Source organism: Salmo trutta, chromosome 4 (assembly GCF_901001165.1).
Source record: "Salmo trutta chromosome 4, fSalTru1.1, whole genome shotgun sequence".
Classification (NCBI taxonomy): Eukaryota; Metazoa; Chordata; class Actinopteri; order Salmoniformes; family Salmonidae; genus Salmo; species Salmo trutta.
Window position 1 is genome coordinate 24,979,372 of NC_042960.1, and position 72,089 is coordinate 25,051,460.

The 72,089-nt window shown below is 42.5% G+C and overlaps 2 protein-coding genes and 1 long non-coding RNA gene across 6 annotated transcripts; 1 reads left to right on the forward strand and 2 right to left on the reverse strand.

Annotated features, from left to right (window-relative positions):
- The first annotated feature begins 797 nt into the window (after window positions 1-797).
- LOC115192123 (uncharacterized) lies at window positions 798-3,850 on the forward strand. The gene is made up of 2 exons (XR_003877878.1): window positions 798-1,269; window positions 3,224-3,850. It is a non-coding gene; the product is annotated as an uncharacterized LOC115192123 (long non-coding RNA).
- Window positions 3,851-28,948: 25,098 nt separating this feature from the next.
- On the reverse strand, window positions 28,949-42,537 carry LOC115192124 (tetraspanin-4-like). Of its 2 annotated transcripts, XM_029750284.1 has the most exons (8): window positions 41,959-42,525; window positions 40,556-40,625; window positions 33,614-33,805; window positions 33,357-33,431; window positions 32,940-33,035; window positions 30,721-30,834; window positions 30,188-30,271; window positions 28,949-29,822 (listed from the first exon to the last, which is right to left on the reverse strand). In XM_029750284.1, exons 2-8 carry the CDS (start codon window positions 40,622-40,624, stop codon window positions 29,754-29,756), a joined length of 699 nt encoding a protein of 232 aa, XP_029606144.1. In that variant the 5' UTR covers window position 40,625; window positions 41,959-42,525; the 3' UTR covers window positions 28,949-29,753. The 2 variants fall into 2 exon arrangements, with proteins under 2 accessions (XP_029606144.1, XP_029606145.1); XM_029750285.1 differs by lacking the exon at window positions 30,721-30,834 and having other exon boundaries at window positions 41,959-42,537.
- A 1,035-nt stretch (window positions 42,538-43,572) lies between these two features.
- Window positions 43,573-50,215, reverse strand: LOC115192126 (mucin-2). Of its 3 annotated transcripts, XR_003877880.1 has the most exons (4): window positions 49,927-50,215; window positions 46,358-49,578; window positions 45,851-45,910; window positions 43,577-45,746 (listed from the first exon to the last, which is right to left on the reverse strand). XR_003877880.1 is itself a non-coding variant. In XM_029750287.1 (3 exons), the coding sequence occupies exon 3, from the start codon at window positions 45,176-45,178 to the stop codon at window positions 43,970-43,972; it is 1,209 nt and encodes a 402-aa protein (XP_029606147.1). In that variant the 5' UTR covers window positions 45,179-45,746; window positions 46,358-49,578; window positions 49,927-50,203; the 3' UTR covers window positions 43,573-43,969. The 3 variants fall into 3 exon arrangements, 1 of the variants encoding a protein (XP_029606147.1); XM_029750287.1 differs by lacking the exon at window positions 45,851-45,910 and having other exon boundaries at window positions 43,573-45,746; window positions 49,927-50,203; XR_003877879.1 differs by lacking the exon at window positions 45,851-45,910.
- Between the last annotated feature and the right edge of the window lie 21,874 nt (window positions 50,216-72,089).

The following is a 72,089-nucleotide window of genomic DNA, read 5'->3' on the forward strand; positions in this document are numbered from 1 at the left end:
GTACAGGGTACTAATAAATAGTATGGTATATAATGAAAAACTGTGCTGTTTTTTTTATTACTTTTTGAAATGTTATAACCTAAAATTGAACTAAATCCAATTAATCAATAGTTAGAAAAATGTTGATTGATCTTTGAATGCACTGTAAGGAGCTGAGAAACTAATTTCACGCCACTTACATACAGCTACGGACCAGAAGTGACTTTTTCCTAGCAGATTGGGAGAATTTACGCAGCAGATTGTGCTAATTAACATAGCAGGTTAGGAAATGTAGGTTAAGGTTAGGAAAGGGAGTAGGGTTAGGGTTAGCTCTCCTAACCTGCTACGAAAATCCCTTCTGGCCTTAGCTGTATCAAAGTGCTGTGAAAAGAGTGTGTAGCTCAGGGTTTCCCAAACTTTTTGGGCCCATGACCCCATTTTGATATCTGAAAATTCTCAGACCCCAACAACATGAAAAATAATTCTGTAATTAACATTTTCATTTTGGGCTATGGGAGTCAATTGAAAAACATTCTAATATTATTTCTGATTGTCTTCTCAACTCACCTTCACATACCTTTAATGTGTGGCTATAACAATAAATTGGAAATTAGTCTGACATAATCTTATCCCACCACCACTAATGAGATGGGTATGCATGACGCATGTCGCGTCAGAGCTTCTCAGAAGTCAGGGGGCGTGGTCGACAGTGCGCACCTCATCTCTGCTGTCACATCCAAATTGGATCGATATTTGGTTTTAATGCAGACAAGAGCACTGATGGTGACGTCAGTGATCTTCAGGTTGGAAAGCCGGAGCTCTAGAAATAGGCCCGAGATCCCGAGTTGGAATGACCGTTCAAAATGATTTTTCTCAGTCGGAGATTTTTTTCCGAGATCCCAGTTGTCTTAAACACATTGAAGTCGGAGATTTCCGAGTTGTTTTGTACGCGGCATTATTGCTCAGAGGGAGACGGCATGGTATTCCCTTTGAGACAGGAACACAGGCTGCGGTTTAAACTCATAAAAGACACACCCTCATCCACTTACCCTCGTCTTATGCCCTTGGGGGAATCCCTTTCACCATCTTGGAGGGCGGTCCAAATGATTAGCCAAGCAAGGGAATTTTTCAACGTAAACCCCTCATTTTTAGTTGAGTTTGCGAGTGTACAATTATGTTCGCTCCGGGGACTGAAACTCCCCATAATTCATTTCGCGACGATTGTACATTTGCTAAGAAAAGTCATCCAAAATGTAAAAACAACATCAACGGAGAAGTCAACATACAATTGTAAGTAAACATGAATGTAAAAAGGTTAGAAATTGTGCTACTAATGCACATGATGGAACAAACACGTCTCGTAAAAGTAATTCTGTTTTTGTTTGGTTAGCTTTTGGGAATTGTAGAAATAAAATGTTCCAGCTAGGTATGCTAACGTTAGTCATTTGCTAGTTATCATACAGTAGACCTATATTAATAATTATATAGTTAATATAAGTAGACATACAATCATAATTGACAGTAACAGATATAAAGCACCCACAAGCTACCGGTGGCTGAAAACACAATCATCGCGGGATGAACGAGTGACAAATTTCCGGGCAAGGGCGGCCCATTTAAAAACCATTCCTTGCTCCCTCGCCCTGCAAGTGTATACTCGTCAGACATCATGATACTTCATCAGAACTTAATTTGAGGGCTTAGGGTCCTACGTGTGTCTTTTAAGTGTTTGGACTGCAATCAAAAACTCCTCCGTAGTGACCCGTGAATGAATTCGGTCACATGACAGCTCGATCAGCTATTCGATTTCCCTTACCCGCATGTCAACTGAGCCAGGATCACAGTCAAACGGATTGGGAAGTAAGTCCCAAAGTGCTCTTCCAAGCGTTGGAGGTGAGCAGTCATCACTCGTGTGGGACACTTGCAATGTTGTTTTCTGTTAGAAACATGCACAGCCGAGGGAAGGGGGCATGGTTAGCTTTTGAAAGACTTTCCAATAAGAATTATTTTGAATGACTCTCCAATAAGAATTATTTCGATCACTCGGTTTTTGTATTTCCCTTGCATGCTTGCAAATACTGTATGCATTTTATATAGGCAAGGAAACACATTTTCTTTTCATTACACAGGAAGTCAACCTGTTTTTATTTTTTTACATCCATTGTGAAAGACAACAGTTCCTCTCTCAATGTGAAAAATCTTTCCAACACTCACCCTCGATAATAAATAGAACATTGTCATACTCTGATCCCATATCTCCACCTAGTTTTGCGAACATGTGTGCGTGCAGTTGATGTGGTTTGATGTAGTTTACAAACGAAGTTACCTGCTGCAGTATGTTTCCAAGGTCTGTGCTTCTGCCGTCAGTTGCGGTCTGTGTATCATACAATGCGTCCATATGGCAGAGGGAGTAATAGATGGAGCCCCATCTATGCAAAAGCCCACCATTCGATCCCATGGAATCAGGTTTTCGTCAATATAGCCACGCAGCACACATAAAGTGTGCTGTTTCATACTTGGGAATTGTGAGACAGAACATTATGTCCTCATGAATAGCATCCCCCGACATGTACAGTAAAAAAAGTCAATACATGGGCATCTTGGTCCTCACAGCTGACATCCATTCGTTGAAGGACTCAAACTCCCCAGTTTATGCTCAGTCAGTTTCCTCTTGATTGCTATTAACAGCATAAATGATTTGTTCAACAGTGTTATCTGACAAAGGTATTGATGTGAGATCCTGTGCCTCTGCCTCCCCACACATTGTTTTCACCATATCAATTGTGGCCGGTAATATCAAAGTCCCTGCAATAATGTGTGGTTTCATAGCGTAGCGGGCCTAGCCATTACCGTGGGAATGATTGAAGTGCAACGGTGAAGTGCAGCCATTTCCCATGATCTAAGGGCGCTCTCTGGTTGATTGGATCGCAATTGGATATCGCGAAATTGGGGGGAAAAAGGGACTACAAATGTGTGTTTGCTGTGATTGCACTGGACCAGTGTCTGCGGGACGAGAAGTCTTACCAGCTAATTCGAGTGAGCAAGTGGGCGGCTGCGCTGATGATGAACTGGGACTGTGGAGCTGATTGGTGATCTGAGAGCAGAGGACTGAGAGAGTCATTGGTATAAAGCAAATCTAGGAGCTTTAGCTCCGCCAAGTAAGGGATGTGATTCTTCCTGTGTTACAGTACTTTCTCTCTCAGGGCTGTTTCGCCACGCCACTGAAAATCACTATTGTCGGCAGGTTTCCCTGCCGTCTGTCTTCTTCTCGTTCAGCACCGGAGGCGGGGCCATCGGTGACATCACCAAGCTGTCTCAGACCGGGCGCGTTCTAGGACAGGGAGCTGTGCGGATCTGGATATCGCTAGACGGACACGTTTACTATTTTATTGATGTGGGGATATGGTTCTCATCGGGCCCTAGAAATCCAGAACCTATCCCCACCCTGTATATCTTGTCTTGTCTGTCTTTCCCCCTCCCTATTTTGTCATTTAGAGGGGTTGGCAGAGTAGAGTAGGGCCAGGGTTGATCCCATATTGTGTGCAGAACCAGAGTGAGATTGTAGTCCCTTTCACCATATTGTTTGCCGTGCCTTCCCTTAGAATAACTACCTTGTTGTAGTGCCATATCAGAATAATTCAGTGTGCATTGGAGTGAGATTTGTTGTGCCTTTCACCATATTGTTGCAGTGCCATATCAGAATAATGCAGTGTATCACTTTTACATGACTGATATTTATCTGAGGGAGTCCGGGGGAGGCTCTATTGTGTCGACACAGTCAGGGAAATCGTGGGTGCTTTGGGAGGTGGGGAAACAGGGTACAATCCATGTTAACCTATCAATTGAAAATAAAAAATGTACCTTGAGCATACTTACCTGTCCTGGTCTTCTGTCTTGGGGTTGTGTGCTGGAGGACATTAAATCCTGTGTTGGGTGGAGTTAAAAGGGGTTCACACTAAACTGTGACATGCCCGACTTGTGGAACTCGTTCGAAACATCCAAAATGGAGAAAGCATTGGGTAAAGTAGAATCAGTGAAGGTCACGAGAAGTAGGCTTGTTCTGGTTTCTGCGGATCAGAAAAAAAGGGTGTTGGATATCAATTGAGTTGATGGATATTATGTATCATGCTTTGCGCTATGGCGCAGGGCACCTGTCAATGGAGAAATGTCTGGAGTCTCGGATGATGTTGACATTACTCTATTAATGAAAATTCCAGGAGTGGTTGATGCACGTTTTGTTGAATCATATGGTTAACAGCAGGACGGAGAAGAGTTGGTCTGTTCTAGTGTTTTTTTTTTTTTGTTATGTGGAGTCTCGACTTACTCTAGTGCAGCTGGGATGTGTGTACTATTCTGTCAAAGATTTTGTAAACAGACTTTAGAATGTTCTTGCTGCAAAAGTTTTGGAGATGTAAGAAGTGTTTGCACACGAGACAAGCTGAGATGCGGGAAAGATCACTATGAAGAAGATGTTGTATATTTAGTAGAAGAGAATAGCCAAGAAGCAAAATGTAACTGTGGTGGAGAGCGCAAACTCAAATCAAACTTTATTTGTCATATGCACCGAATACAACATGTGAAATGCTTACTTACAAGCCCTTAACCAACAGTGCAGTTCAAGAAAGAGTTAAGAAATAATTTAACAAGTAAACTGAAGTAAAAAATTATCAAAAAAGTAACACAATAAATAACAATAACGAGGCTATATACAGGGGGTACCGGTACCGAGTCAATGTGCAGGGGTACAGGTTAGTCGAGGTAATTTGTACATGTAGGTAGGGGTGAAGTGACTATGCATAGATAATAAACAGTGCAATCCTTGGAGTGCCCTATAAGGGTGAAAAAGTGAGGTTGCCAAAATCAAGGCAGGAGAATGTCCTATGCGGAGGCTGTCAAAAGGGTAGAAAGACTGAATATCTGTGAAGGTCTGGTGGTAGTAAAAACCAGTAGGCCTACACTGCAGCCTGAGTATCACCAGCTCCCTATGCAACTGGGTCCTAGACTTCCTGACGTGCGGTCCCCAGGTGGTGAAGGTAGGCAATATTACCTCCTCAACACAAGGGCCCCACAAGGGTACGTCCTCAGACCCCTCATGTACTCCCTGTATACCCACGACTGCGTGGCCTCACACACATTCCAAATTCCATCAGCTAGTTCACTAACAACACGATAGTAGTAGGCCTGATTACCAACAATGATGATATGGCCTACAGAGAGGAGGAAGGGCAGTATGCTCAGCCAAATGCACCATTGGGTGCACACTGCCTGTCCTCCTAGACACCTACAACACCAGGTGTCGCAGGAAGGCCAAGAAGATCATCAAGGACCTCAGCCACCCGAGCCACGGCCTGTTTTCCCCTCTTTCATCACTCAGATTCGGCCAGTACAGGAGCAACATGGCAAAAGCTGTCAGACCAGCCAATAGATATTTTTTGGAACGTAAACAATAAAACTAATTTAGAACAAGTGGCCCCACTCTACATCTGGCTAGCTAGCTGCCCCAGAGAACTCAACATATCAAGTGCATGTTACAAGCAGAAACAAAGTTTATTTATAAAGACTGAAAAGCTGGGTTACATGTAGCCTACTCAGTGTATGGAGAAGTCGGAGGCAGAGCTAGCTAGCCAGACACTTCAGAGGACTTGGGCTACTTGGCCTAGTTAGTGGTGAGAAGCAACTGGCATAAGGGGAGCTGTGCAGCGGACACCTTAGCCTCCTTGTATGACCTGCAGAGACAGTGGAACAACCAGGGGTGTAGGGCTAAAATACACTTACGTCAGATTTGAATATTTATCTGCTTAGAATTTCAGATAAGCTATATTAGTCAAATTTGTCTAGTCAGATAGGCCTAGGCTAGGCCTGCAGCTTCTCTTCAGTCATAACTTGTTGCCCTAGAAGCAAAATAAACTATAGGCTAATACATAATAAATAAATCGCTACTCACGAGTAAATGTCTTAAATGATAGAATGAATGTATCATCTAGCTGACATCTGTAAAGTTCTCTTTCAATGTTGCTTCTCTTGATGGGACCAGGAAGGGAACGCAATAGCTCTAAATAGGGTAGCCTGAATATTATTCCCTTGCAAACATTTTCAGATTAAAAACAGTGAAAGAACGCACTTGTCATTGATGCATATTTTATGTGTTTGAAATACTGACAGCTGTTATGTAAAAGGATCAATCGCTGAATAAGACACCAATCCATATTTGCTTTTGCTCAAGAAATAAATCTTACCACATTTTTCCCAGAGACAAAAATAACATTTGGTGAATCAAGAAATACGTAATTCTGCAGGAGTTAATTTCATATTTGGCTACATGTGAGATGTTATAGGCCTGTCAGTGTCCAGATTTCAGTTAGTATTCCATTGAATCCATCTCAAGTTTAAAGTTATAATTTTAGCTCTCATTTCAGCTCTCATTTGTTGGCAAAGTAAACATGCTATAATGCGATATATTAATCTCTCACAATATTACAATCTTTCACAATAAACAAGTCATTCACAATAATTTTCAAAGTAGGCATAGTAATAGAGTCTTTCACGGTGTCAAGTTAAGTAGGCATAGTAATAAACTCAGTTTATTTGTTCTGAAGATACAGGATAGTTTACATAGCACATTTAAATAGTATCCATACATACAGTAATGGCAGTGTAGTACAATACAATTAAATACCTGTACAGTGGTGAAATGGAGGCAACAGTGGTGTAGGTGTAGAGATGCACAAAGAGTCATCTTGTGACAAGAACATGGAGAGAACAGATACTTTGTTGTCCATTGCTTAGAAACGGAAATGGGTCTTCTGCTTTTCCCAACAACCTGCTGTGCTGTACCCCTGGGTGGATAGGAATTGTGGGTGTTAAGTGCCTTGCTTATGGGCAAAATGGCACAGTGTCGACCTTGGCTTGAACCATTGTAGTCATGGCACCACACTCAGTCATTATTCCTCTTACACCCTTGAGCGTCATGGAGGAGGAGCGGGAGCAGGCGTGACACCCAAAGGGATGCACATTTTAGTTTTTGCCTTAGCACAACACATCTGATTATAATCAAAGCTTGATACATTGATCATTTGAATCAGCTGTATAATGTTAGGACAAAATAAGAATATGCCCACCTTTGGGTCACCAGGACCAGGATTGAGAAACAGAGGTTAGAGAGGCAGACCAGCAAAAGTAAGAGATAAGAATAACAAATAATTAAAGAGCAGCAGTAAATAACAATAGCGGGGCTATATACAGGGGGAACTGGTACAGAGTCAATGTCAATGTGCGGGGGCACCGTTGTCGTGGTAATTGAGTTAATATGTACATGTAGGTAGAGTTATTAAAGTGACTATGCATAGATAATAAGAGAGTAGCAGGCGTTCCGGGGGGGGGGGGGGCAAATAGTCTGGGTAGCCATTTGATTAGCTGTTTAGGAGTCTTATGGATTGGGGGTGGAAGCTGTTTAGAAGCCTCTTGGACCTAGACTTGGCACTCTGGTACTGCTTGCCGTGTGGTAGCAGAGAGATCAGTCTATGACTAGAGTGGCTGGAGTCTTTGACACTTTTTAGGGCCTTCCTCTGACACCGCTTGGTAAAGAGGTCCTGGATGGCAGAAAACTTGGCCCCAGTGATGTACTGGGCCGTAGACACTATCCTCTGTAGTGCCTTGCGGTCGGAGGCCGAGCAGTTGCCATACCAGGCAGTGATGCAACCTGTCAGGATGCTCTCGATGGTGCAGCTGTAAAACCTTTTGAGGATCTGAGGACCCATGCCAAATATTTTCAGTCTCCTGAGGGGGAATAGGTTTTGTTGTGCCCTCTTCACGACTGTCTTGGTGTGCTTGGACCATGTTAGTTTGTTGGTGATGTGGACGCCAAGGAACTTGAAGCTCTCAACCTGTTCCACTACAGCCTCGTCGATGAGAATGGGGGCGTGCTCGGTCTTCTTTTTCCTGTAGTCCACAATCATCTCCTTTGTCTTGATCACGTTGAGGGAGAGGTTGTTGTCCTGGCACCACACGGTCTGGTCTCTGACCTCCCTATAGGCTGTATCGTTGTTGTCGGTGATCAGGCCTACCGATGTTGTGTCATCAGCAAACTTAATGATGGTGTTGAAGTCGTGCCTGGCTGTGCAGTCATGAGTGAACAAGGAGTACAGGAGGGCACGTACCCGAGGGGCCCCCGTGTTGAGGATCAGCATGGCGGATGTGTTGTTACCTACCCTTACCACCTGGGGGAGGCCCGTCAGGAAGTCCAGGGTCCAGTAGGGGTCCCCCAAGTCTTTATCCAGCATATTATCGATCTAGAGAGGGATAGAGACAGCTCCAACAGCACAAGCTGGGTCCCCATGTAGTCCACTCCAGGAAAAATGTCTGCCATCAAACTATTATTGTCTGAAAAAAAGGACAACACATTATACTCCCCTGAACAGGCATTTGTTGAAATACAGTGCCTTCAGAAGTATTCAGACCCCTTGACTTTTTACACATTTTATTACGTTACAGCCTTATTCTAAAATGGATAAAATAAAAAATCCTGAGCAATCTACACACATACCACATAATGACAACGTGAATTCTTTTGTTGTTGATATTTAGCAAATTTGGAAAAAAAAGAAAACAGAAATACCATATTTACATAAGTATTCAGACCCTTTGCTATGAGCTCAGCTGCAACCTGTTTCCATTGATCATCCTTGAGATGTTTCTACAACTTGATTGGAGTCCACCTGTGGTAAATTCAATTGATTGGACATGATTTGGAAAGGCACACACCTGTCTATATAAACGCCCACAATTGACAGTACATGTCAGAGCAAAACCCAAGCCATGAGATCGAAGGAATTGTCCGTAGAGCTCAGAGCCATGATTGTGTCAAGGCACAGATCTGGGGAAGGTACCAAAACATTATGGTAGAGTGGCCAGATGGAAGCCACTCCTCAGTAAAAGGCACATGACATCCTTCTGAAGTTTGCCAAAAGGCACCTGAAGACTCTCAGACCTTGAGAAACAAGATTCTCTGGTCTGATGAAACCAAGATGGAAATCTTTGGCCTGAATGCCAAGCGTCACGTCTGGAGTTAACCTGGCACCATTCCTACGGTTAAGCAAGGTGGTCGCAGCATCATGCTTGTGGGGATGATTTTCAGTGGCAGAACTGGGAAACTAGTCAGGATTGATGGAAAGATGAAGGGAGCAAAGTACAGAGAGATCCTTGATGAAAACCTGCTCCAGAGCGCTCAGGATCTCAGATTGGGTCGAAGGTTCACCTTCCAACAGGACAACGACCCTAAGCACACAGCCAAGACAACGCAGGAGTGGCTTCGGAACAAGTGTCTGAATGTCCTTGAGTGGCCCAGTCAGAACCCGGTCGAACATCTCTGGAGAGACCTGAAAATAGCTGTGCAGCAACACTCCCCATCCAACCTGACAAACCTTGAGAGTATCTGCAGAGAAGAATGGGAGAAACTCCCCAAATACAGGTGTGCCAAGCTTGTAGTGTCATACCCAACAAAACTCAAAGCTGTTATCGCTGCCAAATGGGCTTCAACAAAGTACTGAGGAAAGGGTCGGAATACTTATGTAAATGTTATATTTCAGTTTTTTATTTAAATAAATTAGCAAACATTTCTAAAAACCTGTTTTTACATTGTCATTATGGGATATTGTGTGTAGATTGATGAGAATAAAAATAAAATAAAAAACATTTTTAGAATAAGGCTGTAACGTAACAAAATGTGGAAAAAGTAAAGGAGTCTGAATACTTTCAGAATGCACTGTATTTTAGCACAATGTTAATGGGACACATTTCACTTTGATTATAACCCACAGACCTCCAAGATGAATATGAATTGTTATTTTAAGCAGCAGATAATGCATGAGCGCTCATGCAGCTTCCTAGGCTAATGCCAAATCATCCTCTAAATTAGTTGTCCTGGTCAATACATACAGTACCAGTCAAAGGTTTGGGCACACCTACTCATTCAAGGGTTTTTCTTTATTTGTACTATTTTCTACATTGTAGAATAATAGTGAAGACAAAGTGTTAAACAAATCAAAATATATTTCATATTTTAGATTCTTCAAAGTAGCTAGCTACCCTTTGCCTTGATGACAGCTTTGCATTCCCTCAACCAGCTTCTTGGGGTAGTCACCTGGAATGCATTTGAATTAACACGTGTGCCTTGTTAAAAGTTCATTTGTGGGATTTCTTTCCTTCTTAATGCGTTTGAGACAATCTGTTGTGTTATGACAAAAGACCAAGTCCATATTATGGCAATAACAGCTAAAATAAGCAAACAGAAACAACAGTCCATCATCACTTTAAGACATGAAGGTCAGTCAATCTGGATTTTTAAGAACTTTGAAAGTTTCTTCAAGTGCAGCCGCAAAAACCAGGCCCCGTCCGATCGTAGCTATGCTAACCCACTACAAAATTAATATTGCCTTGTTACAACAGGGTAGAGAATTGAAGAACAACCCATTCTCTATTAATGAACAATTTCCTTATGAAATAGTAGAGAGACGACGTGTCCTGTACCCCACGTTCAAAAGGCTCCGAGCAGAGAAGCAGAATGTTCGTCTGGTGGTCGATAAATTACATGTAAATAATCAAATCTTCAAGGACTCGAAGATTATAACGTGGCTGTGAGTGATAAGTAATAATATATCCGACCTCTACAATTAGGACATATCATATTAAACAAATAAAAGTACCTTGGTATTTCTAATGTACAATCTTGAAATTAAATACATAAAAAATCATAAAGGAAAAAAAAGGTCAGCCTTACCCATCCTCACCTTCCCCTAAATCAAAACCTGATATTATGTCTATATAGTCCAAAGTTCCATATTGCCTAAACAGAAAAAGGATAAGTTCATCATACCCATTCTGCATTACCATAAATACAACCTTATTTTAAGTCCACGGTTCCATAATGCATGAATAAAACATTTTAAAAAGTTGTTAATGAAAAAAAAAAATGAGGGTAAAAAAACTATGAATTCATGTGTCCTGTGTAATGAGAGTGCAAATATGTATCGGGGACTCCTTCAACAGGAGGTAGCTATCACTAAATGCTGTTATATAGTGCGGCCCTTGTTCGCCGATGTGAATCGGAATGATTAGCTTTTAAGATAAAACTTAATAAATATGAATTGTTGTCTTTTTGGGCTACGATAAACGATTATATAATTAAAAATCTGCCCCGGTCTATTGGAATAGGCATATACGATCCTACAATAATCGGTATTACCCTTTTACATGTAAAAAATAAATCTCAATATAAAAAATGTAAAGGATGATTATTCTTCTGATACACACCGGCAAATGGATGGATTAGGTATTGTCAACAGGGTTGTTGTCTCTAGTGTGTGTGGACTGGTTAACACTGGGATAAAGTGATTAAACTTAATGGTAGAACTAATACAATAATTGGCTATTGGAAGCACTTCTCTAAGTGAGAGAAAGGTATATTACAGTTGAAGTTGGAAGTTTACATACACTTAGGTTGGAGTCATTAAAACTCGGTTTTCGTGTAAAAGTGTAGGTTCCGTCCCTCTCTTCGCCCCAACCCGGGCTCGAACCAGGGACCCTTGTACACATCAACAACTGACACCCCACGAAGCATCGTTACCCATCGCGCCACAAAAGCCGCGGCCCTTGCAACGCAAGGGGAAACCCTACTTCAAGTCTCAGAGCGAGTGACGTCACCGATTGAAACGCTATTAGCGCGCACCACCGCTAACTAACTAGCCATTTCACATCGGTTACACTCGCACCACTCCACAAATTTCTTGTTAACAAAATATAGTATTGGCAAGTCGGTTAGGACATCTACTTTGTGCATGACACAAGTAATTTTTAATGGACAGATTATTTCACCTATAATTTATTGTATCACAATTCCAGTGGGTCAGAAGTTTACATACACTAAGTTGACTGTGCCTTTAAACAGCTTGGAAAATTCCAGAAAATTATGTCATGGCTTTAGAAGCTTCTGATAAGTTATGTCAATTAGCCTGAGTCAATTGGAGGTGTACCTACAGATGTATTTCAAGGCCTACCTTCAAACTCAGTGTGTCTTTGCTTGATATCATGGGAAAATAAAAAGATATCAGTCAAGACCTCAGAAAGAAAATTGTAGACCTCCACAAGTCTGGTTCATCCTTGGGAGCAATTTCCAAACGCCTGAAGGTACCACGTTCATCTGTACAAACAATAGCACGCAAGTATAAACACCATGGGACCATGCAGCCGTCATACTACTCAGGAAGGAGACACGTTCTGTCTCCTAGAGGTGAACGTACTTTGGTGCGAAAAGTGCATATTAATCCCAGAACAACAGCAAAGGACCTTGTGAAGATGCTGGAGGAAACAGGTACAAAAGTATTTATATCCACAGTAAAATGAGTCCTATATCGACATAACCTGAAAGGCCGCTCTGCAAGGAAGAAGCCACTGCTCCAAAACCGCCATAAAAAAGCCAGACTACAGTTTGCAACTGCACATGGGGACAAAAATCGTACTTTTTAGAGAAATGTCCTCTGGTCTGATGAAACAAAAATATAACTTTTTGGCCATAATGACCGTCGTTATGTTTGGAGGAAAAAGGGGGAGGCTTGCAAGCCGAAGAACACCATCCCAACCGTGAAGCACGGGGGTGGCAGCATCATGTTGTGGGGGTGCTTTGCTGCAGGATGGACTGATGTACTTCACAAAATAGATGCCATCATGAGGTAGGAAAATTATGTGGATATATTGACGCAACATCTCAAGACATCAGTCAGGAAGTTGAAGCTTGGTCGCAAATGGGTCTTCCAAATGGACAATGACCCCAAGCATTCTTCCAAAGTTGTGGCAAAATGGCTTAAGGACAACAAAGTCAAGGTATTGGAGTGGCAATCACAAAGCCCTGACCTCAATCCTATAGAAACTTTGTGGGCAGAACTGAACAAGCGTGTGCCAGCAAGGAGGCCTACAAACCTGACTCAGTTACACCAGCTCTGTCAGGAGGAATGGGCCATAATTCACCCAACTTATTGTGGGAAACTTGTGGAAGGCTACCCGAAACGTTTGACCCAAGTTAAACAATTGAAAGGCAATGCTACCAAATACTGAGTGTATGTAAACTTCTGACCCACTGGGAATGTGATGAAAGAAATAAAAGCTGAAATAAATCATTCTCTCTACTATTATTCTGACATTTCACATTCTTAAAATGAAGTGGTGATCCTAACTGACCTAAGACAGGGAATTTTTACTAGGATTAAATGTCAGGAATTGTGAAAAACTGATTTTAAATGTATTTGGCTAAGGTGTATGTAAACTTCCGACTTCAACTGTATATAGCATATAGTGTTGAATCAAGTGTAGTTTTTTTGTACCAGTTCATAAACCATCTGCCATGGATTTGGTACATCGAAAATCTCCTCCCACTTATTTTGCAACCTGTATGGCGCAGCTGTCAACATTTTTGTCCTCAGGTGAAACTGATATATTTTTGTATTTATGCCAGTTCCTTTTAGCCAATTTGTATATTTAATATATGGCAGGCAAACAAGTTCCCTACTCAATCAATCATATTTATTTATAAAGCCTTTTTACATCAGCCGATGTCACAACGTGCTGTACAGAAACCTAGCCTAAAACCCCAAACTGCAAGGTATGCAGATGTAGAAGCATGGTGGCTAGGAAAAACTCCCTAGAAAGGCCGGAACCTAGGAAGAAACCTAGAGAGGAACCAGGCTCTGACGTGTGGCCAGTCCTCTTCTGGCTGTGCTGGGTAGAGATTATAACAGAACATGGCCAAGATGTGCAAACGTTCATAGCAGACCAGCAGGGTCAGATAATAATAATCACAGTGGTTGTAGAGGGTGCAACAGGTCAGCACCTCAGGAGTAAAGGTCAGTTGGCTTTTCATAGCCGATCATTCAGAGTTAAAGACAGCAAGTGCGGTAGAGAGAGAGTCCAAAACAGCAGGTCCTGGACAAGGTAACACGTCCAGTGAACAGGTCAGGGTTCCATAGCCGCAGGCAGAACAGTTGAAACTGGAGCAGCAGCATGACCAGGTGGACTGGGGACAGCAAGGAGTCATCAGGCCAAGGAGTCCTGAGGCATGGTCCTATGGCTCAGGGAGAGGGGGAGAGAAAGAGAGAGAGAACTTAAATTCACACAGGACACCGAATAAAACAGGAGAAATACTCCAGATATAACAGACTGACCCTAGCCCCCTGACACAAACTATTGCAGCATAAATACTGGAGGCTAAGACAGGAGGGGTCGGGAGACACTGTGGCCCTGTCCGACGATACCCCCGGACAGGGCCAAACAGGCAGGATATAACCCCACCCACTTTGCCAAAGCACAGCCCCCACAACACTAAAGGGATATCTTCAACCACCAACCTACTACCCTGAAACAAGGCTGAGTATAGCCCACGAAGATCTCCCCCATGGCACGAACCCGAGGGGGGCACCAACCCGGACAGGGAGATCACGTCAGTGACTCAACCCACTCAAGTGACACACCCCTCCTAGGGACGGCATGGAAGAGCACCAGTAAGCCAGTGACTCAGCCCCCGTAATAGGGTTAGAGGCAGAGAATCCCAGTGGAGAGAGGGGAACCGGCCAGGCAGAGACAGCAAGGGTGGTTTGTCGCTCCAGTGCCTTTCCGTTCACCTTCACACCCCTGGGCCAGTCTACACTCAATCATAGGACCAACTGAAGAGATGAGTCTTCAATAAAGACTTAAAAGGTTGAGACCGAGTCTGCGTCTCGCACATGGATAGGCAGACCATTCCATAAAAATTGAGCTCTATAGGAGAAAGCCCTGCCTCCAGCTGTTTGCTTCGAAATTCTAGGGACAGTAAGGAGGCCTGCATCTTGTGAACGTAGGTATGTATGGCAGGACCAATTCGGAGAGATAGGTAGGAGCAAGCCCATGTAATGCTTTGTAGGTTAGCAGTAAAACCTTGAAATCAACCCTAGCCTTAACAGGAAGCCAGTGTAGAGAGGCTAGCACTGGAGTAATATGATCAAATGTTTTTGTTCTAGTCAAGATTCCAGCAGCCATGTTTAGCACAAACTGAAGTTTATTTAGTGCCCTTATCTGGGTAGCCAGGGAGTAGAGCATTGCAGTAGTCTAATCTAGAAGAGACAAAAGCATGGATTAGTTTTTCTGCATCATGTTTGGACAAAAGGTTTCTGATTTTTGCAACGTTACAAAGATGGAAAAAAGCTGTCCTTTAAATATTCTTGATATGTTCGTCAAAAGAGAGATCCAGGTCCAGAGTAACGCCTAGGTTCTTCAGTTTTATTTGAGACAACTATACAACCATCAATATTAATTGTCAGATCCAACAGCAGAACTCTTTGTTTCTTGGGACCTAGAACTAGCATCTTTGTTTTGTCCGAGTTTTAAAAGTCAAGAAATGTGCTGCCATGCACTTCCTTATGTCTGAAACACAGGCTTCCAGGGTAGGCAATTTTGGGGCTTCACCATGTTTCATCGAAATGTACAGCTGTGTGTCGTCTGCACATCAGTGAAAGTTGACATTGTGTTTCCGAATCACCATGTAGAATATGTAGTGAAAACAATAGTGGTCCTAAAATGGAACCTTGAGGAACACTGAAACTTACAATTGATTTGTCAGAGGACAAACCATCCACGTAGACAAACTGATATCTTTCCGGCAGATAAGATCTAAACCAAGCAACTTGTCCATGCAGACTAATTAATTATACCATTTAGGGAATCCAATCTCTCCCAAAGAATGTGGTGATCGATGGCGTCAAAAGCAGCACTAAGGTCTAGGAGCACGAGAACAGATGCAGAGCCTTAGTCTATTGCATTAAAAAGTAATTTACCACCGTCACGAGTGCAGTCTCAGTGCTACGATGAGGTCTAAAACCAGACTGAAGCATTTAGTATACATTATTTTTCTTCAGGAAGGCAGTGAGTTGCTGGGCAACAGCTTTTTCTATTGTTTTTGAGAGAAATGGGAGATTTGATATATGCCGATTTACATTTTCCGGGTCAAGGTTTGGCTTTTTCAAGACAGGCTTTATTACTAGCACTTTATTTAGTTTGGTACACATCCGGTGGATAGAGAGCCATTTATTATGTTCAACATAGGAGGGCCAAGCACAGGAAGTAGCTCTTTCAGTAGTTTAGTTGGAATAGGGTCCAGTATGCAGCTTGACGGTTTAGAGGCCATGACTATTTCCATGAATGTGTCAAGAGATACAGGATAAAAAAATTGAGTGTCTCCATTGATCCTAGGTCCTGGCAGTTCTGTGCAGACTCAGGACAACTGAGTTTTGGAAAAATATGCACCTTCAAAGTAGTCCGTGATTTGCTTTCTAATGATCATGATCTTTTCATCGAAGAAGTTCATGAATTCATCACTGCTGAAGTGAAAGCTATCCTCTCTTGGGGAATGCTGCTCTTTAGTTAGCTATGCGACAGTATCAAAAATAAATGTTGGATTGTTCTTATTCTCCTCAATTAGGTTAGGTCTTCGATATTGCATGATACTGTCTTTCCAAGCTAGTCGGAAGACATCCAGTTTGGTGGAGCACCATTTCCATTCCTTTTTTCTGGAAGCTTACTTTAGTGCTCGGGTATTAAAGGTTACATTTAGATCCTCAGTTATGTGGTTAACCAATTTTTTTACTCTGGCATCTTTGGGCAGGTGGAGAGAGTCTGGAAGGGCATCTAGCTATCGTTGGGTTGTCCGAGAATTTATAGCACGGCTTTTGATGATCCTTGGTTGGGGTCTGAGCAGATTATTTGTTGCGATTGTAATCGTAATAAGATGGTGGTCCGATAGTCCAGGATTATGAGGAAAAACATTTAGATCCACAATATTTATTCCACGGGACAAAACTAGATCCAGGGTGGCTGTCACACCCTGATCTGTTTCACCTGTCTTTGTGCTCATCTCCACCCCCCTCCAGGTGTCGCCAATCTTCCTCATTATCCCCAGTGTATTTATACCTGTGTTCTCTGTTTGTCTGTTGCCAATTCATTTTGTTTCGTCAAGCCTGCCAGCGTTTTTCCCGTGTGCCTGTCTTTCTCTAGTTCATGTTTTCTAGCTTTCCTGGTTTTGACCATTCTGCCTGCTCTGACCCTGAGCTTGCCTGCCATTCTGTACCTTGTCACACCACCCTGGATGACTGACCTCTGCCTACCCTGAGCCTGCCTGCCGTTCTGTACCTTTCTGACTCTGCTCTGGATTACTGACCTCTGCCTGCCCTCGACCTGTCGTTTACCTGCCCCCCAGTTTTTGTAATAAACTTGTTACTTTGAAACTTTCTGCATCTGGGTCTTCTCCTGAGCCTTGATAGTGGCAATGAGTAGGTCCGGAGACATGTTGTACAAAATTTTTTTGTTGTTGCATGAAATGAAAATGAAATGTATGAAATGTATGTATTCACTACTGTAAGTCGCTCTGGATAAGAGCGTCTGCTAAATGACTAAAATGTAAATGTAAAATGTAATGTTGGACAAAACCCACTGAGTCGATAATGTCTCCGAAAGCCTTTTGGAGTGGGTCTATGGACTTTTCGATGTGAATATTAAAGTCACCAAAAATGTGAATATTATCTGCCATGACTACAAGGTCCGATTAGGAATTCAGGGAACTCGGTGAGGAACACTGTGGATATGGCCCAGGAGGCCTGTAAACAGTAGCTATAAAAAGTGATTGAGTAGGCTGCATAGATTTCATGACTAAAACATCATTGCGGAGGTGTTCGAACTCTTGTGTGTAGAATGATTGAAATGTGGATAGACTAGATTCTCTAGCCGTTTGTTTGTGTGCGGCATTGCTTTCACTTCCCTATGAGTGCAATGGCATTAGCCTAGTTACCATGGTGTTTGTCACTGTCATATTCAGGTAAAAAAAATTGCAACACAACCGACGCTCGCGCAAATATGGGGCAAAACAGACTGCAAACTATATTTGTTCTCCAATGTTTATTGAAAACAAATACATTTGCACAATGAGCACTTGTTAAAATTGTTGGTTAGCTAGCTAGCAATTTTTTTGCCATCTTAGCATTGTCATGAAATCAGTCAAAACACCTCAAAACAAGACATGGTATCAAGAACAAGATGAAACGAGCCACTTATGATTCCCCACATGGCAGTTTCTTGTCATTTTTGGTAATTATTTGGCCATCCAGAATCACAACAACTCACTGACTTCTGCCCCATTGAAGCATGCACATCGTTTTCGTGACATTGTCAGCTAACCCATCTGTGGAAGCATGACAGATCTAGGCTACGAAGGGTCAGTCTGTTTGTTAGTCAATAAAGGCGATAGAAGTTACAATCAAATCCCTTGACTAATGAAAGCGTTGCTGTCTTTAGGTTGTGGTTGCCTTTGGAGTTGATTTGAAACATGCACGTGTAGGAGTTGCTATACTGCATACTAAGACACAAAAAATGTCAGGTATAGGCCAATAATATTTCTCTCTCTCTCTCAGTGATGTCAGCTGATGTGCTCAACCCTACCTCTCTGTTTTGTCCATCTGTCTGGTTGAGATCAAGCAGACACTCGTCTGGTGCTGAAAGCTTTCCTCTGCAGCGCTCTCTCCAATCCTTCGGCCGAGTGGCCTGGGACGGTGGGGGGAAGCTACAAAGACCACAACAAGTACAGGTAACAACTCTCTCACGTAGGCCTACCCCCTCTCATCCAGGCTGTTATCTGTCATCCCCATAGCCTCACATACCTGCCATCCCCCCCTCATCCTAGTTGTGTTTTAAAGATGCCACCCAATATTCTTTAACCTTTATTTTTAACAGAATATATTTTTTGCAATAAATCCAACCCTCCTATCACTTTATCCATTCCTTCCAGTGCAAAGGAGTCGAGGAAGTGGCCGGATAATGGCTGGGACTCTGGATGAAACGATCAGCTCAGTGGAGGAGAAGAAACATGGCTTGAAGGACCTCCATTAAGAGACGACTGCAGCCGCAACCCTCCACCCTGTGGTCGCTCAGCTAAAGACAGTGGTCCAGACATGACACAAAATGGTGGCTCCTTGGAGAAGGACAAAAGACCAAACGGAACCAACCCAGGTTGCCAGGCTTCTTCAAGAGACAAACTCGAGGTGAGATGGATTCACGTTGTTATTCACAGCACATTATTCAAAATGTACAAACAAATTATATGACACATACAGTACCAGTCAAAAGTTTAGACACACCAACTCATTCAAGGGTTTTTCTTATTTTTACTATTTTCTACATTGTAGAATACTAGTGAATGCATCAAAACTATGAAATAACACATATGGAATCATGTAGTAACCAAAACCATTACAGACTACAAAGGGAAGGACAGCCGAGAGCTGCCCAGTGACATGAGCCTACCAGACAAGCTAAACTACTTCTATGTTCGCTTCGAGGCAAATAACACTGAAACATGCAAGAGCACCAGCTGTTCCGGAAGACTGTGTACCGGTACCCCCCCCCCCCCCCCCCGTATATAGTCTCGCTATTGTTATTTTACTGCTGCTCTTTAATTCCTTGTTACTTTTATTCGTATTTTTTTTAAACTGCATTGTTAGTTAGGGGCTCGTAAGTAAGCATTTCACTGTACGTTCTACACCTCTTGTATTCAGTGCATGTGATTTATAAAATTTGATTTGATTAAAATTTGATTTGTAGGTGTTTCAAGTTTTGACTGGTACTGTAATTGTCTCGTGTCCCAATCTCACATCAAGCCCTTAGGCCCATTTTAAGAGTTTTGTGGGGTTTTAGGTCAGACAGAAGACCTGTGACTGATTATCTACTGTTTTATATTCCAGACAAGACCACATCGGTCCTAGAGAAAAACTGCTCCTCTGAATTCTAGCAGAAATCTATGGAATGTAATAAGTTGTGGAACGTGGTTATGATATGTACAAAGCTGGGATTATCTGTTCTTATACAGTGTATGATATGTGTATATATAAATATTGCTAACATTATCCATCATTGTTACTATTACCTCAGGAAGACGTTGGGTGCCCCTCCTCCACGTCAGATGAAGACGGGAACGAAACAAAACTGCAGAAGAAATAAGTTGAAGAGCCAGATCTCCTCTTTCTTCAGCATAAAAAAGACAGAAAAGCATAAAGATAAGGATGAGACACGTCTTCAGAGGCCATCCACACTGACCAGCGACGTAGGGCCAGTACCCGTGGCACCAGTCATCTCTCCCAGTAAGTATTTTGGAACAGACCGGTCAGCTGCAATGAATATTTGCCTCAAAGCATCATATTTATTAGGAGTTCAGCATCGAACTCCATTGTTCGAACTCCATATTGTTTAAGCTGGAGTCCTGGTTGAAAACATGGGTACGTAGATGCTATATACCAAATTTGGTACCAATCGGTCTAGCGGTTCTGGAGAAGAAGATGTTTAAAGTACATCATTAAGCACATTGCATGATCTGTTCGATGTTGAGTTATGATATTCGGCAAGCCTGAAAATTAGTACAGATGTAGCTCATCCAAGTGACACAGTGGACCCACAACTTGAACTCCGGCATTGCTATTTGCAGCTATTATTATTATTATTATTATTATTATTATTATGGGTTCAAGCAACGAAGCTGGATGAGCTGAAGTCCTGAAATTCAGTACCCATGAGGTCCACCATGATGGAATTTTCGCAATTTTCAGTTTTGTTAAAAACACAAATGCTACTTCGCTGGCACCGAATAACCGATCTGCATGGAACTTGACATGTGGCATCTATGGACCAATGTCTCTCAACGCAATATTTTTCAGACTAGAACCTAAAACAAATAGTGCCTATTGACCAATAAAACTTTATGTGGGCGTGGTCTCGCACATAAAGGCCTATAAATCAGTCACAGATATTCATATTGTAACACAACTTGGTACATATGTTGCAAAGTCTGTCAAGACTCAACATATCCAAGCAGCTTCATATCAACCACACAGTGGTGCTATAAAAGGCACATTTCCAAAAAAAAGAAACATACCTTTTTCAGGACCCTGTCTTTCAAAGATAATTTGTAAAAATCCAAATAACTTCACAGATCTTCATTGTAAAGGGTTTAAACACAGTTTACCATGCTTGTTCAATGAACCATAAACAATTAATGAACATGCACCTGTGGAACGGTCGTTAAGACACTAACAGCTTACAGATGGTAGGCAATTAAGGTCACAGTTATGAAAACATTCTACTGACCCTGAAAAACACCAAAAGAAAGATACCCAGGGTCTCTGCTCATCTGCGTGAACATGCCTTAGGCATGCTGCAAGGAGGCATGAGGACTGCAGATGTGGCCAGGGCAATAAATTGTGATGTCTGTACTGTGAGACGCTCAAGACAGCACTACAGGGAGACAGGACGGACAGCTGATCGTCCTCGCAGTGGCAGACCACGTGTAACAACACCTGCACAGGATCGGTACAGCCGAACATCACACCTGCGGGACAGGAACAGGATGGCAACAACAACTGCCCAAGTTACACCAGGAACGCACAATCCCTCCATCAGTGCTCAGACTGTCTGCAATAGGCTGAGAGAGGCTGGACTGAGGGCTTGTAGGCCTGTTGTAAGGCAGGTCCTCACCAGACATCACCGGCAACAACATCGCCTATGGGCACAAACCCACCGTCGCTGGACTGTCAAAAAGTGCTCTTCACTGATGAGTCACGGTTTTGTCTCAGCAGGGGTGATGGTCGGATTTGCGTTTATTGTCGAAGGAATGAGCATTACACTGAGGCCTGTACTCTGGAGCGGGATCGATTTGGAGGTTGAGGGTCCATCATGGTCTGGGGCGGTGTGTCACAGCATCATCGGACTGAGCTTGTTGTCATTGCAGGCAATCTCAACGTTGTGCGTTACAGGGAAGACATCCTCCTCCCTCATGTGGTACCCTTCCTGCAGGCTCATCCTGACATGACCCTCCAACATGACAATGTCACCAGCCATACTGCTCGTTCTGTGTGTGATTTCCTGCAAGACAGTAATGTCAGTGTTCTGCCATGGCCAGCAAAGAGCCCAGATCTCAATCCCATTGAGCACGTTTGGGACCTGTTGGATCGGAGGGTGAGGGCTAAGGCCATTACCCCCAGAAATGCCCGGGAACTTGCAGGTGCCTTGGTGGAAGAGTGGGGTAACATCTCACAGCAAGAACTGGCAAATCTGGTGCAGTCCATGAGGAGGAGATGCACTGCAGTACTTAATGCAGCTGGTGGCCACACCAGATACTGACTGTTACTTTTGATTTTGACCCCCCTTTTTTTTAGGGACACATTATTCCAATTCTGTTATTCACGTCTGTGGAAACTGTTCAGTTTATGTCTCATTTGTTGAATCTTGTTATGTTGATACAAATATTTACACATGTTAAATTTGCTGAAAATAAACGCAGTTAACAGTGAGAGAACGTTTCTTTTGCTGAGTTTATATCTCTTGATCTATTTGACTCAGAGTGATGAAATTAGGCATACACGCACTAGGATATGAGACAACCTAATCTTTTAAAGTATGGTTGAGTTTGGACACATTATGGCACTGTTGGATGGGGAAAAAATGTATGCAAGCTCATTGGCTCATAGCAGCCATATTGTGCCAGTTTTCCTCCAGGCGTGACGCTTGGCATTCAGGGCAAAGAGTTGGTTTCGTCAGACCAGGGACACTTGTTTCTCATGGTCTGAGAGTCCTTTAGGTGCCTTTTGGCTAACTCCAAGCGGGCTGTCATGTGCCTTTTACTGAGGAGTGGCTTCCGTCTGGCCACTCTACCATAAAGACCTGATTGGTGGAGTGCTGCAGAGATCGTTGTCCTTATGGAAGGTTCTCCCATCTCCACAGAGGAACTCTGGAGCTCTCTCGGTCACCTCCCTGACTAAGGCCCTTCTCCCCGATTTGCTCAGTTTGACTGGGCGGCCAGCTCTAGGAAGAGTCTTGGTGGTTCCAAACTTCTTCCATTTAAGAATGATAGAGGCCCCTGTTTTCTTGGGGACCTTCAATGCTGCAGAATTGTTTTGGTACCCGTCCCAAGATCTATGCCTCCACACCATTCTGTCTCGGAGCTCTATGGACAATTCCTTCGACCTCATTGCTTGGTTTTCGCCCTGACATGCATTGTCAACTGACCTTATATAGACAGGTGTGTGCTTTTCCAAATCATGTCCAATCAATTTAATTTACTATAGGTGGACTCCAATCAAGTTGTAGAAACATCTCAAGGATGATCAATGGAGACAGGATGCACCTGAGCTCAACTTTGAGTCTCATAGCAAAGGGTCTGAATACTTATGTAAATTAAGGTATTTAAGTATTTTTTGTATTAATTTTTGGGCAAAAAAATCTAAAAACCTGTTTTCACTTTGTCATTATGGGGCGTTGTGTGTAGGTGAGGGAACATGTATTTAATCAATTTTAGAATAAGGCTGTAACGTAACAAAATGTGGAAAAAGTGAAGGGGTCTGAATACTTTCCAAATGCACTGTATTTAAGCACATTCAGATCAACCACATGGTGACACTATAACAGGCACATGTTTATCTCTTGATCAGTTTGACAGAGTGATGACTCAGGGATATGAATCTAGCTAACCGGTATAGTATGGTTCAGTTTGGCTGCATAGTGGCGCTGTTGGAAAGGAATCATTGCATGAAATAATTCAATCAAGTTCATTGGCTCATAACGGTCATATTGTTTGAGCAAGAGTCTTGGAAAATATTGTGTTTGAAGATGTGGATCTATAGACGCTATATACCCAATTTGGTGCCGATCGGTCCACCGGTTCTGTAGAAGAAAAAGTATTAAACATAATTGAAAATAGTCCAAAATACATCAAAAGCATATTTTATTGTATGATCAGTTTGATTTTGAGTTCAGATACTTGGCATGTAAACAGTACAGAAGTAACTCTTCTCAGGGCAATGTGTCAAAGTTTTCCTGATGGTGGCACAGTGCATCCATAGCTGAACCCTGGCATTGCTGCTTGTAGCTATATTTGATTTATTGACTCTGAAATTACATCCTATTCCACATGTCTAAAGTATTGGGGAATAGGGTGTAATTTCAGATTTAACCCTAACCCACCGTGTATAATGATGTTCAACACACCAGTGTTCATTTTGGCAGCTCTTTTAAATGTAGTCTTAAAATATATTTTAGTCTCAGTCCCATTTTTGTCATTTCATCCTTTTGTTAGTTTTAGTTATTATCAGTAAATAAAAACTGGACAATGTTGTCTAGTTTTAGTCAGTCATTTTAGTCACATTTTAGTAAGTATTTTTTTACCCCTTTAAATAATTAATATTTACCGCTTATTATTCAGATAGCCTTGTCCAACTAGGCCTACTATCAATCACCAATCACCTCGCATACCATAGCTGGCAACATTGTAACCAATGCCAGTCATACATACATTAACCATAGGCTGCTATAGGATATAAAGCTTACAGGTTAACAATTTAGCTCTGATTTTCTCCCCATCATAACCATCGGAGGGGGGTAAATAAGTGACTTCCTTGAAAAGGGGAGAATATGAGCTTTACAACAATGACAGAAGTATTACTGTGCTCATAATATTCAGCAAAAAGCATTCATTTTTCCAATCGGAAAAAGCAACCGCAACTCGCTATTGCCAACCGCGAGAGCTCTACATGAAAACAGTGCTTATGGCAAAATAGAACTTCGGATGTGATCAGAGCAAAATGGCTTACATGAAAGCAAAGATAATCAAATACATTATTAGTTTGTTACAATTGAAGTGTCCTGGCTGTGCATCAGTTCACAAGAAAGAGAGACGAGTGATTGAAGGAACCTGGAGCTGTGTGTGTGCGACAGCCAAATCAACTCGCTCAACAGAAAGATGTTATCGGCCAATGAGAGGATTGCATTATGTATTCTACACAGGTATGCATGCTTATGATTGGACAACGGTGTGCATTCCCAACACTTAAAAGACACACCCTATCCCCTCAGCCCTCAAATTAAGTGGACACTTCTGATGACCTATCATGACGTCTGCGAGTATACACTTGCAGGGCAAGGGGCGCGGGAGTTTTAAGGAAGTTTCCTTTAAAATTATTCATAAATATTATCCTGCCAACCACTATATGAAGAAGTTAAGGAAAACATCAACTCAAATTGTACCTTTTGTAATGACCACCCAGAAACGGTGTTGCATCTTTTTTGGCATTGTATTCATGTAAGAAAACTGTGGCAAGACATCAGTAGATTTATAATTGAACACATTTCTGAAGAATTTACACAATTGTGGAGAGATGTACTGCTTGGATTCTTTACCTACGATAGAAATAAGCTGAAACAATTTTATGTAATTAATTTCATTATTCTTTTGGCCAAATTTCATATTCACAAATGTCAATTTACAAACAAAACACCACATTTTCTTACCTTACAAAAATAAATTGAACTGTATTTTAAGACAATTAAATACTCTACTAACAGAAAAGCTGTTTGAATAATACATTTGTTTGTCCCTTAAGGTCCTTGTGTAATGTGATATTGTATCCCTTAGCCCAATTGTCCTTTGTATATTATTTATATATGTGTTCCCACATGTACTTCCTGTATTGATTTGTTGTTAAAAAAAAATATGTAAAAAAAAAAGGGGCGTCCTTGCCCAGAAATTCGTCACTCTTTCACAGTGTTGCCAACTTAGCGACTTTGTCGCTATTTTTAGCGAGTATTCAGACCCCTCTAGCGACACATTTTCAAAAAAGCGACTAGCGACAAATCTAGCGACTTTTTCTGGTGTTATTGGAGACTTTTGGAGACTCTGGCGTGAAAGCACGTATCGTTCCTACTCTTCTCAACGAGCAGCGGGTGCTGCCGTGGGCCCCACCCCCAACCCCCAACCCAAAGCACTCACAGGCGGCCCAGTCCTCGCGCAGCAGTCCGTCCCAGCTGCAGTCAGAGCAGATGTTCACCCCTCTGCCTCCAGACTGCAAATGAATCGCACATGCGGGAAGTCGCCTCTAGCTGATCCCGCCCTGGCTTACATAAAAAAAAAAAAACACCTGAATTAGGGCCAGACTAGTTACCATAATTTTCTCACATTGCCATTGACAGTTTTTTCTATTGTCTCTTTTTGGTCCGTTTAGACCATTTAGACATGTAGATTGTATACAAAAAAAAATGTTATGGTTAAAAATGTTCATGTTTTACTGTGACATGTTATAGGCTCCTAAGTGGACCATAAGGTTAAAAACCAAACCAAATTAAGAAAACTAAAATAAAAAACTAAGTAACTCCGCCAGAGTGTCTCTTTTGGGTCACTTTTGCCGGTCCCAAGCCCGGATAAAGCAGGAGGGTTGAAATTGTGACATAAAAAAAACAAGAATCGACTGAAGAAAGTTCATTTGTAGTTCTAAACATATTTAGGGTGTTTTTTTACTCACTTTTTGTCTCTCCCACAATGTTATTCCTCACTCCTACAACGTCCATCACAATTACATGCACATGGCCAAATATGCAAATTAGGTAATGACGTCATTTAGCGACTTCTAGCAACTTTTAGGACAGCCAATAGCTACTTTCCTTACTGAGGAGTTGGCAACACTGCTCTTTCATCCCGCGATGATTGTGTTTTCAGCTACCGGTAGCATGTGGGTGCTTTATATGCTCTACAGTCAATTATGATTGCATGTCTAATTAAATTAACTATATAATTATTAATATACGCCTACTGTATGATAGCTAGCAAATTAATTAGCTAACTAACGTTAGCCTACCTAGATGGAACTTCTGAAGAAGGAAAATGTTTTATTTCTACAATTTCCAAAAGCTAACAAAACAAAAACATAATTACTTTTACGAGATGTGTTTATGCCATCGTGTGCATTAGTAGCACAATTTCTATCCTTTTTACATTCGTTTTTACATACACTTGTATGTTGACTTCTCCATTATGGGGAGTTTTTGGCCCCGGAGTGAACATAGTTGTACACTCGCAAACTCGACTGAACGAGGGCTGACGGGCTTACGTTGCAAACTTCCCTTGCTTGGCTAATCATTTGGACCGCCCGCCAAGATGATGACGGGAATTCCCCAAGGGCATAAGGCAAGGGTAGGTGGACCAGGGTGTGTCTTTTATGAGTTTGAACCGCTGCCAAAACAGATGAAAATGAACTTCATGTCAAAATGAATGTCTATTAGTTCCACGTGGACTTATCGTCTCGTTATATTTTTTCAGCTAAAATGAAAAGCAATTGGTAATAGTTATAGTTTTCAGGGTGTCTCGTTATCGTAATTTTGTTTTTGTCAGGAACAATAGGTTGTTGACGACAATTTTTTGTCGTAGTTATTGTTGACAAAATTAACACTGCAACACACCTCATTCAAGTTGAATGTTTAGTTGATTATTTCAAACAAGAGTGTTGGAAGAAAAGCTGGAATTAAAGCCTGCAACATCCAGTAGCTCCCCAGGACCAGAGTTGGAGGCCCATTTTATACACTCATACTATTCTCTCCTCCCATCCCTCTCTGTAGCACACCCTCTTGAGTTCTATGAGGAGGTGGCTGAGACTCTGGACAGGATTGCTCAGTGGTCTCAAAGTATGAAGAGACCCCAAAGGTCCAGTCACGACCCCTGCTACCACCCCGGTCAGTCCTTCCCCTGGTGAGTGGAAACACACACACATGCTATGCTGCTGTATGGCTATTCTTTATTTTTACCCATCTATCCATCTCTCCTGTCCTCAGAAAGAAGAAATGGTGCGCCAGCTCGTCCAGGTACTGTCTATGGAAGGGGAAGCCATCAACTACAAGGTAAGGCTTCTGGTGTAGAACTAGATCTAGATCACCTGACACTGCATTTACTAACTAACTACCTACACCGTTACAAACTACCTACCTTCATATGGTGTGCTTTATTTCATCTCCAATGTTTATTGAAAACATAAATACATTTGCACAATGAGCACTTTTTGTGGTGTTGGTTAGCTAGCTAGGGAATTCTGACCATGTTAGTGTAGAAGTGGCATCAGTCAAAACACCTCAAAACAAGACATGGTATGGTATCAAGAACAAGATAAAACTAGCTGAAACGAGCCACTTACAATTCCCCACATGGCATCTTGTCATTGTTGCTAGCCTTCTGGCCATCCAGAATCGCAACAACACACGGATTTTTGCCCCATTGAAGCATGCGCATCGTTTTCGTGACATTGTAAGATAACCCCTCTTTTAAAAAATGTAAATGTGGACATTGGCGCCCCCTGTCTGTTTAAAGGTTGTTTCCAAACACAACCACCAGGAGGCAGAAGTCACTGACCACAGCAGGCATCTGGTGCTGATTTTCCCTCAAAATCTAATCCCACACCTCCCATTTTCCATCTGCAGGAAAGTATCGTTCAGTTTGCTAGAGATTTTGGAGTACGACTGACAACCCTACACCGTCAAGGCAGCTCGGAAATCCTCACTACTTCCTTTGAACGGTGAACACAGGAATACTGTATGAACTCTAATCTATGACTAAGGCCTGGAGTTGTTTCCGATCAGGTCAGGTAGAACTCAGGGCCCTTCCTATGACCTCAGTCTCTCCTGTGATGAGAGACGGAGAAGGCATTAGCTTTTTATAACACTACAACAGGTGAATTGTCACAATTGTATTTATGTCTGAGAATCATGTGTACTTATACAATTATTTTTTGATCAAAGTTTTTCTATAGACATGTTTTACAAAGAACTGTACAGTGTAGTCATCGGTTTGGTGTGGGTTTCATTACTTGGTGTTATGACTGCAGATCATAATTAAATAGCATACTTTCATAGTCCATTTATAATGATATGTGATATATATTTCATTAGAATGACGAACCCTATTGCAAGTCAATTACCTCTTCAGTTGTCTATTGGACGGAATAAGTATATGAAAGCATAGGCTCGTCTCAACTATAAGAGAAGTGAATTCATACCGACAACACCTCACGCACAATATGGAAAACAAGTTGTTTGAACTATTACCGCATTCACAATCAGAGTCATACATGTGTGTATTTTACAAAATGCTCAAGTTCACAAAACAACTACCACTTCACATGCATACAAATTACAATGTATTTACATTTGATTTGCTTTGGTAAGGCTCACTTTAAAACGTATAGTTTAGACTTCTGCTTAAAATATGCTGCAGTTGAACAGAATACTGTAAGTGTTTCTTTGGGGCAAATCTCACTGCTTGTCCATGGACATCAGAGCAAGCACTTTATATTTTTACTACTAAACAATATCATTAGTATCAGCTAATAGTGAAAGTGACAAGTAGCACGTAGTCCCCAATAGTTACAAATAATGTCCTTCCGTATACATGATAAGTAAAGGGCTGTATTCCAGATGATCAGATCTCTCAAAGCCAATTTAATTACACTTTGCCAGGCGTTGTGAGATCTGAGCAACATGACCGCAATGAAGACGACCTGGAATGTGCACCATGGTTTTTAGTGCAGTGTTCTAAGAACCATCAATCCAGAGGAAAATAACCCTTCAAATGTGTGATGTGTTCTCATTCAAATATATTTTATTAAACTTAAACAGAATTGAACATGCAAAAAGGATGATTTTGATCTGGATCTAATGTTCTGAAAAACCATCCCCAGCAGCTGGTATATAACATTCAGGACCCAGCTAACACTTTTTTTTAGTTCCCACAGCGGTGTGGAGAAGTTCTTTTTAAAATAACCGAAGGAAAACTTTAAAGAAACGTTAGATGAACTCTGCGCCAGCTAGGGAGTCTCTCATTCATTCTCTCCTGTCTGTGAAGGACCAGTCCCAGATCAGTCCAGGTACTTCTCAGCACGGAGGATCTGGCAGTACATCAGCAGGGAGAAAATCAGAGCCAGGATCTGAAACGACAAGAGAATGTTTGAGTTATAAAAATGGTGACCTATATTTCACAAAACTGGATAAGTTAATTGTTTGCCAGATAACTTTCCTAAATGTTTAGATTTTTTTTAACTCAATGTTTGAAGCTCATATTTCTTAGTTCACTGAGAGAGCTCATATTTCTTAGTTCACTGAGAGAGCTCATATTTCTTAGTTCATCAAGTTTAGATATGTTACAACAGACTAAATATTCTCAATAACCCAGATTCAAGCTTTCTTCATAAACATGCAAGTTAAGTTATATCTGGGTGTTTTGCAAATTTAGTTGACTAACAATGATCCTGCTTGGTGGGAATTGATTGCTCAATTAATATGTGGTAGTTACCTGGACAATGCCAATGCAGACTCCAAACACCAGGACAGAGAGGATGTTGTCCAGGAGCCACTGTCTGGCCTTCTGATAACACGGCTGAGAGAGGGAAGAGGAAGAGGAAACCGTGGGAAGAGAGAAGGACAAAGGGGAAGGAGGAGAGGGAAGGATGGGAGGAGGAGAGGGAAATGTGAGAGGAAAAGGGGAAGAGAAAAGGGCAAAGGCAAAGGAGCAGTAGATGAGGGGGAGGGTGGGGGACAGAGAGGGAGATGGGGGTTGGGTAGAGGAGAGAAGAGAAGAGTGGAGGACAGATGTGAGTGAGAAGGAGAGCAATATGTTGATGAGAATTGAGTGTTGAAAGAACGCAGTCGAGAAAATAAATTGTATTATCACAGGCAGGGTCATTCTTTACATTCTTGTAAGTGTGAGCGCACATGTACATCGCACAGCAAGACATGTAGGCAGCTGGGAAATGTCTTGTGAGCAGGCTGTTGAACCTTGACTCCCCCTCCTCCCTGTCCCCCCCTACATTTGAGAAGTGGTCTGACCTCGATCCATCCTTCAACACATTGGTCCATCCCACCGGAGCAGCAGGAAAAGGGGAGCGTTCCGTTGATCACGAGGTACCAATCTGTTTTGTTGGTCACGCCGCAGCACTTGAACTAAGAAACAAATATTGCATTTGTTATTATCTCTGTTGGGCTCTGACTCTCTTTCAGATTGTTAGTTTGTTTGTTTGAAATTGTGCCCCTAAAGAATGTGTCCCTGAATCAGCAACTGCACAGCCCCTCAGACTCACTGATACTATACAGTATGTACATGGATGTAACTTTCTAGCCAATTCAGGAGATTTAAAGGGATAGTGCCAGATTTTGGCCCTTTTTCTACTTACGCCGAGGCTGGTGAACTCATGGATACTATTTTTATGTCTCTTTGTCCAGTATGAATGAAGTTAGAGGTATTTTCGCGAGCCAATGCTAAATAGTGTTCGCGCAATTGCTGGAAGTCTACTGGAACAGCTACAGTAGCATGCTGACTGGTTAAGTAAGGTCCCTGAAAAGGGACAATCTACAATTGCTACATCCATATTTGGACATATAAATGAATGATATGTAGCCATTGATTCTTGAAGAATATACTTATAAATGCCTCATGAGCTAAGTTCAACTGTCGTACCCCACCAGAACCCCTCAAAATATAAGCTTGTTTTACTCCAATGTTTGTAAACAAAGTAAAACAATGGATGGTCAGTTCTGAGGGGTATCCTACGAAGCAGGTTTGAGGAGTTAGGAGGTAACTTAGGTCAACTCTGAGTTCAACTAGGTATAACCGGTCATACGAATGTGGCTCACCTTTTTGCCAGGTACATTTCTATGGCAACGAATCAGTCAGAACTCATGGCAAACTGCAGGAAATTAGCTGTTAAATTGCACAATTCTCTCTCAGCCTCATGGTAAAATGTGAACAAAAGCTTGAGATGGCCCACTGGGCACGCACTGGTTGAATCAACCTTGCTTCCACGTCATTTCAATGAAATTACATTGAACCAACATGGAATAGTGCCCAGCGGAGAGCTATAAAACAGCAAAAGTGTATAATTGCAGGAAATTTGCTTTAAAACTGCAAACTTTTCTCTTAGCCTCAAGACAAAATGTGTGGAATAGCATTATAAAACTGCAAATGTTTCTCTCTGCACCATGCCAAAATGTGTTGAAATGCAGGAAGTTAGCTGATTTCCAAAAAACAAAAACTGGGGATTGGCCCACTAATGATCACTAAGGCCGGGATGGCCTACACCCGCATAGCTGGGCTGCGTGCAGTTCTGATTTCAAAATGCACCTCTGCCTTTTAAATACGTCAGTCAATGCTTCAAGCCACACTCTGGCACACCCACCGAACAGAGCAAACGTACCTCAGTCTGTTCAAGAACGCTTTGGAGAAACGTGTCATTCAGTACAAGCTGTTCCACAACGTAGCAAACATTCAAGTGAACTGAACGCACCCCTGGTGTTTTTGCCATGTCGGATGTGGAACTGCATTAGAGCTGTCAAATCGGTAGGTGTCTGCTCGTGTAGTTGTCATGATGCTAACCCATCCCACTCACATTAGAAGTTCAAAACGAGAAGGTGTAGGCTGTATATCCTGTCGAAATAATGACACCATTTTTTTATAATTTAACCAACAGCTTCAATTCGTCAAGGCATGGACTCTACAAGGTGTTGAAAGTGTTTCTCAGGGATGCTGGCCCGTACTGACTTCAATACTTCCCACAGTTGTGTTAAGTTGGCTGTTTGACCATTCTTGATACACATGGGAAACTATTGAGTGTGAAAACCCATCAGCATTGCAGTTCTTGACACAAACCGGTGCACCTGGCAACTACTACCTACCCCATTAAAAGGCACTTAAATATTTTTTCTTGTCTCATTCACCCTTTGAATGGCACATATACACAATCCGTCTCAATTGTCTCGAGGCTTAAAAATCTTCCTTTAGCCTGTTTCCTCCCCTTCATCTACACTGATTGAAGTAGATTTAATAAGTGACATCAATAAGGGATTATAGCTTTCACCTCTCGATTCCCCTGGTCAGTCTATGTCATGGAACGTGCAGGTGTTCTTAATGTTTTCTATACTCACTCTCATCGTCAGTCAGATTAAGTGATTTATCACTAAATACACAAAATATACACAGAACAGACACAAGCACCATATAAGGTGACAAACTAGAGATTGGTGGGTTTCCCCTAACCCCCACCCCCCTCTACCATTTTCTGCACATTGTCCCATGACTTCTTCAGTCCTTCGTCTGTCAAGTAATCCTTCATCCCCTCCTTTAACTCATCCTGAGCTTTCGTGTCCAGCTGAAAGAAGGGATGGAGAAAGAAAGAGAAGGATGAAGTGGGGGCCTTCATATACTTGCAGCATATGAGACAGATATAGGGGATAATGTAGATGTACAGAAGGCTTCTAGAATGTAGATGACTGTACCACCTCTTTGTCTTCTGCATCAACCTCTGTATCGGTATATTGTTTATTTTTAAACACTGGTTGTTAATTTAGTGGTAATATAGTGGTAAAACTTTACTAATGACTCCCATTTGGGGTTGTTAAACATTCGTGGGTGAAACTGGATCTTTATGAGTGGCCAGGAGGGTTGTAGATGGATGGTAGACTGGACTCACCTCATTGTGAAAGATATGGAGGACCAGGGTTAGAGTCACCTCTGTCAACACCAGGATCAAAAGAATTACAAAGAACTATGGAGAGGGAGGGAGAGAGAGATGGAAGAGAGGGATGGGTTAGGGGATGAGAATGGATATTTTAAATGATTTGGACCTGTGCGTGTGTATGTGGTTTTGTGTGTTGTGGTAAGTTGACTTGTAAAGGTATTTAACATGATTGAGGTTGACCCATGTTTTGTGATGTCATGGGGACTCACCGTCATCAGCAGGCAGCGCTGCTCCTTCAGGGCGCCAAGGCAACCCAGGAAGCCTGTCACCATGGTGACGCCCCCAGCGACCAGAAGTAGGTTTGCTGCAGAGAGTGAGGGAAAAGACAGCGGGAGGGAGGAGAACTCGGACTGGGTGAATGATAGCCACACTCCCACTCCAAACAGGCCACACCCTCCCAGCTATAGAGGAAAGAGGAGACACAAAAGGTGACTTAGGGTGAATCCCAATACGTAGTGGTTGTTCTTTCCAAAATCAAAGTTTGACCCATGTTTTCAGTCCTCAAAGTAATCTATTTGTCGGATAAACATAGATTTTCGAGTCAGAAGTAGTTGCCTCCATAGTTAGAAGATAGGACATAGGAAAGGAAGTTTTTGCATTGGGACTCACCCTGCCTATTGTGACTGGTCCCAGATCTGTATGTGTCTACATGTATAAAAGCACTTACATATGGGATCAGGCTACCCTGTGTTATAAGTTGTGCGTTTTAAAAGCAGAAACAGAATGAGATCATTAATGCTGCCTGCTTGACCTACATACGTAGAGATTTGGCAGGAGTCTTGATCGTGTTTCCATATGTTCCTAGGAACTAACATACAGTACCAGTCAAAAGTTTGGACACACCTACTCGTTCAAGGGTTTTTATTCATTTTTACTATTTTCTACATTGTAGAAAAGTAGTGAAGACAACAAAACTATGAAATAACACATATGGAATCATGTAGTAACCAAAAAAGTGTTAAACAAATGAAAATATAATTTATATTTGAGATTCTTCAAAGTAGTCACCCTTTGCCTTGATGACAGCTTTGCACACTCTTGGCAGTCTCTCAACCAGCTTCACTTGGAATGCTTTTCCAACAGTCTTAAAGGAGTTCCCACATATGCTGAGCACTTGTTGGCGGCTTTTCCTTCACTCTGTGGTCCAACTCATCCCAAGCCATCTCAAATGGGTTGAGGTCGGGTGATTGTGGAAGCCAGGTCATCTGATGCAGCAGTCCATCACTCTCCTTCTGGGTCAAATAGCCCTTACACAGCCTGGAGGTGTGTTGGGTCATTGTCCTTTTGAAAAACAAACGATAGTCCCACTAAGCACAAACCAGATGGGATGGCGTATCGCTGCAGAATGCTGTAGTAACCATGCTGGTTAAGTGTGCCTTGAATTCAAAATAAATCACTGACAGTGTCACCAGCAAAGCACCCCCACACCATCAGACCTCCTCCTCTATGCTTCATGGTGGGAACCACACATGCGGAGATTATCTGTTCACCTATTCTGCGTCTCACAAAGACATGGCGGTTGGAACCAAAAGTCTCACATTTTGACTCATCAGACCAAAGGACAGATTTCCACCGGTCTAATGTCTATTGCTCATGTTTCTTGGCCCTTAGTAGTGGTTTCTTTGCAGCAATTCGACCATGATAAAATGGCGGCCGACCAATAGGGCAGTTGTGCTTTTATCTCCCAGGGCAATGAATTTTGCAGTATTTATTTTATTATGTTATTTCTTCGATTATTAGCCCAGATTTCTTTTTGTGTTATTACATACAACCAGAAAGAACTTTCGGCGGTAACTCACCAGCATTTCGAGCAGGAATACGACTTTCCCGAATTGGATCCTTTGTTCGTATCCTCCAGGGCAATTTAACTGATTCCAGAGGCTGATCCAAAACACAGCCGGCGGAGAAGAGGTATTCGAAGTGGACTCCTAGTCGCACACACCACCCACCGCTTCCGAGTATATTACTTGCTAATGTTCAGTCTCTGGATAATAAAGTTGACAAGCTCAGGGCTAGGATCTCCTTCCAGAGAGACATCAGGGATTGAAACATACTCTGTTTCATGGAAACATGGCTCTCTCTGGATATGCTGTCTGAGTCCGTACAGCCAGTTGGGTTCTCAGTTCATTGCTCGGACAGGAATAAAGTTCTCTCCGGGAAGAAGAAGGGCGGGGGTGTATGTTTCACGATTAACTACTCATGGTGTGATTGTGATAACATACAGAAACCCAAGTCCTATTGTTCACCCAACCTAGAATACCTAACAATCAAATGCTGGCCGTATTACCTCCCAAGAGAATTCTCTTCGGTTATAGTCACAGCCATGTATATTCCCCCTCAAGCCGATACCACGACGGCCCTCAAAGAACTACACTGGACTCTATGCAAACTGGAAACCACATATCCTGAGGCCGCATTTATTGTAGCCGGTGATTTTAACAAAGCTAATCTGAGGAAAATGCTACCGAAGTTCTACCAGCACACTGACTGTAGCACTCGCTCTGAGAAAACATTGGACCACTGCTACTTAACTTTTTGAAATGCCTACAAGGCCCAACCCGCACCCCCCTTCGGCAAATCTGATCACGACTCCATTTTGCTCCTCCCTTCTTGTAGGCAGAAACTCAAACAGGATGTACCCATGCTACGGACTATTCAACGCTGGTCTGACAAATTGGAATCCATGCTTCAAGATTGTTTTGATCACACGGACTGGGATATGTTCCGGGGAGCATCTGAAAATAATATTGACGAATACACGGATACGGTGACTGAGTTTCAGGAAATGTATAGGAGCTGTTGTACCCACAGTGACTATTAAAATGTACCCAAACCAGAAACCGTGGATAGATGGCAGCATTCGCTCAAAACTGAAAGTGCGAACCACCGCATTTAACCTTGGCAAGGTGACTGGGAATATGGCCAAATACAAACAGTGTAGTTATTCCCTCCGCAAGGCAATCAAACAGGCATTACGTCAGTACAGAGACAAAGTGGAGTCACAATTCAAAGGCTCAGACACAAGACGTATGTGGCAGGGTCTACAAACAATCACGGACTACAAAGGGAAAACCAGCCACGTGGCGGACACCAACATCTTGCTTCCGGATAAGCTAAACACATTTTTCGCCCACTTTGAGGATAACACAGTGCCACCGACGGACTGTGTTAGGATAACACAGTGCCACCAAGGACTGTTGGCTCTCATTCTCTGTGGCCGACATGAGTAAGACATTTAAGCGTGTTAACCCTCGCAAGGCTGCCGACCCAGACGACATCTCTAGCCGCGTCCTCAGAGCATGCGCAGACCAGCTGGCTGGAGTGTTTATGGACATATTCAATCTCTCCCTATCCCAGTCTGCTGTCCCCACATGCTTCAAGATGTCCACCACTGTTCCTGTACCCAGGAAAGCCAAGGTAACTGAACTAAATGACTATCACCCCGTAGCACTCACTTATGTCATCATGAAGTGCTTTGAGAGACTAGTCAAGGATCATATCACCTCTACCTAACCTGACACCCTAGACCCACTTAAATTTGCTTACCGCCCCAATAGGTCCACAGATGATGCAATCTCACTGCACACTTCCCTATCCCATCTGGACAAGAGGAATACCTATGTAAGAATACTGTTAATTGACTATAGCTCAGCATTCAACACCATAGTACCCTCCAAGCTCATCATTAAACTCGTGGTCCTGGGTCTGAACCCCGCCCTGGGTCCTGGACTTCCTGACGGGCCGCCCCCAGGTGGTGAAGGTAGGCAACAACACCTTCACTTCGCTGATCCTCAACACAGGGGCCCCACAAGGGTGTGTGCTCAGCCCCCTCCTGTACTTCCTGTTCACCATGACTGCCTGGCCACGCATGGCTCCGACTCAATCATCAAGTTTGCAGACAACACAACAGCATTAGGCCTGATTACTAACAATTATGAGACGGCCTACAGGGAAGAGGTGAGTGCCCTGGGAGTGTGGTGCCAGGAAAATAACCACTCAACATCAACAAAACAAAGGAGCAGATTGTGGACTAAAGGGAACAGCAGAGAGAGCACCCACCTATGCACATCGACGGGACCGCAGTGGAGAAGGTGGAAAGCTTCAAGTTCCTAGGGGTACACATCACTGACAAACTGAAATGGTGCACCCACACAGACAGTGTGGTGAAGAAGACGCAACAGCGCCTCTTCAACCTCAGGAGGCTACAGAAATTTGTCTTGGCACCTAAAACCCTCACAAAATTTTAAAGATGCACAGTTGAGACTATCTTGTCAGGCTGTATCACCGCCTTGTATGGCAACTGCACCATCCGCAACTGCAGGGCTCTCCAGAGGGTGGTGCGGTCTGCCCAACGCATCACTGGGGGCAAACTACCTGCCCTCCAGGACACCAACAGCACCCGATGTCACAGAAAGGCTAAAAAGATCATCAAGGACACCAACCACCCGAGCCACTGCCTTTTCACCCTGCTACCATCCAGAAGGCGAGGTCAGTACAGATGCATCAAAGCTGGGACTGAGAGACTGAAAAACAGCTTCTATCTCAAGACCATCAGCTTGTTAAATAGAAATCACTAGCACCTTAGAGGCTGCTGCCATATATACTGTACATAGACTTGAAGTCACTGGCCACTTTAATAATGGAACACTAGCCACTTTAATAATGTTTACGCATTTTTGCATTACTCATCTCATATGTACACTACCGGTCAAATGTTTTAGAACCCCTATTCATTGAAGGGTTTTTCTTTATTTTTACTTTTTTCTACATGGTAGAATAATAGTGAATATATCAAAACTATGAAATAACACATACGGAATCATGTAGTAACCAAAAAGTTTTTTTTTGATTTTAGATTCTTCAAAGTAGCCACCGTTTGCCTTGATGACAGCTTTGCATTCTCTCAACCAGCTTCATGAGGTAGTCACCTGGAATTAATTTCAATTAACAGGTGTGCCTTCTTAAAAGGTAATTTGTGGAATTAATTTTCTTCTTAATGCGGTTGAGCCAATCAGTTGTGTTGTGACAAGGTAGGGGGGTATACAGAAGATTTGGTAAAAGACCAAGTCCATATTATGGCAAGAACAGCTCAAATAAGCAAAGAGGATTGACAGCCCATCATTACCTTTAGACATGAAGGTCAGTCAATACGGAAAATAAGAACTTTTAAAGTTTTTTCAAGTGCAGTCGCAAAAACCATCAAGCGCTATGATGAAACTGGCTCTCATGAGGACCGCCACAGGAATGGAAGACCCAGAGTTACCTCTGCAGCAGAGGATAAGTTCATTAGAGCTACCAGCCTCAGAAATTGCAGCCCAAATAAATGCTTCACAGAGTTCAAGTAACAGACACATCTCAACATCAACTGTTCAGAGGAGACTGTGTGAATCAGGCCTTCATGGTCGAATTGCTGCAAAGAAACCACTACTAAAGGACACCAATAAGAGGAAGAGACTTGCTGGGCCAAGAAACACGAGCAATGGACATTAGACCGGTGGAAATTTGTCCTTTGGTCTGGAGTCCAAATTGCCAATTTTTGGATCCAACCGCCGTGTCTTTGTGAGGCACACTTAACCAGCATGGCTACCAGAGCATTCTGCAGCGATACACCATCCCATCTGGTTTGGGCTTCGTGGGACTATCATTTGTTTTTCAACATGACGATAACCAACACACCTCCAGGCTATGTAAGGGCTATTTTACCCTTACCAGAGTGCTGCATCAGATGACCTGCATCAGATTATTTGTTTTTTTGGTTACTGCATTATTCCATTTGTGTTATTTCATAGTTTTGATGTCTTCACTACAATGTAGAAAATAGTTTTTAAAAAATGGAATGACTAGGTGCATATAGTCGGTAGTGTATATACTGTATTCTATTCTACTGTATTTTAGTCTATGCCGCTCTGACATTGCTCATCCAAATATTTCTATATTCTTAATTCCATTCCTTTAGATTTGTATGTATTGTGTGTATTGTTGTGAAATTGTTAGATATTACTAGTTAGATATTACTGCACTGTTGGAGCTAGAAACACAAGCATTTCACTTCACCCGCAATAACATCTGCTAAACGTGTATGTGACCAATAAAATTTGATTTGATGAAGGCCTGATTCACGCAGTTTCCTCTGAACAGTTGATGTTGATATTTGTCTGTTACTTGAACTCTTAACTTTTAACAAGGCACACCTGTTAATTGAAATGCATTCCAGGTGACTACTTCATGAAGCTGGTTGAGAGAATGCCAAGAGTGTGCAAAGCTGTCAACAAGGCAAAGGGTGGCTATTTTGAAGAATCTCTAATATAAAATATATTTTTGGTTACTACATGATTCTATATGTATTATTTCATAGTTTTGATGTCTTTACAATTATTATACAACGTAGAAAATAGTAAAAATAAGTAAGATGTGTCCAAACTTTTGACTAGTACTGTATGTCCAGAGTTATTGGAGTGTAGTTTTATGTCTTGGTGGCACCAACCAGAGGCTTTATCATGTGTTTTCCCACCTTTTTTTTATTTTACTCCGTGGCCCTTTATGACTTTGCACTTTATTATATCTAATTCAGAGTTTGTGTTCACATCCTTGTGTTGTTAGCCAATACTGTACATTATGTGTGGTGCATGGTGAACTTGTTCCTCAGCCTAAGGTCATTTTCATGTTTATCTGGGATCACAAATATATTAACTTGGGAGACAAATAAATAGACCAAACTTGAACATAATAAAAACAGGACCACAACAAAACCAGTACAAAACTAGAACAAAGCCAGATTGGAATCAGAATAGTTTAAGACCAGAATTTACAATCTCTTATGGTATGTAAGTATGTAGAATGGAACAGACCAGAACTGAGCCAAAACAGGACAAGAGAGCTAGAAGAACACCATAATAGAACCACACAAACAGGACTAGACAAAGACCAGAAACAGATCAGAACTGGAATTGGAGCTAAAAAGCCCAATCTGTGATTTCAACAGCCTGTCCCTCGCACTTTGTTTGGTAAGTTATATTCTTCAAGATTCAAACAATGGGTATACTGTACTGTATGTAATTCATTTAAATTACCATTGGACAGCAGAAAATCATACAGATTGTGCCTTCAAAAAGCTGAGGCATGCCAAAGGACAGAGATGTGAAGGTACTGACCCAGAAGATGAGGTTGAAGACGAACATGAGGTATTTCACGCAGCACAGGCACCTACGAGAGGCTGACATCCTGTCAGAGAGGGAACAAATTATTTTATATACTAATATCAAGTTCAAGCTAATTAGTTTATAACAAGTTCAAGACAAGACTTGAGAAGTTTAATCTACTTAACTCTACTCAAGTATACCTTGGACATACAGCACATTTGAGGTGTGGTTGTGGTGGCAGATGGTTTTGTGTATTGTGGTTAGATTACTTCTAAAGGTATTTATATGGTGTGGCTGCGGTTAGTTGTGTGTGTGTGCGGGGGGGGGGGGGGTCTATGCCTGTGTTGTAGTGTTCTTAGCCAGCCAGTACAGTGTGTATGGTGGACTTATTCCCTAGGCTGTTTTCCTGAGTGGGTCTGATAAGTCACACAGTCACTGTGGTGGAATCTAGTGACCTGTTCCACACACAGGAAGTCAGCTTGTTGGAGCGGACAGGAAGGAACCTCCCTTCTCCTGTTGGACTGCTAATTGTGTGTGCGTGCTAATTTAACTCATGTGGGGCGGTCGTGGAAGGTTACCATGCCAGAGACATGATAAACATGACTCATAACACGACTGGAAGTAGAGCTCTTTCTAAAGGCATGCTAATGCCAGAGGGCAGAATAGTGTGGTAGAAAATACTTAAAAATACTTAGAACAGAATGAAACAGAGGAGTATGTCTTTTATTAATAGTTGTAAAGTAAGAGTCAGTCTTTGAAAATGGGGAACAATTCTTGATCAAGCAAAAAGACATTCATGTTAATAGTGTGAACAATGCAAAAGCATTTTATGCGTTTTTATTTGTTCAATGCTTAGAATGGACATAACTGAAGGCAGACCTACAGAAGAAGAAAAAAACTACTTTGGCTTAAGTTCTGGTGTAAATTATATTACATATAAATTAGTCTCAGTCTTACACAACCAATTTATCATAAATCAATATATGCCATTACTAGGATTCATGCATACACAAACAAGGCATACCTGCGATGGCCGAGACCTTTAATGTGTGTGTGTGTGTGTCCCCACAAGAATAGTAAACAAACAAACATTTGACCAACTGGGGACATTTTGTTAGTCCCCATGAGGTCAAATGCTATTTCTAGGGGGTTTAGGGTTAAGGTTAGAATTCATGTTAGGGCTAGATTAACGTTAAGGGTTAGGGTTAGGAGCTAGGGTTAGTATTAGGGTTAGGGTTAGGAGCTAGGGTTAGGGTTAAGGTTAGCTTTTTGGGTTAGTGTAAGGGTAAGAATATGAGTTAAGGTTAGGGGTTAGGCAAAATAGGATTTTGAATGGGACTGAATTGTGTGTCCCCACAAGGTTAGCTGTACAAGACTGTGTGTGTGTGTGTGTGTTTTAATTAAGTCTACTGTACCTGTCTGATGGTTGACTCCACAGGCTTGATAGGAAGACAAATGCGTAGAAGAATTCCAGACTAAGGGACTCCTCTTTTGTTCTCTGGACTCTTCTCCTTTGTTGAGTTGATTTAATTTCAACTCAATAACATAAGTTTTGATTCAGTCCACTTTGTTCTGTTTTAGACGGTCCTCCAGATTAGAAAGCTACATTAATTTTCCCTCTTTGTATGGATTGTTCTTAGGATAGAATTACAGTTTCTTGTGCTCTCTCTTTGTTTCCTCTGTTCCTTTCTCTCTGTCCACTGTAGAATTCTTGTCAACTTTTAGATAAACTCTGTCCTCCCGTAAATCTTTAACTCAGTTGATACATTTAATAAGTCTATCTATCCCTACATCTAGAGTTTGTTTATCCTTTCTCCCTCTTTTCAATTCACAATACAGTTCTCTCTCTTTCTCTCTCCCTCGCTCTCTCTACTTCTCAATAACTTCCAGATGTGACTGTGTTGTTGGCCGCTCTCAGTATTTTTGCCGTCCCTCCTCCAGCGCCCCTTCTTCCTCCACACCTCCATCCCCTTACTCACCACATCTCTCTCCCTCCTCCCTTTCACACTCTCTATCTCTCTCCTCTCTCTCTAAACAAACATTATTCTCTGTCAGATTATCCTATTCAGCAGAGCAGAGCAGAGAGACATTAAGGCATTTATTTGACAGAGTTGCAGATTTGTTTCTCTTCTATTTCCTCTGATTCTGTTGTACGCACCCCCCTCCCCCAACCCACACACACACTTACTCCCCTTCCTGAAATAATAGTTGACGAAGGTTGAGGTGGTGTAGTGGCCAGGATAACATTTTATATTTACCAAGGATCAATCTTACTAAAAGCGGTTGTTGTGGCTTTAAGTTTAATTTGTGATCACATCAGAGGGGTTCTATGACTGAGTTGTTTGCCTGAACAACTGTTTTTGATCGCTGCTGTTTTCTCTGCTAGACGTTTGCAACAGATGCAACTTCAGCAAAAACAGACCAGTAGAACAGAAGACCTGTGCGTCATCACAACACCGCTCTTTACTGCAGGTCACATTGAACTGTGCTCTGATCATAAAGATGGGGAAAGGGCACAACCTAGTGGCCATAATCGGCAACACGTATGTTTTTTTTTGTTATTTAACCATTATTTAACGAGGCAAGTCAATTAAGAACAAATTCTTATTTACAATCACAGCCTACACCGGCCAAACTCGGACAATGCTGGGCCAATTGTGCACCACCCAATGGGACTCCCAATCATAGCCGGTTGTGATACAGCCTGGATTCAAATCAGGGTGTTTGTAGTGACGCCTCTAGCACTGAGATGCAGTGCCTTAGACCGCTGCGCCACTCGGGAACCCCATATCAAATCAAGTAAACAAAGCCTTTTCTATGGGACAAATCTTAACTTCCACTGAAGTTGAATATTGACTTAGTCATGATGTCAATGGGAGACTAAGTGACTAAGTGAAAATTTGTCTCAGTGGAAGTTCAGATTTGCACCTATGAATTGATTGCTATTGATTTAAGCAGTTCCAGAAATAAAGTGCATTTGAAGACCGCAAATTGTTAAGCAAAAAGTATTAATATTCTGCCACGTTCAACAACTTCATTCTAGAACATGCACTCTGCACATCTAAAACTTTATTTAACAAAAAAACATTAAGACAAAACAGCATACAAAATACCAAGGGTAAAACTTATGACCATGCACACAACCACTCCTATCTTCCCTGAGTTATGTTGACAGAGCACACAATCACAGATGCATACAATGTCAAAGGCCTTTTCAGTAGTCCAAAAATATTTTTAACTTTTACATTATCACCTAGAAAAACTTTTTATGGAAAACTCTTCTATTTTTAAACTGCAGTGGTTAGACAGAATGCCGCTCCTCCATTCTTCTTACCTCTCACTCTAATTTTCTTTCTTTCCATTCCCTTCTCCCCTCTCCATTTCTTTTTTACTTTCCCCCTCTCTGTTTTCCCCTCCTGTCTTTTCTCAGTTCGATTTTGAAAGTGAAGGAGGAGCCATCCTCTCTTGCCCCTCCTCCACTCCCTCATCAATGTACAGCAGAGGCTCCTTCTCCTCCCATTTCTCTGCCTCCTTGCTCCCAGCCACTCCTACTCCCCCATCAGGCCCACCCCTCTCTCCCTCAGTCTCGTTGGCTATGAATGTGCTCAGCACCACATCCGTTCCAGCCCCCTCTCTCTTGTTGTCCTCTGGGCTCCCTCCCTCCTCCCCACCCTCATCCTCCTCCCCATCCCCACGCCCTAGCTTCACTGGCCCTGCCCAGGCGTCTTCCTCCGCCCCTTTCTTCCGCTTGGAACTCTTCCCGTTCCGGAAGCTGGACACAAAGTACTCGGTGTGGCTCTGCCTCTTTCGTCTGATGACCAGACAAACACAGTAGAACCCGCCCGCGAATATAACCACGATCAGGAGAGCAACGATGATGACCCATAACAAGCTGGGCTGACCTGTCTTCACCCTGACCCCAGCCACCGTAGAGTCTGGATCTGTGGAGGTGTGGGTGGTAGAGGGGGTCGTGGCATGGCCGGGAGGGGTATTGACCAATGGGGAGGTGGGTGCAGTGGTAAGTCCCTCTGTGTGGCAGGCAGTAATCTCTGAGGCAGGTGTAGGTTCAGGTGTGAGTGGAATGGAGTCCTCCGTCAGACGAGGGGTGGTTTGGAGGGGCCAGACTGGGATAACAAAAGTCAGGTGGTCCTGGGAAGGGGTTGGGAGATAAGAGGCGGTCATAAGGACGTCTTGGGAGAGGGTGGGTTTAGGATCAGGTGGATTGGTCGTATCTATAGGCCCTTCAGTGGTCACAGGGGAAGGTGTCATCGTTTCAACCTCTGAAGTAGTAGTTGGTGCATCAGAGGTGGACTCCTGAACGATGGTGATCTCAGGGTTTGTTATTACCATAGTGATGGCATCAGTGGTAGGTACTAAAACAGAAGTTACTTTCGGAATAGCAGTTACCGGGATGATGATTTCAGGGGCAGGCTGTGCCCTAGTGATGACCATAGGAGCAGGCGTTGTCTCTATGGTGGCCTCCGGTGTAGAGGCTGCCATCGTGACTTCCTCATTAATAGGTGCTGCCATGGTGACATTCTCAGGTACAGTGACGGTGACATTATCTTGGGCAGGGAGATTGGGCAGAGAGAGGGAGAGGAGCAGAGCCCCAAGCATCAGCCGTATCCGCTCCATACTGGGCAAGAAGTGAGAGGGGTCACAGAGGTCAACCGTCCATGAAGGGTTTTGCTGATCTCTCAGATTACGTTTGTCTTCCTCTTTCTGAGGTGCATCAGCGACAGCGTTGTGGCTTGAAAGGTATTGGAGGTTTGTTTTACAAGTCTAGAGCAGAAAAATGTACATTCTAGAAAAGAAAAGCGGTATCCGTCATCAGGTACCGGGGTTCTTGGTTTGACTATAATTGTGTGTCAGGCTTTGATCTTCACTGCACTCGGAATTTCCCTTTCTTTCAGGCCATGCCTTAGATTATTAACAAAGGTTTGACTGGGTGTTAGGCATATGAAGTGCACTTACATAGTCAAACTTGTGTTCTCTTGCTGTCTCTCCTGGTTGCTGGGCTTGTTGTTCACTAGGGTGTACTTAGGTGCAAATAGACCGGAAAGACACAACCCTTCTCTTCCTCTCGCACACTTCAGCTTTTCTCCTACTCCCCTGCACTTCACTTTACTTTTCTGTATCAGCTGTCTATTTCAAGTGTAGCGTGAGAGATTGCAGCAACGGTGAACCAAAAAAAGCACGAGACCTATAGAGAAAAGGACAGATTGAAGGGTAAAGGAAGATATGGAAGAAGGAATGTAGAGGTTATTTTATGCGTACATTGCCACATGTACTGTATAATATGTTTACCTCCTCACAGCATCCACTGTCTGAACCGCTGTAGATGTAAAATGCTTGCTTAGTACACACCTAAAAAATTAAGGAAGTTACCAACACTACTTTTTGTTGTTTATTCTTGTCTACGATGTCACCATCCATTTGACTGTTACATATAATAGAAATGGGGGGAAAAAATCTAAATGAGTGTCTAAAAGCAAGTTGGCCTGTCTTAAAAAGACAGTGATAAAAGATGAAGACTTAAAGACCAATTTATAAAAATAACGTATTTAAAGAAAATAGCCCCTAAAAATGTATTTAAAAAGAATTATGAAGAGATACATTAGGAGGATCATCTTACTACAAGAGCGTGTCAGTAAATTTAACACAAGCCTAAGAAAGTTCACCTGATTTGTATTTTCGAAACATCTCTCTCCCTCCTTTTTCTTGCCTCTTCACACAGTTAATCAGATCAGTGTCTGTTTAGATCAGACATATATCAATGTGTGCCATTTGATAAAAAACAAAAATCGTACTTACCCACATGTTGCTTGGAGAAAACGATTGGATTGAAATTATGAATCCACCTTAAAGGCACATGCTTTAACTCCTGTACTGTGTGAATGACATCTCGTGCACTAGTACATGTCCAAAACACCTTTCTCTCGCTCGCTCGCTCCCTCCCTCCCTCCTGTTCACTCCCTTCTTTCTCTCCCCCTCCCTTTCTCTCTCTAGTTGGTTCTCTCTCTCTCTTCCCCTCAGAGTATCAAATTCTTCGTAAAACAGTTTTGTTAACTGCGAAGTAGTAGCTTCATTTTGTTTATTGCGTCATGTGCTTATTTTCTTGAGCAAAAAGGAGAAGTTGGTCCTACAAAGAGAAGAAGCTGTGTGTGTGTGTTGAAATGTTTGAGCCAGTGTGTTTGCACACGTACACACAGGCCTACTTGGATGTGTGTTTGTTTGACGGTGTGTGTGCGTGTGTGTGGGGAGCAGGCAGTCAAAGGGCGTAGGTTGTCAAAACATGAGAATTCAAAGAAAGAGAGAGTATGATGAAAATTCCGTTTTATAATGTAATAAAAAAAAAATCTCATGTCTTGGGACATTATATGTCAAACTTCAGCTGGTTAGGTGTTAAATTCTACAAGGGTATATTTTCTACTGTATTTACAGTTATACATTATTGATCAAATGGCCGATCCACTATCAATTGTGAGGTAGACCTATAGTCAATTCCTGATAGGTCACCATGTTCACAGGCACACCGATATTCCGTTACTATTTGGGATATTCTAGTATTCCGTTTTTTAGTTGCCGCATATTAGCATCATGTCCCGTTTACAGTAACCCGAATAAGCTTGTGTCCCGGTTATGAGAAACCCAGTTAAAATGCCTGGGATATGCTGATCGTAGACGGGATACTGTGTCATATAAATATATTATTCCGTTTACTGTTGTTTTACATTGTTTGTACAAGCTCAGTTTTGCATAGTATCATGGGTAAATTTAGGAATATTCTGTTTATACAGGGATACTCGTAAGCGGGATATCAAAGATGTATTTTAACAGCTTATCTCGAATAAGACCTTAACTAGGTTATGAGCTATTATCTGGAATGCTGTGCGCGTGTAAACATGGTCAGTCAGGTAAATGAAGCTAAGTTGTTTACGCCCAGTGCAGTCCTTTTTATTGACTAGCTCCTAATAACAGTGCATGTACAGTATTGGGAGTCAACCGTATTTGTGTCAGTGTGTTTGTAGAAATGGCACCTATCTCCTCGTTGCTGTCTGACACACGATGATGATGTGTCTCTAACAAGGTCTGAATTGTCTTAAAATGGGAACTCTCTTATCAAGTGTTATTTCCAGTTAGACATGTTGTTCTGATCTCTTTCTCTATTCCTCTCTCTCTGTCCTCTTCTTTCTCTCTGATCAGACCCAGGCTTAATCTATCTTTCAGTAGACTTATGTAGATCTTATACTTTGTTACAGCCAATAAACATACAGATTATCAATTCATTTTGGAAATGTTTAAACTTGGTCAGGATTACAGTGTTCAAATCTGCCATGGAATTGGTAAAATAATGATGAACATTTCTCTCCAAAGTAATTCCAGGTAAATTGTAGTACTGTAGTATAAAAAACAGAATCATACGCAGGTCTCCAGCGTTTGGTCTGTAGTTTCTTCTGGTATCGCTCTCCCATTTGCATACCAGAAATCAGTGATGTCCTCCAGTGTCACTTTGGGTTGAGTCCACAGGTTGTCACACTCTATCCCTTTCTGCCTCCCCTGCTTCCTCCTCCCCCTCTCCTTCACCCTCTCTCTCTCTCTCTCCCTCCGTTTATGGTCGGGTCCCATGGTGGAGCCGTTGGTGTACCAGAATTCAACCCTTTCCTCCACCGACGACATCTGGTCGACCCACAGGTTCTCCAGATCCACCCCTGACACCTTCTCTCCTCCTCTCCTCGCTCTCCTTCCCCTCTGTCTCTGGACTGACAAACGCACCCACAGGAAGACAGTGAGACCGAGGAAGACCGAAGCAGTCAATCCCAGAGCCCACAGAACAATGAAACAGACCAGTCTAGTAGAGCCAGGAAGCAACGACAGGGACCTTTCATCTGCCTCTCCACACTCAGGACGATCATGCACAGTGTTTTCAGTTGTGTTGTTCAGCCTGTTGTCATAACCTGAGATTGTGTGGTTGTGTCTGAATGAATGAGTTTTCTCCTTCAAAAGTACTGTTGTGTTACGATTATTAGAGGTTGTGGTATTACTGTGTGAAAGTGTGTTTGTGTCGTTGTCTGTGTCATTATCTGTAAACGTGTTTGCATTAATATATGGAGTTGTCCTATTGTCAGCATGGGGGATTGAAATGGTGGCGTGGTCCTGGTTGTTCATAGACTGGCTTGTGTCGTCAGGTTTTGTTTTGTAGCCGGTAGCCCAGTAAGTCACAGTCATGTGCTCATACAAACCAGGACGTGTGACTGTGTACGTAGGTGAAACTGTTGTTGTTGTTGTGACGCTGTTGGCCTTACTTTGTTTACCTCTGTTCAAACCTGTCACTCTACTAGTTGGGGTGATTGTGAAGAAGTCTCTCTGTGTTGTGTAGTAATCTCCTGATGCAATCTCTAGTCCTTGTGTAGCAGGGTGCTGGTCTGCTGCTTGTGACCTGTCTAAGTGTGGCTTTGCTAGCCTGGAGTCATTAATGGTGTCAGCAGCCCATGTCTCTATGGAATTTGGTGTGCTCAGTTCTCTGGCTGTTTCAGTGGTGCTGCTGTCATGATACTCAGTCCCTTCCTCCCCGGGGAGAGAGGTGGTGCTGGGGTGGTCAGTTGTGGATGAGGCTGTGTGTCCGCTGAAGGGAAGAGTCTCATGGTGATTGTGGCTCTCTGTTTCCCTCCTCAAGTCTCCTGCAGTTATGTGCCTGTTGCTCTTCTGTACGGCTGTGGTGGCGTAAGTGGCAGTTCCTGTTCTGAGAATGCCTCTTCGTTGAGTCGTTCTGCCTGAGTTGTTGACAGCTGCTAAGCTAGCGCTTTTCTTCACTTGTGTGTTGAACATGCCACTAGTCCTACCAGGGTGGTTTTCAGTTGTGGAGAGTGGAATTATCAGGGGGTCTGATGTTGTAGTGCTGATACTAAGGTCTAGAGCTGTTGTTGTTGTTTCTGCGGCGCTTGGTGAAGCCGCAGTGGTAGAATGGAAGACAAGAGTGGCGAGGAGGTGAGGAAGGCACATGGCGAGGGAAATCAGAGTCAATCTCATCATGTCTGTGTGCGAGAAAGAGAGGGGCAGAGAAAGATAGGAATAGTGGGATAGAGAGAAGAGTAAAAGAGAGAGAGAGGGAAAGAAGAGAATGAGAAATAAAGAGAGAGAGAGAAAACAAGAGAGAGACGGAGGCATCCAGTGAATCAGATGACTTTGTTTTGCTAGTAATATTGTGGCACACTTTTGAACACTCTGCCATTGCTTCCCATTGTCACTCAGTCTCATACTCAGTAAGTTGTCAGTTCTCAATGAAAAAGTTGTACGCCTAGTGATTTCACGCAATTAGAGACCAACTCTGCTCAACATGGATAATAAAATATATATGCAAATAAACAGAAAAGTACACATACCTAATTGTCCAGCTTTCTCATCTCACTGCCTCTTCCCCTTTACTCGTAATTTCCTCTTCTGCGGCAACACTCATTATCGCACCCTGCCCTATGGCCCTATGGGATACCTCGAACCAGAAGCCACCCATTCGAAGTTGACATGAGGAAACGGTCCGTTTGATTACCACGCCAACAGAGCCATAAGGTGCAGGTTAGAGGGTGAGGCAGGATGTGGTATGATGATGTAGTATGACATGGCCCTGCCTCCATCCTCCATTGCTCAGTCCCCTCAGACGGCAGTTTGGAAAAAAACATGATCTACACCCCACTTCCTGTTGACTCAATTCATTTCACATGTTACAGATTCAAAGTGATAAGCGGAAGTTTGGTGAGAAAAGTCACAGATGGCATTCAAGTCTGTAATTAGCGTTTTTGCCATTGAGGTCAACAGTGACGTCAAAGACTTTACTTATAATGTAACTATTCATAATGCCTGCTTGGCAAAAAATTATCCAGTGCAGATTAGGGGAATTCTGTTAAATTCTGTAAAATAATTTGACATGAATTTATGAACATACGTGTACAGGATGTGTAAATTACATTGTTTGAACAAACAGTAAAAAAAACTGGTTCCCTCTAAAGCTCTGTCGATCATTTACTTTTCCTCTACTCCCTTTCATATTTTTCTTCTTTTCTATCATTTCAACTCTCCTACTCTCCCTCTATTTTTGTACCTCCCTGTATCCTCTGTGTCCGTATTTAATTAGGGATTAGCTGAGATTACCAACCTGAGATTGACCTCATCTGTTTGAGTCACTGACACTGAGGGTGTGTGAGGTATGGATTGGGTGCGAGGTATGGCATTGGGTGAAGAAAGGACAACCGTATTAACCCATCAAGCCACACAGACAGTGAAGAAAGAAAGCCATACAGACCAGTGTAATCTGGAATAAAGAGGGATTGACAAACAGTTGTCAGTGAGAGCATGCCAAATCAATCAAATGTATTTATAAAACCCTTCTTACATCAGCTGATGTCACAAAGTGCTGTACAGAAACCCAGCCTAAAACCCCAAAAAGCAAGCAATGCAGGTGTAGAAGCACATGGAGCACGTGGAGCAAATGGAGAATGAGGGAGGATAAACCACACCAGAGAGTAGAGAAGAAGAAGAGGAGGATGAAACGTTAGCTGAGAGACAAGAGGAGAGACATGAAGTGGAGGACAGAACAATGGGGCATGAAGGAGTGGAACGGGTTCATCTCAGGAGGAGAGAAGGCGGTAGAGCATGAGGAGGTGGTTGAATTTAGGCTTGGGGATATTTGACCCCTCAGAATGTCCTGAGACTGTCCAGATACACCCAGGGTGAGTCTCTCTGGGTAGCAGCTGCCCTTAGGCACAGAACTAAGATCAGTCTACGCTCCCCAACTCCTAATATTAAGTGGAAGAGAAGTCAAGACTGACTTTAGATCATGGTCAGCTTAGTCTAGAAGTGACTTAATCCTATCCCTGTTTGGGGGGTGTGTGTGTGTGTGTGTGTGTGTGTGTGTGTGTGTGTGTGTGTGTGTGTGTGTGTGTGTGTGTGTGACACTGACTACAGGCCCCGCAATGAAATAGTCACTTATGTTAATGCTCTTACAGAAAAAAACACATGAATTTCAGGTGATCACGAGTTGAACATGTTTAACGAGATCTTATGGGAAGTTAATGTGATAACGTGACAATATGTAAAAGAAACGTGATAACATAAAACTACACGTGAAAACATTTGAGCACGTGAAAACATGATCTCTCGTGAAATAAATGTGACATGGGGATACAACATTTCCGCGTGATACCATGAAACTGCGCGTGACATTTGAACGTTTTTCACGTGAAAATAGAATTTTCACTTTCACATACAAACGTTTTTCATATGTGAAAATACAATTCCAAATGTAAGAGTTCAATTTTCACATGTGAAAGTTCTCTTTCAGTTAGTCACTCGGTATAACATCCTATGGGGAGTCAACGACCAATCCTATTCACCTGAAGCAAACTGAATTCACGCCCAACAGGCCAATGGATGCCGAGCCCGACCTCTGAAGCCCCGCCTTCCTGACTATAATACCGGGGCTCGCATCCATTTAATTAATTCCTTACTCTTCAGCTCGTCTGAAGGAAAAATGTGTCACGCAATTTACAACATTTTCAAGCACATGATAGCTATGCGATTCAGCTCCAACTTAGGTGTCTGTTAGTGGGGAGAGAGTACTCGTCCCCCTAGATCCCTCAAACTCAACTCTGGACCTCAAAGCCAGTTCCACTGCATTTTTTCATTGTTCCCTTCTAATCAAGGACTGATTTAGACCTGGGACACCAGGTGGGTGCAATTAATTATCAGGCAGAACAGAAAACCAGCAGGCTCCGGACCTCGTAGGGTAAGAGTTAAATACCCCTGCCCTAGATGTTGCGAGTTTTGGGTCTTGGTATCGTTTTTTGTGTTTGCTGAAAGCTAACTACTTTCCACTCTGCTTGTATAGCTAATGCTTCCTTGATTGGGTAGGATTTGTGTTTGCTATAAACCCACTACTTTCTGCTCTGCTTGTGTAGCCAGTGCTTCCTTGCTTGAGTAAGATGGCCAGTGGTAAGAGTACGTTTGAAACGCCGACCGTGCCCTAGGGCATGTGTTTTCACAATGAAAATTAAAGATTGGCTCTTGAGGGTTTTCAGAGTGTAAATTGGATGACATCCTCCCAGGGCAACCTGAAGCCCCGAACAGCAGACCGTATCCCCTCATCACCGATGGTGAAACTGCGCATGCCCGCCACTGTATGGAGCACGCTGCCAGTCTCCCATACATTATCTCCTGAATGGGAAGAGCACCAGTCCATCACTCTTGACAACCGTGTGTCTGAACGTGGGGAAGGAACTGTGCATTCTGATACCCGGCCTACACCGGGTTTAGGTACCTCAGCAACCAGTAACCGACCCACATGGGAGCATTGTTGGCACAGTAAATGCTTGGGGAGGAGGGCCCCGAGCTAAACAACCTTGTTGGCAAAACTGTCTCCTCCAATTACATCCGCCTGTCCCTCTCAGGAATCCTGAGAACCGGCGTTGTTTACCACAGTTTCCCTGTAGGTTTGAGCCTCGGGCTGCCGTGGTTGATCGACTCTGGTCAGTGCTATGCACTGTGGGTGTGTGTTTTACCAAGTCATGACAGGTGTTCTGTTGTCTTGGATTTGGGGTTCCTTGTACGAGTTCTGACATTTTAGGCTCGCAAGGTAAATATTGTTCTTGGAACCGCATAGCCAAGTTGCAGACTGTTCTAGTTCCCTAAATGGGGCTCTGACAGTTCAGGCTTCTCTGGTAAGTATTAGGGAAAAAGGTGGATTCTGTAACCCCTTTTTGGAGCAAGTGGAACCTGTGTGTGCTTGGGCTGCCATGGGCCTCCTAGATTGGTGCCCTCTGAGCTGGCTTGGGGCGTGACTGTATGTCCCCATAGTATGTTATACCGAGTGACCGACTGAAAGGGAACATACAGTTATGAAGATAAATACTGTTCCATGAAGGCCCTGTGTCGTCAGGGGGTTTGTGCTCGCTGAAGAGTGGTTCTGAATTGAGGAAATGGATGCGAGCCCCGGTATTATAGCCAGGAAAGCGGGGCTTCTGTAGGGCGGGCTCGGCATCCATTGGCCCGTTGGGCGTGATTTCAGTTTGCTTCAGATGAATAGGATTTGTCGTTGACTCCCCATAGTATGTTTTACCTTGTTCCCTCCTTCAGGGAACAGTATTTACAGTCCCTTCGGAAGGTAATCCCACCTAGGGCTCAGTGGAGGATCCTCAGAGAAGGAAGGGGATGAACATCCTCCTCAGGGAATTTCATAAAAATAAAAATAGTGAAACGTTTAAAAAGTTATCCTTTTGAGATTAAACTATACAAAATATATTCACGTTGTCACGTCCTGACCAGTATAAGGGGTTATTTGTTATTGTAGTTTGGTCAGGACGTGGCAGGGTGTGTTTGTTTTGTGTTGTCTGGGTTTTTGGGTAGTGTTCTATGTATTGTATTTCTATGTTCTATTTTCTAGTTTTTCTAATTCTATGTCCTTTTTTCTATATTTTTGTATTTCTTTGTTTTGGCCTGGTATGGCTCTCAATCAGGGACAGCTGTACATCGTTGTCGCTGATTGGGAGCCATACTTAGGTAGCCTGTTTTTCCGTTGGGGTTTGTGGGTAGTTATTTTCCTGTTTAGTTCTTGATAACCTGACAGAACTGTTGCTAGTCGTTTTTGTTTATTTTGTAAAGTGTTCATTTTTTCTATTAAAAGTCAAGATGAATACATTCTCTGCTGCACCTTGGTCCCATCCTTTCAATGGCTGTTACACACGTCACCAAATAATTGATTAAAACACAATGTGTTGCAATGAAGGTCTACAGTAGCCTCAGCAGCACTCTGTAGGGTAGCACCATGGTGTAGCCGGAGGACAGCTAGCTTCCGTCCTCCTCTGGTTGGCTAGCCCATGGTGGAATATCACCAGTTGGGTGGCGAGAGAATGCTCCTCGAACAATGGTTGATGCGTGGACTGAAATACTGTAAGTAAGCACATGCTCCACTATAAAACTGAAGTATCCTACAAAACGGACTGGCGGGAAAGTGCGTGGCCTTTGTATCATTCACAACTAAAGTTGCAGAATAACTCTAAATCTAGCTTAAAAGACCTGTTTCATATCACTTTTACACTAAACATAGCCACTTCATATGCGCACTCGCTCTGTAATGGGAAAAATATCCTTTCTATTTTATTCAGTTAAGTTCAATTATATTCTTCTTACAATAAAATCATATAATATTTTAAAAAATGGCACAGGACTTATAAGCATATTTTGTCAGCTAAATTAACAAGCCTACTGCCTATGGCATGGAGCATAGCTCGATAACTAACAAACAGTAGGCCAACTCATATTCTGTTCTTCTGAAATACATTTTCTTCATATCATAATGTTTTTTTAGACCTGACAAAAATAAATAATAGATTTATTGTGATGGTGTATATTCAATTAATTTATTAGACTTTTTTAAATGTAGATGTTCTAAAGGTGCGCATCAGTGGCTTGTATGGGTGGAGGCCTGGAGATGCTAAATGTGTTTGTTCATTAACGGTCAATTACCGTGAGACCGGTAGTCTTTTGCATGACAATAACCGGCTGACAAAATGTCATGACAGCCACAGCCCTAATTATGACAACTTGCAGCATGAACTGTTGCAGCATGAACTGACATGTTGTCCACCCAATCAAAGGATCAGAGAATGAATCTAGGACTGAAAGCATAAGCTACAGCTAGCAAATGTCATTTTTTAAACTTTCACTTAGCTAGCAAATACAGCTAGCTAGTTAAGCTTGTTCAAACACCCGGCTCAAACATAGGGATGCTATGTTAGCTAGTGTTGACTATCCAACACTGGAACTCTTCCAAGTCAAGGTAAGCTTTTGGTTTTACAAATGTATTGCCACGGGGCCTGCTATACTGCTGTACTGAATGATTGTAGCGGGTTAGTGCTATTAGCTTTGTTGACTATGACATTACTTTAGCTAATATGGTGACAACGATGTAGGTTGTGTGTAGCGGTTATGATATGAAGGTTTGGCTTGGAAAGGATTTTTTTGCCTGGTTACAGACAGCTGATGTGTTGTGCATTTGAAGTCTACAAGCGAAGGAAAAAAGTGAGAGGAGGAGAGCACGTAGATGTGAGAAGGAATACAACGAGCTGTTTGTATGTGGCTATGAAAGTGAACTGTTTGCGTGTGTTCAGGGGTGTATCCATTCCGCCAATTCTGTTGAAAACCGTTTCTTAAATGGAAGGAAACTAAATAAAATGAGGATAAACATACCTGAATGTGTCCAATAGAAACTCTTGTTTGCAACTGTTGGACTAATGATTACACCCTAGATCAGCTAGATGCAGGCAAGAGTGTGCAAGGCGGTGTTGAATGTGTCACTCTCTGTGACCTCAAATCTTTCTCTTGTCCTGTGTGCACCTACGTTGTAAACTTTAATTTATAGGCTAGGTTGTAGAAACCTCATGGAATAGGGAAAATTCTAGTATCATGTAGTAGACTAAACCTATCGATGTTACATTGAACTAGGTGAATGGAATAGGAATGACAGTCATCCAAAATGCTGTAATAGAAAAAAATGAAAAAAACAATCGTCCTCCCTCATCTTAAACGGCACCGACCAACACTGCTAGGGCTGTGGTGGTCATGAAATTTTGTCAGCAGGTGATTAGCCTTTTCTATACTACAGGCTAAATCCTACTAGGATGGCGGCCGTGAGGCTTGCCATGGTACACGCTCTGATTCTGTCTCTCACTTTTGTCGGTGTTATTCGTGCGGAGGTCTACATGTTTACATAAATATAGTCGTTTGGAACTTCCAAATATCAGGGAGAAATCGTATGGAGTTTTTGATCCACAACATCTTTCTTTACCTGTGGAATTACTGATTAACAACCTATTTGGACAGTCACCGCCTACAGGTTGTAATACAGCCGGACATGGAAGGCGAGCCAGCATACTCTCCAGGTTCAGGAGACGGCCCTTACTGGCCCCCTCTGCCTGCCTTGCTACTATCGGACATCCGATCACTCAGGAAAAAATGGATGAACTCTTGCTTTTGATCTGAACTAAGAGAGATTATGGGGAACGCTCCGCCATCTGCCTGACTGAGATATGGCTGGACCAATCTGATCCGTACTCGGCCGTATACCCCCAGATTTTACCTCCGGCGGTGATATCTGCTTCATGATTAACTAGTGCTGGTGTACTACATCAATCAAGAGGTGGCTTCCATCTCCGGCTTCCAAGCATAGCCTACAAGCCACTGATGCAGACCTTTGGAACATCTACATTTTAAAAAGTCCTATAAATCAATTTAATATAGCCTACACCATCACAATAATTCCCATGGCATTATTTTATATGATTTTATACTAAGAACAATACAATTGAACATAGCTGAATAAAATAGATTATTTTTATCCAAACAATTTTTGAGGGAGTGCGCAGTATTCTGTGTTGAGTTTTAACAAATTAACACGTCCTCCTATATGCTTAATTTAGAGTTATTTATGCAACTTTAGTTGTGATACAAAACAGTTGCATGAAAGGGAAGCGCTCTGTGCTGTTTCTTGCGCAGGCTGCACACTTTTATGGACTCCCGTGTGGCGCAGCGGTCTAAGGCATTACATCTCAGTGCAAGAGGCGTCACTATAGTACCCGGTTTGAATCCAGGCTGTATCACATCCGGCCGTGATTGGGAGTTGGCCGTAGTAGGCCGTCATTGTAAATAAGAATTTGTTCTTAACTGACTTGCCTAGTTAAATTAAAATATGCATGTATTTTTTTGTAATCTCTCATTCACAATTTGACAAGCACTTGATAATATTCTCAAGCAGTATTCTCAATCTGGTCTTTACATATAGCCTACTAATATATGTGTGGAATTATTTTTCATTTAGAATGGCACACAAAAAAATGGCATTCATAGCCTGCACTCGAATAGCAAATGGAGGTTAGGTGCAGTTAATTTTATATGATTTTTTTTAAAGAATTGGGCAATAAATATAGCAGCACAAGAAAGCTAGGATCCGCTTTTAAACAGTGGCCATTCAAAACTCTGTTTTCACACACAATTGTGAAATGACTGGGCTTACAGTATAAGAACACGTTTCACTAGGCTCTGTAGGCTTGTCTTAACATATACTAAATAATATGTGTGAAATTTGTTTTGATTTAGAATAGGCAATTATGATGCACCTGTTGAAACAGGAGCAGGGTAAAAAAAAATACATCATCCATATGTACTTGAATAGCAAATGGAGGATGCTTTTCCCACAGATGATTTTCATGCCAGCCAGGTAGGCTACTCCAGTTGTAAAGTGAAGCAATGTGCTTATTAATATATGGAAAGTTGAGAAATAAATATAGTAGGCCTAGCCTATAGAAAGCTGATGGGATCCTTTTTTTAATAGAGGCCATCAAAACTGTTTTCTCACGCAATTGCATAACATAGCCTATAGAAATGTTCGGGCAACAAGAACACATTTTTCATTCCATGCATCAACCAGCTATGAGGAGCTTGCGCTTGTTGCGCAACAGGTGATCCTATTCCACTCAATCTCTGAATGTCAGGGCTCTCGTGAAGTGTTTGATTTGATTTTTCGATTGCATTTGCATTGATGTCAGAGTGATTAGAAGGACAATAGTGCACTGAATACTGGCCATGGGCAAATTTGGTAGGCTACTAATGACCATCAGAGCACAGTTTTGGAGAAGCCTAGTTTCCCTGACTCAAAGGTCACATGGAATTTGAGCGCGGTCATGACTCCTGACTGCCGGTGTGGCGGTAATATGATCACATATAAAGTGTTATGTTTGGGGCAAATTCAATACAACACATTACTGAGTACCACTCTCCATATTTTCATGCATAGTGGTGACTGCATTATGTTATGGGTATGCTTGTAATCGTTAAAATTGGGGAGTTTTTCCGGATGAAAAATAACTGTAATGGAGCTAAGGGATGGTTCGAATGGGAACCTGGAGGAAAGATGTTCAATTTCAGTTAGGGGCAGGGTTGAGTTTTTAAAAAATCTAGTCCAGGGAAGGGTCATGTCATTTGTAATTGATTAAATTCCATTATTTCTCAGTGTTTTAGAATTATTAGGCTATTATTAGGCTATATATCGATGTGTGCATGATGCTGCCCCTCATCTCTGATTCCCAGCTGAGTCTGCAACATCAAGTGCGCCTATAGGCTATTTAGAGTGGTCTCAACCAAATTATCCATAGCCTATAGGCTAAATGCTAGGCTATACGAAGTGTACGCTCAAAGAAGCACAAAGCAAAGTTATATTTCTAAGAAAATGTATTTCCTTCCTGAGTCTTTTGCACTGCTGGGATTGTGTAAATAAAACTATGCTGCATTACACTGCTCTTCTCATGCTGACCAAATCCTTTCTTTTGTGCTGCCTAACCAAGGCAGTGCTGTGTAGGCCTACGGGGACAATTCAGGAGGAGAGTCAAAGGCTTCTTCCGAAAATACTTTTTTATTTGTCCAAAATTCAATATTGTGCATGCAGACTAGCCTATGTTCTGTTCAATTTGAGAGGGAGAGCGCGAATATGAGAAGGAGGACCGGAGATCAACTTTGATACTGTAGCTTGCTACTAGTATAATTGATTTTAATAAAAAAACAATATGTTTTTTGCCCATGAGGAAGCTACTTATCAGAGTTATTGACCTCACAATAAACCAGATTAGAGTAATTTACATTGTGGTGCTGAAACTTGAAGCGGCAGCCCCGGCACAATAAACCGGAAATGGACAGCTCATGTTGCTGAACGAAGGTAACTTGAGTAAGCAGAATTAATTTCAACTGTCTTCATTTGAATTTGACTTTACTAAAAACAAGAGGGCTTTGCATTGGAGCCTATTTTTTCCTATTTAAGAAATAAGAGGTAAGTTTACCTGTTTGATGGACGAAATTAGGCTAGACTGCTATCTATAGATTTGTCAGCCAATTCCTCCACCCACCATGCACTCTTTGAATAGCCTACCTCAATGTCAGTGAAGTTAAAACCAGGACTCGAATTGAGGGGGTATGCATATGCCACAGGCCAACCTTTTGTTAAAAAAAATGGCAAAAAGCATAGAACTACCCCTTGTTAGCTTAAGATTTTGAAGAAATTAAAACGGATCCAATTATATAAAGTGATCTGTAACAGCGCTTTCCCCCAAAATGGTTTATGCTAGAAACAAGCTGTAAAATATCCGGGAAAGACATGACTCCGAATCTATATGGGGATATCTTTGTTTAATTTCTATGATATTCATTGGCTGAGCAACAACCTTGACTGTGCTTGGAAAGTAATCTAATTCTGTCACTGTCAATTGATTGAGCTATTCACTTTCTGTATAACAGAAGATGTTCAGACCCAGACAGCTTTTAGGGAAAACTTGTGATCTTTTGTCATTGGGTTAAGCCACGGAACAAGAGTAGCCAGCAGTTAAAGCTTACATTTTCCTGCATTGGTAGGCCGACTCTGTCTAGGGTGGAAAGGTACTTTTGAAAGTACCATCTTTAGATTAATAATGATGTCTCAGGTTAAATTATTTGCAAACAGAGACAGTTTTGTTGCAAACAAGACATACTGATTTGGCATTGGAGATATATGATCACATTTATGCATAGGCCTATCTCTCTGTTCATTCTAAGCCTGTAATTTCTGCTAAGGTCTCCAGTCACGTAAAATTATGCAGAATTGGATGAAATGTTTATAAAAGGCAACTTTTCCTCAGACCCGCTAATGCAATGATAGATTCGTGCAATGATTTTATTATTAAGAACATCTTTCCACCTCTATGCTGGTCTGCTAACCCACAACCTTCTGGCCTGCAGCCCTGTGCACTATCAAAATTCCTGCATTGCAATGTAATGCTTACAGGATGAAGAAGTTAGGGTAAACTAAGGCATGTTCTCCGCTATCCACTTCACAGTGCATTCAGAAAGTATTCAGACCCTTCACTTTTTCCACATTTCGTTTGAATCTATTTTAGAATAAGGCTGCATCCTATCTTTTTCCCCCCCTCATCAAGCTACACACAATACCTCATAATGACAAGGCAAACACAGGTTTTAGAATTTTTTGCAAATGTATAAAAAAAAAAAAAATGGAAATATGTAATTTACATAAGTATTCAGACCCTTTACTTAGAACTTTGTTGAAGCCCATTTGGCAGCGATTACAGCCTCGAGTCTTCTTGGGTATGACACTACAAGCTTGGCACATCTGTATTTGGGGAGTTTCTCCCGTTCTTCTCTGCAGATCCTCTCAAGCTCTGTCAGGTTGGATGGGGAGCTTCGCTACACAGCTATTTTCAGGCCTCTCCAGAGATGTTCGATCGGGTGCAAGTCCGGGCTCTGGCTGTGCCATTCAAGGACATTCAGAGACTTGTCCCAAAGCCACTCCTGCGTTGTCTTGGCTGTGGGCTTAGGGTAGTTGTCCTGTTGGAAGGTGAACCTTCGCCCCAGTCTGCAGTCCTGAGCACTCTGGAGCTGGTATTCATCAAGGTTCTCTCTATACTTTGCTCCGTTCATCTTTCCCTCGATCCTGACTACTCTTCCAGTCCCTGCCACTGAAAAACATCCCCACAGCATGCTGCCAACACCATGCTTCACGTAAGGGTGGTGCTAGGTTTCCTCGAGACGTGACGCTTGGCATTCAGGCCAAAGAGTTCAATTTTGGCTTCGTCAGACCAGAGAATCTTGTTTCTCACAGTCTGAGAGTCCTTTAAACTCCAAGCGGGCTATCATGTCCAATCAATTGAATATAAACAGGTGGACTCCAAGATGTAGAAAGTTGTAGAAATCTCAAGCATGATCAATTGTAACAGGATGCACCTGAGCTAAATTTAGAGTCTCATAGCAAAGGGTCTGAATAATTGTTTAAATTAAGCATTTTGTTTTTTTATTTTTAATACATTTGCAAACACTTCTCAAAAATGTCATCCATTTTAGATTAAGGCTGTAACGTAACAAAATGTGGAAAAATGAAATTGGTCTGAATACTTTCCCAATGCACTGTATTTATGAAACATTTGTTGGATTATACTTTATTAGCTACCATAGCATGAGATCAAGATGTATTTTTTTTACTTAACCTTTATTTAACTAGGCAAGTCAGTTAAGAACAAATTATTATTTACAATGATGGCCTACCAAAAGGCAAAAGGCCTCCTGCGGGGATGGGGGGATTCAAAATATATATATATTTAAATATAGGACAAAACACACATCTTGACAAGAGAGACACCACAACACTACATAAAGAGAGACCTAAGACAACAACATAGCATGGCAGCAACACATGACAACACAGCATGGTAGCAAAACAACATGACAACAACATGGTTGCAACACAACATGGCAGCAGCACAATATGGTACCACACAATTTGCATACCGCCCAAACAGATCCACAGATATTGCACTCCACACTGCCCTTTCCCACCTGGACAAAAGGAACACCTACGTGAGAATGCTATTCATTGACTACAGCTCAGCGTTCAACACCATCATGCCCTCAAAGCTAAGCTAAGGAGCCTGGGACTAAACACCTCCCTCTGCAACTGGATCCTGGACTTCCTGACGGGCCGTCCCGAGGTTGTAACGGTAGGTAACAACACATCTGCCACACTGATCCTCAACACAGGGGCCCCTCAGGGGTGCGTGCTCAGTCCCCTCCTGTACTCCCTGTTCACCCATAACTGCATGGCCAGGCACGACTCCAACACCATCATTAAGTTTCCCGACAACACAACAGTGGTAGACCTGATCACCGATAGAGATGAGACAGAAAAGGTGGTCAGAAAACTGACCGTGTGGTGCCAGGATAACAACCTCTCCCTCAATGTGATCAAGACAAAGGAGATTATTGTGGACTACAGGAAAAGGAGGACCGAGCACACCTCCATTCTCATCGACATGGCTGTAGTGGAGCAGGTTGAGAGCTTCAAGTTCCTTGGTGTCAACTTCACCAACAAACTATCATGGTCCAAACACATCAAGACAGTCGTGAAGAGGGTACGACAAAGCCTATTCCCCCTAAGGAGACTGAAAATATTTGTCATGGGTTCTCAGATCCTCAAATAGTTCTACAACTGCACCATCGAGAACATCCTGACTGGTTGCATCACTGCCTGGTATGGCAACTGCTCGGCCTCCGACCGCAAGGCACTACAGAGGGTAGTGCGTACGGCCCAGTACATCACTGGGGCCAAGCTTCCTGCCATCCAGGAACTCTATAGCAGGCGGTGTCAAAAATTGCCCAAGACTCCAGCCACCCTAGTCATAGACTGTTCACTCTGCTACCACACGGCAAGCGGTACCGGAGCGCCAAGTCTAGGTCCAAAAGACTTCTTAACAGCTTCTATCCCCAAGTCATAAGACTCCTGAACAGCTAATCAAATTGCTACCTATTTACAACAGCACAAAGGGCAAGAAGGGTGAGACAAAAATACATCATGCGAAGTAGCCATAACTGTTAGTAAGAGTGTCCATGAGCCTTTGAAGGTTGTTACATGTGGTCTGCCACTGCGAGGACAATCAGCTGTCCATCCTGTCTCCCTGTAGCGCTGTGTTAGGCGTATCACAGTACGGACATTGCAATTTATTGCCCTGGCCACATCTGCAATCCTCATGCCTCCTTGCAGCATGCCTAAGGCACGTTCACGCAGATGAGCAGAGACCCTGCGCATCTTTCTTTTGGTATTTTTCAGAGTCAGTAGAAAGGCCTCTTTAGTGTCCTAAGTTTTCATAACTGTGACCTTAATTGCCTACCGTCTGTAAGCTGTTAGTGTCTTAACGACCGTTCCACAGGTGCATGTTCATTAATTGTTTATGGTTCATTGAACAAGCATGGGAAACAGTGTTTAAACCCTTTACAATGAAGATCTGTGAAGTTATTTAGATTTTTACTAGCTATCTTTGAAAGACAGGGTCCTGAAAAAGGGACATTTCTTTTTTTGCTGAGTTTAGTAGCTAGCTAGAAATTGGGCAAAAAGTATTTTTCAAAGATTTCAAAGAAAAGGAAAGTAGATAATGAATGTAGGGTGTTCCAGCAAGAGTGGACATTAAAATATTTCTTTATTGAGGTATAAGGGAAAGCTGTGTGCTTAGTGTGCAAAGAGAGCATCGCTGTCTTGAAGACTACAACTTGTCCCAACACTTCCAGATGAAGCATGCAGAGAACTATGTCTTCTGAGCAGAGGGCAAGTGCATCCAAAGAGTTGCTTTCTCAGTTGCAAAAGCAGCAAGACTTTCACAAAACTACATTCAGCAAACGACGGAATTGCGAGAGCTAGCTATGTACTGTCTCACAAAATTGCTAAACATGAATTCGCTGAGGGCGAATTCATTAAAGAATGTTTAATTGACTCTGCAGCAATACTTCACCCCGACAAGAAAGAGCTGTTTGAAAATGTTTCCCTGTCAAGATGAACAGTGACACGGCGTGTTGAGGACACCGCAGAGAATATGGAACAACAGTTGAAAGACACGGTAAAGGATTTCACCTATTTCTCCTTGGCCCTGGATGAGAGCAGTGATGCACGTGACACAGCGCAGTTGTTGATATTCTTACAAGGCATAACCCCAGACTTTGAAATTACAGAGGAGCTTGCTTCAGTGCAGTCAATGAATGGCAACAACTACAGGGAAAGATTTATTGGAGGCGGTTACTAAAGTGTGTGGCAAAGCTGGGACTGAGTTTTTAAAAGTTATCCAGTGTGACCACTGATGGGTGCCCAAACTTGACTGGAAAAAACATTGGCCTTTTGAAAAGGATACAAGATCATGTAACTGAGCTGAACCCAGATCAGAAAATTATTTTCCTGCATTGCATTATTCATCAGGAGGTGCTCTGTAAATGTGTTCTGAAAATGAGCCATGTTGTGGATACTGTTACTAAAGTTGTAAACTTCATCAGAGCAAAATCTTTAAACCACAGGCAGTTTGTCTTACTGTTGGAAGAGACAGAGTTGGGTCATGCAGATCTCCCTTACCACACAAACGTGAGATGGCTGAGTTAGGGGAAGGTGCTAAAAAGGGTGTGGGACCTGAAGTCGGAGATTGCTGAGCTTTTGCAAATGAAAGGAAAATATGTGGATTTCCCTCAACTGCAAGATAAAGAATGGTTGGCTGATTTTGCCTTCACCATGGACATCATGGCCCTCATGAATGAACTGAATTACAAACTACAAGGGAAGGGCCTTTTTGCACATCAGATGTACAGCCTTGACAAAGCCTTCAAGAGAAAATTACTCCTCCTGACCTGCCAAGTAGAAGCCAACAATCTCACCCACCTTCCGACACTACAAGTCTGCTCCCTATCAGATGACCAGCGTGAGAAGTATACATCGCTGCTCCGTGCTTTGAACGGTGAGTTTTATCATCATTTTGAGGATTTCAAAGTGTTGGAAAATGACATGTTGTTGGTTTCCTCTCTTTTCACCTTCAATGTGGATAACGCTCCCACAGACCTGCAACTTGAGCTTATCGATCTTCAGTCTGATGCAGTGTGTCAGGGGTGCGTACTGGCGGCAGAGAAGTCAGACGCAGGAGAGCAAAACTGTTTCCAATGGCTCAGTTTAATCATCAAAACCCATCGGATACAGAACAATTAAATAAATGGGTACATAACCCGACGCACACCAGAACAGAACGTGCACAAGCACTGACAACAAACAATTACGGACAAGGACATGGGGGGGAACAGAGAGTTAAATACACAACATGTAATTGTAAAGACAAAACCAATGGAAAATGAAAAGTGGATTGGCGATGGCTAGAAGGTCGGTGACGTCGACCGCTGAACGAACAAGGAGAGGGACCGACCTCGGCAGAAGTCGTGACACAGTGATTGGAGAACAATGTCATTGCATCTCTCCATGAACAAAACTTTCCAAAGATTAGGAGTCATGCTCAGAAGATGTTTGTACTGTTTGGGTCAGCCTATGCATGTGAACAGACATTTTCAGTGATGAAATATAACAACTCAAAGCACTGGTCATCTCTTACTGACTCTCACCTCTCAGCAATCCTGCGCATAGTGACGTCAGAAACTATACCTGACTTCACTGCTCTAGTCAATGCCCATTATAGATTTCACTCCTCACACTGATTGAGTAGTTTACATGTAATGTTGAGCTCTCTCTCTTTCTTGTGTTTTTGTGCATACCCATTAACAAGAGGTCTGTCCGTGGTACTGAATGTAAAGTGTACTTTTTTCTCCTTGTAGTTCATGGCATGTTTAATAATGAAAATACCTACCAAAAGGAGAACATGGATGTGGTTTATTTCTGTGCATGTTAAAAAAGTAAAATGGACATGATTTACAGTAGATACAGTGGCAAGAAAAAATATGTGAAACCTTTAGAATTATCTGGATTTCTGTATAAATTGGTCATAAAATTAGATCTGATCTTCATCTAAGTCACAACAACTGACAAACACAGTCTGCCTAAACTATTAACACACAAATTATTGTATTGTTCTTGTCTATATTGAATACATCATTTAAACATTCACAGTGTAGGTTGGAAAAAGTATTTGAGCCCCTAGGCTAATGACTTCTCCAACAGCTAATTGGAGTCAGGAGTCAGCTAACCTGGAGTATAATCATTGAGATGAGATTGGAGATGTTGGTTAGAGCTGCCCTGCCCTATAAAAAACACTCACAAAATTTGAGTTTACTATTCACAAGAAGCATTGCCTGATGTGAACCATGCCTCGAACAAAAGAGATCTCAGAAGACCCAAGATTAAGAATTGTTGACTTGCATAAAGCTGGAAAGAGTTACAAAAGTATCTCTAAAAGCCTTGATGTTCATCAGTCCACGGTTAGACAAATTGTCTATAAATGGAGAAAGTTCAGCACTGTTGCTACTCTCCATAGGAGTGGCTGTCCTGCAAAGATGACTGCAAGAGCACAGCGCAGAATGCTCAATGAGGTTAAGAAGAATCTTAGAGTGTTAGCTAAAGACAAAGAAATCTCTGGAACATGCTAACATTTCTGTTGATGAGTCTACGATATGTAAAACACGAAACAAGAATGGTGTTCATGGGAGGACACCACAGAAGAACCCACTGCTGTCCAAAAAAACATTGCTGAATGTCTGAAGTTCACAAAAGAGCGTCTGGATGTTCCACAGTGCTACTGGCAAAATATTCTGTGGACAGATTAAACTAGAGTTGAGTTGTTTGAAAAGAACACATAACACTATGTGTGGAGAAAAAAAGCACTGTAAAGTATGGTGAAGGGAGCATCAATGTTTGGGGCTGCTTTGCTGCCTCAGGGTCTGGACAGCTTGCTGTCATCGATGGAAAAATGAATTCCCAAGTTTATCAAGACCTTTTGCAGGAGAATATAAGGCTATCTGTCTGCCAATTGAAGCTCAACAGAAGTTGGGTGATGCAACAGGACAACAACCCTAAACACAGAAGTAAATCAACAACAGAATGGCTGCAACAGAAGAAAATATGCCTTCTGGAGTGGCCCAGTCAGAGTCCTGACCTCAACCCGATTGAGATGCTGTGGCATGACCTCGAGAGCAGTTCACACCAGACATCCCAAGAATATTGCTGAACTGAAACAGTTTTGTAAAGAGGAATGGTCCAAAATTCCTCCTGACTGTTATGCAGGTCTGATCTGCAACTACAGAAAACATTTGGTTGAAGTTATTGCTGCCAACCAGTTATTAAAACCAAGGGTTCACATACTTTTTCCATCCTGCACTATGAATGTTTACATGGTGTGTTCAATAAAGACATGAAAAACTATAATTGTTTGTGTGTTGTTTAGTTTAAGCAGACTGTTTGTCTATTGTTGTGACTTAGATGAAGATCGGATAACATTTTACGACCAATTTATGCAGAAGCCCAGGTAATTCCAAAGGGTTCACTTACTTTTTCTTGACACTGTATATCTGTCAACACAGTCATACACATGATGTATAATCCTGTAATATGATTCTGGCCCGCGATGGCAAAAATATGTTCTAATGTGGCCCTCCATGGAAAATAATTGCCCAGGCCTGCTCTAAACCATCTGACCCAGATGTTTTTTTGGGGTTACGTTTAAGGAGCTCCTTTAGCATAGCACCTCGGACTCAGTGACCGCCTGCAGGGAGAAACTTTGTAGTGGGGCAGGGAAAAAGAGGGGTGAGTATCGGGGCTAGTCACATTAGAAGGGGTGGGAGATTAGGAAATATTGGACGGGCAAGGAGGCATGGCTGAGTCAAACAGGAATCCTGACTTAAAGAAATGGTGTTTAAAGAGCTCAGCCATGTGCTCCTTGTCAGTAACAACCACATCATCAACATTAAGGGACATGGGCAGCTGTGAGGAGGAGGGTTTATTCTCCAGGTCTTTAACCGTTTTCCAGAACTTCTTGGGGTTACACCCACAGAGAGAGAACTGCTCCTTAAAGTAACTAAATTTGGTCTTCTGGATAGCATAAGTGTACTTATTTATCATTTGCCTGAATGAGAGATAGTCAGCCTGAGTATACGTGTGCCAAGCCTTTCGTCAAATGGAATTCTTAAGGTGGAGTAACTCTGCCAGATCACGGTCGAACCAGGGGCTGAACCTGTTTTTCATTTTAATTTTCTTGTTTCAAATCAAATTTTATTTGTCACAGTCGCCAAATACAACAGGTGTAAACCTTACAGTGAAATGCTTACTTACAAGCCCTTAACCAACAATGCAGTTAAGAAAAATAGGTGTTACGAAAGTATTTAATAAAATGAACTGAAGTAAAAATAGAAAAATAACAAATAATTAAGGAGCAACAATAAAATAACTGTAGCGAGGCTACAGTTGAAGTCAGAAGTTTACATACACTTAGGTTGGAACCATTAAAACTCGTTTTTTCAACCACTTCATAAATTTCCTGTTAACAAACTATAGTTTTGGCAAGTCGGTTAGGACATCTACTTTGTGCATGACACAAGTAATTTTTCCAACAATTGTTTACAGACAGATTATTTCACTAATAATTCACTGTATCACAATTCCAGTGGGTCAGAAGTTTGCATACACTAAGTTGACTGTGCCTTTAAACACCTTGGGAAATTTCAGAAAATGATGTCATGGCTTTAGAAGCTTCTGATAGGTTAATTGACATAATTTGAGTCAATTGGAGGTTTACCTGTGGATGTATTTCAAGGCCTATCTTCAAACTCAGTGCATCTTTGCTTGACATCATGGGAATATCAAAAGAAATCAGCCAAGACCTCAGAAAAAAATTGTAGACCTCCACAAGTCTGGTTCATCATTGGGAGCAATTTCCAAACGCCTGAAGGTACCACGTTCATCAGTACAAACAATAGTGCGCAAGTATAAACACCATGGGACCACGCAGCCGTCATACCGCTCTGGAAGGAGACGCATTCTATCTCCTAGAGATGAACGTACTTTGGTGTGAAAAGTGCAAATCAATCCCAGAACAACAGCAAAGGACCTTGTGAAGATGCTGGAGGAAACAGGTACAAAAGTATCTATATCCACAGTAAAACGAGTTCTATGTCGACACAACCTGAAAGGCCGCTCAGCAAGGAAGAAGCCACTGCTCCAAAACCGCCATAAAAAAAGCCAGACTACGGTTTGCAACTGCACATGGGGACAAAGATCGTACTTTTTTGAGAAATGTCCTCTGGTCTGATGAAACAAAAATAGAACTGTTTGGCCATAATGACCATCGTTATGTTTGGAGGATAAAGGGGAGGCTTACAAGCCGAATAACACCTTCCCAAACGTGAAGCACAGGGTTGGCAGCTTCATGTTGTGGGGCTGCTTTGCTGCAGGAGGGACTGGTGCACTTCACAAAATAGATGGCTGCATGAGGAAGGACATTTTTATGGATAAATATTATTTTAATTTTATTTAAAAATATATATTTATTTCACCTTTATTTAATCAGTTAGGCCAGTTGAGAACAAGTTCTCATTTACAACTGTGACCTGACCAAGATAAAGCAAAGCAGTGCGACACAAACAACAACACAGAGTTAGTTACACATGGAATAAATAAACATACAGTCAATAACACAATAGAAAAGTCTATATACAGTGTGTGCAAATGAGGTAAGATAAGGGAGGTAAGGCAATAAATAGGCCATAGTGGCGAAATAATTACAATTTAACAATTAAACACTGGAGTGATAGATGTGCAGAAGATGAATGGGCAAGTAGAGATACTGGGCTGCAAAGGAGCAAAAAAAAATATAACAGTATGGGGATGAGGTAGTTGGATGGGCTATTTACAGATGGACTATGTACAGGTGCAGTGATCTGTGAGCTGCTCTGGCAGCTGGTGCTTGAAGTTAGAGAGGGAGATATGAGTCTCCAGCTTCAGTGATTTTTGCAATTCGTTCCAGTCATTGGCAGCAGAGAACTGGAAGGAAAGGCAGTCAAAGGAGGAATTGGCTTTGGGGGTGACCAGTGAAATATACCTGCTGGCGAGCGTGCTATGGGTGGGTGCTGCTATGGTGACCAGTGAGCTGAAGATAAGGTGGGGCTTTACCTAGCAAAGACTTGTAGATGACCTGGAGCCAGTGGGTTTGGCGATGAATATGAAGCGAAGGCCTGCCAACGAGAGCATACAGGTCGCAGTGGTGGGTAGTATATGGGGCTTTGGTGACATAACGGATGGCACTGTGATAGACTGCATCCAATTTGCTGAGTAGAGTGTTGGAGGCTATTTTGTAAATGACATCGCCAAAGTCAAGGATCGGTAGGATAGTCAGTTTTACGAGGGTATGTTTGGAAGCATGAGTGAAGGATGCCTTGCTGCAAAATAGGAATCCGATTCTAGATTTAATTTAGCATTGGAGATGCTTAATGTGAGTCTGGAAGGAGAGTCTACAATCTAACCAGACACCTAGGTATTTGTAGTTGGAGGCCGCGGAAGGAGAGTTGTATGGCATTGAAGCTCATCTGGAGGTTAGTTAACACAGTGTCCAAAGAAGGGCCAGAAGTATACAGAATGGTGTCGTCTGCATAGAGGTGGATCAGAGAATCACCAGCAGCAAGAGCGACATCATTGATATATACAGAGAAAATAGTCAGCCCGAGAATTGAACCCTGTGGCACCCCCATAGAGACGGCCAGAGGTCCGGACAACAGGCCCTCTGATTTGACACACTGTACTCTGTCTGAGTAGTTGGTGAACCAGGCGAGGCAGTCATTTGAGAAACCAAGGCTTTTGAGGCTGCCGATAAGAATGTGGTGATTGACAGAGTCGAAAGCCTTGGCCAGGTCGATGAATACAGCTGCACAGCATTGTCTCTTATTGATGGTGGTTATGATATCGTTTAGGACCTTGAGCGTGGCTGAGGTGCACCCATGACCAGCTGGGAAACCAGATTGCATAGCGGAGAAGGTACGGTGGGATTCGAAATGGTCGGTGATCAGTTTGTTAACTTGGCTTTCGAAGACCTTAGAAAGGCAGGGTAGAATAGATATAGGTCTGTAACAGTTTGGTTCTAGAGTGTTTCCACCTTTGAAGAGGGGGATGACCGCGGCAGCTTTCCAATCTTTGGGGATCTCAGACGATAGGAAAGGGTGGTTAAACAGGCTAGTAATAGGGGTTGCAACAATTGCGGCAGATAATTTTAGAAAGAGAGGGTCCAGATTGTCTATCTCAGCTTATTTGTAGGGGTACAGACTTTGCAGCTCTTTCAGAACATCGGCTATCTGGATTTGGGTGAAGGAGAAATGGGGGGTGCAGGGCTGTTGCCCGGGGTAGGGGTAGCCAGGTGGAAAGCATGGCCAGCAGTATAAAAATGCTTATTGAAATTCTCAATTATCGTGGATTTATCGGTGGTGACAGTGTTTCCTAGCCTCAGTGCAGTGGGCAGCTGGGAGGAGATGCTCTTATTCTCCATGGGCTTTACAGTGTCCCAGAACTTTTTGGAGTTTGTGCTAAAGGATGCAAATTTCTCTTTGAAAAAGCTAGCCTTTGCTTTCCTAACTGCCTGTGTATATTGGTTCCTAACTTCCCTGGTTAGTTGCATATCGCAGGGGCTATTCGATGCTAATGCAGTACACCAAAGGATATATTTAAGCAACATCTCAAGACATCAGTCAGGAAGTTGAAGCTTGGTCACAAATGGGTCTTCCAAATGGACAATGACCCCAAGCATACTTCCAAAGTTGTGGCAAAATGGCTTAAGGACAACAAAGTCAATGCAAAAGTCTGGGTAGCCATTTGATTAGCTGTTCAGGAGTCTTATGGCTTGCGGGTAGAAACTGTGAAGAAGCCTTTTGGACCTAGACTTGGCACTCCGGTACCACTTGCCATGCGGTAGCAGAGAGTTCAATCTATGGAGTCCTTGGCAATTTTTTGGGCCTTCCTCTGTGCGTATGGCCCAGTACATCACTGGGGCCAAGCTTCCTGCCATCCAAGACATAGAAGTCTTGGATGGCAGGAAGCTTGGCCCCAGTGATGTACTGGGCCATACTCACTACCCTCTGTAGTGCCTTGCGATCGGAGGCCGTGCAGTTTCCATACCAGGCAGTGATGCAACCAGTCAGGATGCTCTCGATGTTGCAGCTGTAGAACTTCCTGGCTAACAATACCACT

Bases quoted from the DNA above. Each gene is read 5' to 3' on its own strand.
- LOC115192124 (XM_029750284.1), bottom strand. From the start codon at position 40,624: ATGTCAGCCTCTCGTAGGTGCCTGTGCTGCGTGAAATACCTCATGTTC. The intron at 30,272-30,720 runs GTCAGACCACTT...TCCCTCTCTCAG, and splicing joins GTGTTGAAGGATGGATCGAG to CCGTGTTATCAGAAGGCCAG. The intron at 29,823-30,187 runs GTAACTACCACA...TTGTCGTTTCAG, and splicing joins TCTGCATTGGCATTGTCCAG to ATCCTGGCTCTGATTTTCTC.
- LOC115192126 (XM_029750287.1), bottom strand. From the start codon at position 45,178: ATGGAGCGGATACGGCTGATGCTTGGGGCTCTGCTCCTCTCCCTCTCT.